Below are 72,089 nucleotides of genomic sequence, written 5' to 3'. Positions count from 1 at the left end.
GGCGGTGATGAACAACCGCCAGGCGACACGAGTCAAACTTGACTCGAATTGGATGTTTTCGCGTTCTGGGGTGATCTTGTTTGGAGAGAAAGCCAATGGTATGTTGTTAGAGTATAATTGGAGGCCTAAATTCCTTTAAATCCATCTAAATGACGATTCAATTGAATGGAACAGTGAGAATAGGTTCTTAGGGCTTGGCAATTTGGGGTTTTTGATGATTTGTGTAGCTATGGTAATTAGGTAATGAAATTGGGCTGAAAAATAAGCCTAGTCGATTATCTTAACTTCGTATTTGATTTTTTGATTGATAAAAAGAATATTAGGCAGAATGATGAGAAAAGGGGAATGAAGAAGGTGGCTCGCAGGTGTAACAGAACCTGGACTTGCTCCAGGACTAATGCATCGCCTGGCGGACTATAGCGTGCCACCAGGCGACAACGCAGTACCATAAGCGTTCTGGGATGGTTGTTTTAGTGTGCTGGGTTCAAATTGAATATTGTCCTGATAGTGATAAGTAATGGTAATGAATATGTAGTGAAAAGAAATTCACTTTTGGACTGTCCCTGGATTCAGTGAGGTAAAAGTGAAGGAGAAGGAATGGGAATCATTGAGTGGACTGATGATATCGGGTTCAAATAGTATTGGGGATGAAGTATAAAATATTGCAAAGGGAGTTTAGGTTTTTCATAAGCTGAACTAGTAGATTGGATGGTTGACTTAGAGTAATGGACAACTGGTGCTTAGAGATAAATATCATATTAACGTATAGTGCATGTTAAGTGGCTGTGGTGTGGGCATGAATGGATTAAATATGTTAGTATCAGGAGATAGTAAGTCATACCTATGAGCTAGTATTATATGCTGGATTTGTATGACAGATGAGTAGGTTGATCTTAAGCAAACCAAACAAGGGTATACTAGAAGTAAAGAACCATATGAGAGTAAGAACAATGGTAATACAATGCTCAACAAGGGAAATCTATAGTTTTGGAGGTATGTGATCGCGGGACAGAGAATTCCAAATGGATACAGTGCAGAAAAAACCAGTGAAATCTCGAATACTGGTGTGGCGCCTAACGGCGGGGTTCACCCGCCAAGCGAGAGACAATATGTAGAGGATCTGGAATATCGGGTGCGCCTGGCGATGAGGGAAATCCCACAAGGCGGTGCTTGAATCAGTGAGTGCTCTGAGGCGCTTGGCGCCTAGCGGTACGCGTCCCCCCGCCAGGCGGTCTGGAAGCTGGCAGCGCCTGGCAGTACGTGTCCCCCGCCAGGCGATTTTGCTGTTGCAACCTTGGGTTGTTGATTCTGTAGGCGTGATCTACAAGGCTTTTGGTGATGCTTCAAAGGTGGGATTGCTGGTGTTCCTTGAGTTGTGGCTTGGAACGTATCCCTTGAGTTGTGGCTCGGAATAGCATCTCTTGAGTTGTGGCTCAGAATAGCATCTCTTGAGTTGTGGCTCGGGATGGCGGATGAACATGAGGAACTCTTGAGTTGTGGCTCGGGTTGGCGAGTGTTGCCGGTGTGAGTGTGCTGGTTGTGGCCAGTACGGATGGGTCCAGATAGACTACCCTCCTTAGTAGTTGACTGACGAGTTTGGTAGTCTTGGGACGTTGCGAACTATGTTCATATTTGGGAACTCCAGTTGGCGTTACAGTGTATGATCCGTAACATGGTTTCTCGCACGTGCTCTATCGGTTGTGGCCGATAGGTATGGCAGCAAGTCATCTTGAAGTAATCACTAGAAGATGTAGAACACGAATAACCTGGTGGCGGCCAGTGTTATGAGATAAAAGGATGAGACTCTTTGGAATGATTGTGTTGCTTTTATAAATGTGTTGTATATGTTTATACAATTTTTATATGTTTTATCTGTTAAGCTTACCCTATCTGCTTGTGTTTGGCGATGATCGTATACGCGATATATGTGAGCAGATGATGTTAATGCAGGTGGTTCTGGTGGAGCTTAGCCACAAAGAGGGGATAGCTCGGGAGTTTTATGCTTTTATGTATTTTATGATTTTGATATCAGATGTAAACTCTTATGAGATGTTTTAGACTATTTTTCCATATTTTTGATAAATAATGGATATTGGCTTTCATTAATAAAGTTTTAATTTCCCGCATTTTTTTTGGGAAATGAGGAATTATTAAATGCAACGAGTTTATTATTTTCTTTATTTTATTAAAAATCCGTAATATCCTGGTGGGATGTTACATCATAAAAAGATCGCATTTTCTATATCGCCTGAACTTGGATGCCAAAATAATCAACATAGTAAGTGTTGTAGAATCAACATAGTAAGTCTCGCATCCAATAATGATTGCATGTGAAGTTGATAAGTATATTGATATGTATTTTTGGTGTATTATGGAGTGGATATGTTATTTGTGGCTTCTTGAAGTTGGTTAACAATATATTTATAACTTGGGTACTTTTAGAATATGTTTTTTTTTCAAAATGGGGCTCTTGATCTTGATATTACTCATTTGATGACTCATTAGTGTAATGATTACATTTATCACTCACCATCACTCAAGTGATAATATGAATACTCAAACGAAAGTGTAAATGCTTAAGTGAGGTGAGAACTTACAATTTGAGAAAGATAGAGCTTGAGCCAAATATCTCTTCTCTAGACAAGAAAACCACTGAAGTGATGTATTGGTTGTTCAATAAACAAAAAATGTGGGAGATTTGCATGGGTTCTAAAATTTTGATGAGCGTGCAATTATGTTATAACACTCAAGTGAGAGTTGATTACTTAATCGCTCAAAAAAGGATAAGTCTTATATTTCTCAAACTTGTTGGAAGTGACCCGAAAAATATATCCATAAAATATTGTGAGAATGCTCAAGCAATGAGAGCTCAAAATCGAAGTAAGCGCTTATGCTAGGAGTAAACAAGTTCAATTTTAATATCTTCATATATCTCACTTAGGCTTGGAAATAAGGCGAGTTTGAGTTTGACTATCTCATCCTAATCCAAAAGTAAAAGTTAATCTCCATCAGGGAAAGAGCATACCTATACATGCCCATTTACTATTCTAAATATTAATTAAATAATTTTTTTATATAACAAAATAAAAACCACAAAAATAAAATTTCATATTATCGAGTATTAAATATCAAAGGGATAACATTTTTTTCTACAATATCAAATATCAAGATATAACATATAATTGTATATATATTAAATAAAAAGTATCAAACTTGTTGGAAGTGACCCAAAAAATATATCCAACAAATATTGTGAGAATGCTCAAGCAATGAAAGCTCAAACATCCTAGAAGTAGGCTTAAGTGAGGAGTGAACAAGGTCAACTTTGATATCTTGGAATATCTAGTTAGGGTTGACAACTGAGACAAGTGTGAGTTTGACTATCTCATCACATCTCCAAAGTGAAAATTCTACTCCATCGAAGAACAAGTATACAAGTACTCCACTCATTTACTATTTCATACATTAATTAAATAGATTTTGAAAAAACAAATCACAGCAAAGAAAATATCACATTATGAAGTATTAAATGTAAAAAAGGATACACTTTTTTTCTCCAATATCATATATCTAGATAGAAATTATAATTGTATAAATTTAAATAAAAGTATCAAATAAAAATTTGATAAAGATCAAATAATTATAGAAAAAAGATGGTCAACTGTGTGTCTAATAAATATACTTATCAACTTCACAAACAATCCCTATTTCGTATAAGTATTTTAGATTACCTAATAAGTTAAAGGTGTCTTAGTAATTTAAAGTATAAATAATTAATGGGTCAAGTATTGAAACATGGTAGATATGTACATACGTAATTTTTTCCTCATATTTAATTTTACAAAAATTGATACTATAAAAATTCATATTTATATCTAATCAATACGAAAATTTTCGTCAAAATCTAAATGAGTTGTAATAATATATATGGAAGGAGTTTATTTATCATTCTTAATATCACCCAGGCCTAAACTAAGTAAGAATCAATTATGGAAACATATCACATATGTACATACATATTTCATCCTCGTATCCAATTTAAAAAAAAATGGATATTATTAATATGCATATCCATATCCAATGAAAAAATTCTCTTCAAAAATTTAAATGAGTTGAAATAATATATATGAAATGAGTTTGTTTATCTTTCCTAATATCACTAGACTAAGTAACAATGTATTTTTTTCAATTATGAAATCATGTTTAGTTATAATAATGATGATATTATATTTTATGTGTGTTGAGTATTACTCTAGATGATATGATGTTTTATGATTGAGATTATTAAACGTAAAAGTTGTGTAATATGTGAATAATGTGCAAAAAAAAAATGTGTATAGTGAAATCAGGAAGTTAAAAGTCAATAGAAGGCTGCGATGGGTTAAAAGGTTGAAAAGAAATTGTAACATTTGATTTGTTTCTCATAGTTATAGGTTTGACTTTTCCAAACAATGGAAGTAATGAGATTTAAACGTATAACCTAATTTAATAAATTACCCTAAATCCCACGTCAATGAAATAATTTCACTTTAATTTAGCTCTAAAGTATAAGGCAAGTTGAAGGAATGGTGGGTGGCTCTTAGGTGCTCTTTTTTAATATATGCCTCTTAGGAGCAAAACCAAACCCACTGCGAAATTTTGAATAAACAATTAACTTAATTTACTATTCAAAATTATATTTCAAAACACATTTCCCAATTCAATATTTATATCATATTTTACTGTTAAACTTTTGAAATTGTGCACATTTTACCAATTCATTAAATTTTTAATATGATCATGTGTGTTGTTACTAAACAAAGTTAGGAGAAAAATAAAAACAACAATGTTTTAATACACTTCTTTTCTTTCTCGCGAAATAAAATCCTTTTGATCTAGCTGTATATTGTAACGCCCCATTTAATTTAATACATAAAATTAAAGGAAACGTCACACAGAGATAATCAACAATACAGTCCTGGGGTTCATAACGTCACCCCTACAAAACCAGGCACACCACGATGCCAACAAAGGCAGGATAACATTTTTAACTAAGAGTTTATAATCCAAAAACAACGAGTACAGGGGCCATAGCCCTAAAGAAGACATGAAGAAGAGAAGTGTAAGATCCAGCCCAGACGGCTAAGCGGTGGAATCACCATTCCCTTGTTGACCACGAGAACTTCGCCCATCTGCTCCCATCAACCAAGTCGATGATCATCGCAAGAAAGAACAACCACATACATCACAACCATGCAACAAAACGGGTAAGCTAGAGCCAACAACATATTCATCATGCAGTCAAATATATTTTCATCATCCCATATCCATATAATCAACCAAACATGTTATGAATCTCATTCAATACACTACGACTCGACTCGACTCATCCGGATACGTATAACTTAGTCGGATTCAGCGGATGCTTGCACTTGTGGTGGATATCCCTACTCGACTCTAAGCTGCTCATCTCCGAGCTATGTGTTACAAGTGTTACGATAAATCAAATCTCCCTCACCACAAGGTTAGCCCTAAATGAATTACAGGCCTCCTGCTACTCTCACCACAGGGGTCAGTCTGCTCTAAGTGAGACTAACTGGCCCCTTAGAGTGTCAGGATGCAGTCCTTACCTTGAATCCTTACCTAGTTATACAGATGGGGCACCACCATGGGCACCCACTAACAGGGGCCATGGAATTACGTCCCGACCACTGAAGCGCGACCCCAGAGGTCCCACCTAGAGACCCCAAGGAAATTTATGCGCTGACACGGACCAACAATCATAGCTCATACATAAATAAACGTAAAATCATATTTACATTTCCATCCCAACCCCTGAGATTTCTTTCTCATACGCATCATATTTCGAATCCATATCTCTGATCATCACCACCCCATGAATCTAGGGCCTCATCTCATAATAATCACGTGTTCCTTTAGTTCCAGACCACTCATTCATTTCACATGCCAATATCAAACCCCACCCGTCATACGCAAATTCATGAATCATGCCAAACATACCTCATGCTCCATCATATACATGTCATTCATCATACAATTATACTCAGCCAAAACAGATCATTCAGGAACAACAGACATTCAAATACAGTACGGTCTCGCCCAGCATCTCGCTCAGGCTGGGGGGTCTCGCTCAGGCGAGCCTCCCCCCTCGCCTAGGCGAGAGCACAAAAGCAAGAGCATGAGCAACGCGGGATCTCGCTTAAGCGAGATCCCTCTCGCCTGGGCGAGTTGCCTGCTCGCTCAAAAGTTGAGCGAGTCGCCTGGGCGACCTTTCGTGCAAAAAAACCTAGGCGAGCTCCCTGTTTCATCTCGCCTAGGCGAGATGGACTCGCTTGGGCGAGATTAACAGGTCTCGCCACTGTTCTTCACTGCAACAGCCATGTAAATCGAACCAAACCAGCACACAAAGCATTCTCATACACCAAATCGAAGGATTAAATCATACAAGCAGAAATCAACGCCATTACAGACCAAAACTACTGGAAAACAAGAGTTCTAACTTCCCGTACCTGGGATTCAAGCTAGCAAAACGCTCCGACCCGCACAACGAAGGTAGAACTGCCCCTAGGACGGTTAGCAGCTGAACTGAACGGCAGAACAGAAGAAAGGAGCGGGTTATTACCAAGCCCTAACGATACAGTGAACACAAACCATGAAAGGAAAGAGCATGAGCTGAGGAGTGACTTACGTGAATAGGAACTGAGTTTGGGCTCGAAGGAAGGGGACCTTAGGGCAACCCTAGCAGAGCTTTTCGTGAGAGCAAGGGGAAAAGGGTTGACGGCTGCTGCGTTTCTGTGAGAGTGAAAGTGAGGGTTAGGGCATCCAGAAAGGGGTTTTATCAATTGGGTCAATCCTAGGCCCAAACACAAGATTTTTGGGCAGCCCTTAACTTTAGGGCAGAAAAGTTAAAAGATTTTAAATGGGCCTTACATATATCTTCTATAATTTTTATGACACATATCATCATGTCATAAATTTACCGAAATGGCAAACTGAGGAAAAAAATAAAAAAATTTAATCATAAAATAAAATAAAATTCATGAAAGGATGTGTTTTCTTTTTAGTTTGACATCAATTGATATTATTTTCGAATGTTGTTAATCATAATTTTTTCGATTAATGTGAATCAAATTTGCTTTTATGAAATTGTCGGTTAGGGTTATTTTTTGCCAACATTTTACCAGTGTTCCTTAAAAAATATATCGACTAATATTGATAAAAATAAAACCTAGTTAAGATTTGTCAAAAGCTTCCTCAATCAATATCAGTAAAAAATATCCTGATCTAACTTTGGATAAAAGAATAACATCAGTGATACATATTGAAAAACAATTCTTATAAACATCAATTAAAAAGTAACATTGAGAGATGTCAACCAAAAACAATTGCCTGACATAGACACAAATAGTGTCATCAACATTAGCTAAGAAAATCGTAAGTATTATCGATTGAAAAATAACTCTGGTGAAAAATAATCCAAATAATGTTACTATAAAAATATGTACTAAAAATTCACGACTTATATCTGCTAAAAATAGTCTCACTATGTCGGTAAAAAATTATCTTGTTGGTAAAAAAATAGTTCGCCACAATTGGTTAAAAAGAAATTAGTTATTGTTACTTGAATAATAACTCCGCAGTACATTGATAAAAAAAAAAAAAAAAACTTTGGTTAACATTGTCGAAAAATAACTCTACTCTCGTATAGTTAACATTAATACAAAAAAATATATTTAATATCCACTGAAAACATATATAGGTAAAATTAAATAAGAAATTATTGACTAATCACTAACACAATAAATACTTATAACGTTTGTCATTTTTTGCTTTTGACGTTTGTGAAAATACCGATATCATATTAAATAACGTTAAAATTAATGTCTAAAATAGAAACTGACGTCGAAAATAGCGGTGATCAATATTCTTTAACGTCAGTTCAAACCCAATCTGATATTCAACTGACGTCATCTGAAAGCAAAAAACAATCAGAATTGACATTTGTTCTTGTACTAACAAACATAAAAAAACGTCACTAACAAACATCAAAGAACGTCGGACAGTGATATATATATATATATAAATATATATATATATATACATATATATATATATATATAATACATTTAGTGATATAAATACATTCAAAGTTGTTAATGTCTTTAATTCAATAAATTAAAATAATTATTACTTTTACTAATTAAATTATTTCCTTATAATTAATAATTAAAACTCAATTTATAAATATTAATTATTTAACTTATTGCATATTTGCACCTATCAAATTACATAATACAAGAAAACTAATGATTTAAACTATTATTTATTTAAATTCTCAATTTAAGAAAAAAGAATACTTGTGTCGACACATCGGCCTTTTAACCAGTTAATTTAGTAGGTTAAAAATATGAATCCAACTCCATAGCAAAACTCACTTTGTTACTGGAATCCTTTGATCTTAACATAATTAATTTTCTGAGGAAGTTGATTTAGTTTTACGCAATAGTTGACAATTTAAAAGACATAATAATTAAAGATATGAAAAAATAAATAAGATTGAGATTCACCAAATTGAAGAAGTGGGGGTGGTTGTTAATGAGGGTTCATTTGGAGAAGCATGAAGGAAGTAAAGAAAGGTGGGAGGGATTGGTGTGTAGCAACCAAAAATAAGTGAGAAAGTATGACACCGTCCAACATGGAGATGAGTCACGGCCTATGTAACTTACAAAACCCACATTTCTCCCTTTAATACCGTCAACTTTCTTATTTTTCTCACTATTCCTGCGTAACTCTGATGCAAAACATCCCAAGTTGCTCATTAAACTAACTAAATCCTTTGGAAATAATATTTGTCAGAGTTCATTAAAAATAAATATGTGATTCAAATTCAAAGTTAGAATTTGGATTTTTTTTTATTGAGTTCTTAAATGTTGTTTCGCCTATATCTTTTCAAAATATATTAATAAATATAAATATTGAAAGTTCCATACAAGACAATTTCATAGTATACAGTTAAATACAAATTTACTTTCACTATATAAACCAGTTTTGTATGGTTGAATTAAATTTAAAGTTTACTCCTTAATATGATATTAGAATCATTATTTAGAAAAAAACATATTCTAGTGAGATTTTTATTTCTTTGACATATAATTTCATCAACGGTCTAAGACCGTTATTATACCTTGATGTGAGAGAGAAAGACAATTTTATAATATATAAATAAATACAAACATCATCTTATCTTATAAACTGATTTTGTGGAATTGAATTAAACTTAAAGTTTATTACTAATTTTAATATTTTAGAATATATTAAAAAAATAAAAAATTCAATAAAAAGTTTCGACTAGAGAAGTTGTGTTATGGTGTAAAAGAGAAAGGACGCTATCAATAATGAGAAAGAAAAATAGGAAAGAAAAGGCATTGTATCTTTCGGCACAACTCACCAAGCACACCTCATTTGCAGACGTTGTCTGGCTACCAAACACTTTCCAAGCTAATGCTACCAAACCCATCCTTACCTATTCATTTTGTATTCACCAACATACTTCTCCTTTTCTATATTTATCTGCGTTTTGCATTTTTACACCAAATTTCATATTAATGCGAGAGAGATTTTTTTTCACCAAAATAGTACGAGGATGTTCTCGGATTGGGTTGGTTGACGCATTTTGATTGTGTTTTTATACTGCAATTTTTCTTTTTTAAAACATTAAGTTTGACAATACCTTATACACAACAACTTTTTTTTGCTAACAAGTTTACACTCAAAATAAAATTTATTGCATTTAGACTTTCACGAAATTTCCAACCAAATTAAATTAAATTCGTTAAACTTGGATTCGTTTGATTTTTTTTTTTCATCACGTTATGATTAAAAATATTTTTTAAGTTTTCAGTTATGTTTATTTTATGTGAATATTTAATTTTATATTAATACAAGGTGGAAATATTTCTCTGTCTTGTAATAACTATTTGTTCATTTTATTTTAAATCTATAACTTTTTTTTATGGTTATCACTTTACACACACATACACACACGTATATATATATATATATATATATATATATATATATATATATATATATATAATTAATTAATTTCTTTATTTGACCCGGAATTAAAAATTCATGATAAACATGGTTAAATTAAGACATCTGACATAATTATTTGAGATCTTAAGATTAAGATAAATGAAAACAGTACAATTTAAAAAAAAAAAAAACTCTTAACTTAACATATATTAAAATTGAATATTTGTTCTATTTTTTATAATTTTTTAAAAATATTTTTTAATTTTATCAATTTTATTTCATTAACGTATATAAATTTAATAAATATTTTAGTTGTGATAAAATTTTATTTCGTACTATAATATAAAATAAATACAATTATAATTTCTTTCTAAATATGTGATATTTAAATAAATTAGAATATGTCTTTTTTTGATATTAAATATTTTGATATCATATTTTCTTTGCCATGACTTTTTATTTTTTATAAAAATTAATTAATTGATATAGACACGAGTATGGTTATACTCGAAATTTGGAGGGGATGGATAATATTCTAATTTTCTTGTTTAAATTTCAGAAGGAATTCAAAATCTAATACGATCATAATTTTTCCTAAATAGGATCGTATAAGCTTGAGCCTCAAAATTTCCAACATCACACAATATCAAGTTTGAAAGAGTTATTCAGTTGTGTGACATATTGGCAAGTGCACCAAGTCAGTTGTAGTACAATCAAATGGGAGTTATTGTATTCACAAGGATTTAGCAAGTATATTGGTAGTTTATTTTTGGTATTTTTGTATGAAAATATTGATAGTTGTATATATTATATAGATTGGGTGGAGTAGAGGCTATAAGTGTATTTCATCTCCACTACACTGCTACTGATCTTGTCTATGTATTTACGCAAATCATTCACTGTCCTGGGAGTGTTCTCTAAATTAACTCTAGATCCATTCATGGCACTTAGAGCCTAAGATAATCAAACTTCAGTTTGATCCCTCAGCAACTGCTTGAATGAATCACTTATATTAAGATCAGGACTCTATAACTAGTTAGAGCCTTAGATTTATTCCTAACATCGAAAACAAAAGGAGTAGTTGGACCAATACTAGGAACCAGTTCCCACTCCATCTCAAGCCAATGAAATAAGACGAGTGATCAATTCATCTAACAACAGGCACAAACTAATTCACAAATAGATTGAATGAAATTATACATAAATATCTAAGAAGTAGAAGTACATAGAATTGGAATTAATTACATCCAATCCCAACACGATAGAGTTCAGCTACTCATAGAATATTACAATACAAATTCAGCAACATTTAAACATAAGATTTACAATAAAAACATATCTCTCGAGCCTCCAACACTATATTCCTAGTCTACTACTACATATTTAATTCTCCACTAAATGCCTAAAATGAGCATATGACGTTTATATTTATAAACTGTCCAGGATGGTGCTCAACTCCAACTTTGGCACTTAGCCATAGAGGTTTCATTATAGATCTTTCCAAACTGTCTTTCTTAGTGTTCAACGACACATGCTCTAGCTGTAAAATTTATATTCTAGATCTTTCCAAAGGTGGGTGTTTGAGGTTTACTCTTCTAGGGGGGATGGTCATTGTGGCCCAACCTCAATCCTACCGCTTAATCGCATCAGTCACAACTTACCCAGAATTGAATGATTTTAATCCAATTTCTCTACTTTTTCACTTTAACTCTCTTATGATGCTTAAAAAGATACTAATCAAGCTACATAGGAGTGAATTAAGCAAAATCTAAACAAAATTAAAACAAGATAAGTGCTAAAATTATCTTAAAATTCACTTAATTTGGGCACTTATCAGACTACATAGTTTTATATCGTCTGACAAATGAAACTCTTGCATCTTTCATGATCTTTTGTTTAAACAAAAAACTCGTGTCTTATAAACAAAGCATTACCACATTTTTGTGTTTTTTTGTTTACAACACTTAATCAAAATCATGGGTGTTGGTATTTTCTCTAACAAATTGGTGGTGAAATGTATTTTCAAGTTTCTTAATTTGATGTAGGTCTTGTCTATAAGGACAACATAATGTGTACTTTTAAGGGATATTTAGACTCAAAATATGTCAGAGGTTTGGATGTGAGACAATCTATTAGAGTAAAGTCCATTGATCCTAATTTGATTAAGTGCTTTTCTTAACAAAGTATAAAGCATGAGTATGTTTCATTTATAAGGCAACGTGTTTTACATACAAAACATATCATGTAAGACACAAGTGTTTTTGTCTAACAAAAAATACAAGACCTTACAATCTTTCCTTCGTCTAATAAGCAAAATCTTCATTAAACGATAAGAGAAATATTGATTAAACAATAAAGCGACAATCTTAAGTTATTGTTGTACTTATGAAAATATTCTCTAAGCTTATTCTATGTTGTAGTGAATGTTTCCATATTTAGATTACTAAGATTCTTCACTTAAATATATGTCCACATTATGATTTCTTGAGGTACAAGCTAAAGTTGCTTTGCATTGACAACCATTTTAGCACAATCATATATCAACTCGGGTAAGGCTATCTACCACATACGGTTTATGTTATTACTCTAGTTTGAGTAAACATGTATCTGATTTAGGCTTAATAAGTACTATCAAATAATTGTATGTTGCTTTGAGAGAAGATAATCATTCAATGTTGGATGTATCTCATTTAATGCATCTCTACATTCTCACTCATTCATATGGGTATTTAAGTTTGAAGCTCTCAATGGTCATAAAAAGACTTGCAACATTTTTTTTCTTCTATGCTATATATAAAGCTACTTTTCAAGAAGAATAAGAAACGAATTTTAAAGTATCGAAACACTACTAAAATCTAAGCTCAAAATTCTTTTGTGCTCTAAAAGATTTGTAAGAATATTGTTGTGTTTACTAACAATCTAGAAGAGAGTGTTAAGATAAACATGCATACCCTACTTGTAACACTTGTTGATTTAAGATAAAATTGGATATCCAACATTAAATCACATGTAGACAAAATCTTGATAATGATGAGAGAAGGAGATTAAGTTATGAAGACTCAGAAAGCTAAAAGAATTTTAAAAGTCTTGTAGAAAATTATGTTGAAGTCTTGGAAATATGATTTCTATATTAAATAAGTGTAAGAAAGAGTTTAAATAATGAGTGGGAGACAACTGCAACACATCTACCTTATTAATACCCTAATGAATATTGATGTTCTCATATAAAACATTATCACACTAGAATAATTGATTATCCTTGTCAATAATCAATTATCACAAAGGAAAATTGTTTTATGAACCTTAAACTCTATGGAATAAGCTTTTATTTTAAATGATATCGATTATGCTGACCTAATTTTGAAATGGGCTTTTTTCTAAAAAGGGCCAAAGCACATTTTTCTTCAATAAATTGAAATGAGCTCTATGCTTTAGGTACAGAAGTTCGATTGTGAAAACGAGCTTAGTCACAAGCTTCGATTCATGTAGTTTTGAAAGAGTGGTTTTTAAGCTTCATCAAGAGTTCTTGAGTGATAGGATGTTGTTGTTGCTAGGGTTTAGGAGTTTGGTTCATCCCTTCAGGTTGTTAAGGGAAGTGTTTTTCATCTCTTGTGGTTTCAAAGAGAGGTGTGGTTTCATTCCTTGTGGTATTTTAAGGAAGGTATTTTAATCTCTTTTGGTTTTCAAGGTATGTGTGTTTTCATCCCTTGTGGTTATTCAAGGGATGTGAGTTTCATTCCTTGTGGTTATTCAAAGAATGTGGTTTCATCTTATGTTTTTTAAGAGAGATATTTTCTCATCCTTTCTAGATTTTTCAAAGTTGTCTTTTCATTTTCTTAATTATTTTATTGTGTGCTTCAGTTTGTATTAGTGGTTGTAATAATACGTTTAAGATAGTAATTCATAATCACTCTCTTTTAGGTGATTCTAACTAGATGTAGGATCTGTTTTGATTTGAACCACTATAAAATTTTTATGTGTGACTTTCTCTATTTATTATTCTCTTTATTATCCTGCTTTTGAGAAAGATTAATTTTTGCACACTTTATAGAAGATTAATACTCTAATATTTGTCTTTACAACTCAATACAAACTTAAGGTTTCCTAGAAACAAGTTTTAAATAGCTAAAAAGTTTTAATAATCAAAATTTTAACTTCAAACTAATTCAATCCCCCCACCTCTTTTATTCTAACAGTTGATATTAGAGTTGGTTTTTTTATAGTCTTTCAAAACTATATCAATAGACCACCTTTGTTTGCTGGTAAAATTTATCCTTTTTAGAAAGTAAGAATGCTAATGAAGGCACAAACGATGTAAAAAGAGCTTCAAAATTAATCTAATTTAAGACTATGAGATGTTTCAGTTGCTTCAAGGAGAAAACACTGATGATATGCAAAAGTGATTCTCTCACATTATTAACCATCTTATTTGTCTAGGTAAAACGTTTGATCTTGATGAGTTAAATATAAAAATTTTGAAATCCTTAAACAAGACTTGGCAACCAAAGCTCACAACCATATTGAAGTCACAAAACATCACCAACACGTCTATGGCTGCTCTAAGAGAACATAAGGTGGAGTTGGGAAGACTCAATAAGGAAGAAGAATAAGAAGAAAGGAAAAAGATATATGTAGCCTTTAAATCTTAAATTTCAAAAGATAAGAGTCATGAAGAGGAAGATGGCCCAGAATATGAAAACATAAACCTCATGATGAAGAAATTTACAAAGCTAATGAAAAACAAAAATAAAGGACTTTAAAAACGGTATAAAAACGAAAACGAAAACTCTGTTTTAAACTACAAATGATATGGATGTGGTGAAACAAGTCATGTTAAAGCTAGTTGTCCTAAGAAAAGTGAAGAAAAGAAAGGTAAAAAAATTTTAAAAAGAAGAAGTCGTACACATCTTGAGAAGAAAATGATTCAAGCTCTTCTTCTAGCTCAAGTGATTCAGATGAAGAAGCAAACATTTGCTTGATGACTGACAATGAATTTATAAGTAGCAAGGATGTTTCAAAATCAAGAAAGTCTTTGTGGTATCTTGATAGTGGATGCTTTAGACATATGACTAAAGACAAAGGAAAATTTAAAAGTTTCAAAAAAAAGGAACAAGGATATGTAACTTATGGAGATAACAAAAATGGGATAATTCTTGGAAGTGGAGATATTGGTAGTGTTGAAACATTGAAGATTCAAGATGTGTTTCTTGTTGAAGGAACTTGTTAAGGCTTGAAAGTGACATTTGAAAGTGACTACAACACTTTCATCACAAGGACTCAAACAAAGTTTTCCTTATTGGTAAGAGACACAACAATATTTGTCACATTGACATTGATCATGCATCATCTAGTATTATAACATGGTTAGTTGTAAAGGAAGAAGATCCATGGTTGTGGCATAAAAGAGTTACCCATATTCATGTGGAACATTCAAATAAACTAATATCAAAAGATTTAGTAGATGGCCTACTTTCGCAACCAAAATCGTGACGGTACGATGAACCAAAAATAAAATTTGAGAAAAAAAAAGTTTGAAGTCACCACCATAGTTTATTCTGGAAAATTACGGAAAAACCAAAAAGATAAGACAAGGTCTGCAAAAAAAAAAAAACAGATTTTGGGTCCGGGAGTTGGTTACGCGTTGGAAGGTATTAGCACCCCACAACATCCGTCCTAAGACAATACCTTTAATTAAATGTGCAAAAGTTATGTGGTTATTTCAAAATATTTATTTTCCCAAAAAAAATATAAAAGGATGTACAAAAGAAATAAAAATAATTTTTTTGATTTTTTTGGGCCCGATGAGGATTAATCTTCGCTGCTACGTATCTCCATTCACAATGGAGAGTTAAGGTCACATAGTTCTTTATGAAAAAACTATTCGAGAAAAGATTTGATTTTTTTGATAATTTTGAAACCTTTTTATTTAAATTTTTAGTATTTTGAATTATTTTAAAATTTGTGTCACGCGACGCGACCGACCGGACAAACACTGAAAATAAATCGTTTTGTTTTGTAATCTTTATTTTTTTCAATTTTTTTAATCTTTTATAATTTTTTCATAATTTTTTAAAAGTTATTTGAAAGTGGATGTGGATGTCACTGCGACGTGACCAACCACATAGATATCAAAGGGTAAACAAAGAAAACTTTTTTAGATCTATATATAATTTTTAGAAAAGAAAACAAAAAGTCTAAATTGGGTGTCACACGACGCAAGCGGTCAGACAAACACTAAAGCAATGAAAAAAATATATTTTTTAATGATTTAAAATAATATAATGAAAATAGGAAAAAATAAATCAAAAAAAAAGAAAAAAACTAGCAATGACATACCTTCAAAAAATTTCAATATTTCCTCACCTTTTCTCTTCTCTTTTTCTTGACTCATTTTCTAATATTTTTGTGTTTTTTTTTTCAAGAGAGATAAAAAAAGAGGTGTGGTTGTGTGTGTGGTAATGAGAAGGAGAGAGGAAAAGTAAAGAATATATTGTTTCGATCAATTTTTTATTTTTATTTTCAAGTGACAAACTGCCTATTTATATTCACAAATTGCAATATCAATGTAATTCTAGCCTTAATTGTAATAAACAAGATAAGGAAGAAATTGGTCATGATAGCAGCACATTATGACAATCAAATCATAGCAAATCATAGCACAATATCAAACAAGATCGGTAATATTGATTTTAACCCTTAACGAATTAGATCGCAAAATCAATCCCAATTAGTAATATTAATTATAACCATTTGAAGAAATATTTCTTGTAATTATTAGAACTATATCACTACTTTCTCTTTCAGGAACAAAGGGTAGAAAGTATGTTGAGTTGTTGGACTCATGAAAAGGAGTGCGATAATTAATAACAAATTGGGTTCTTCCTTCTTTTTTCCTTTTTTTTTCTTTTTTTCATCTTTTTTTCATCTTTTTCTTTTTCTAAAATTAAAGTTTGAAAATCTTTGAAGAAAATAATGTTTCACATTTTTTTTTGAAAATAAATTTATTCACCTGGACGAAATTGGGTGTTGACACCTACCAAAACTAAAATTTCAAAAAGACAATATTTGTGCAACTTGTGAAAAAGGAAACAAGGGAATCTTCTTTTAAATCAAAATACGTTATTTCTACTTCAAAACCTTTGGAACTTCTGCACATGGATTTATTTGGTTCTTCAATGATAAAAAGTTTTGCAAGAAACTACTATGCTCTTGTGGTTGTGGATGATTACTTTAGGTACACTTGGACTGATGTTGTAAGTATTGTTTGCTATGTTTTAAATAGAATGTTAATAAGACCTATTTCAAAAGTTACCCCTTATGGAATTTTTAAAGGAAGAAAACTAAAGATTCCTCATTTAAGAATCTTTAGAAGCAAATGTTTTGTCTTAAGTAATGGAAAAGAAAATCATGGTAAATTTGATTCTAAAGCGGATAAAGCTATATTTTTTGGTTAATCATTATCTAGTAAAGCATATAGAGTTTTCAATAAAATAACATTGCATATAGAGGAATGCATGAATGTTGTTTTTTATGAAATCTATGACCTTTAGAAAACCCCTCTCAAGTCAAGCAAACCATTTATAGATGATGAAGAGGATACTCACAAGAATGAAGATTATTTGAAAGAAGCTCTTGAAGAAATGTATTTATCTAAAAATCCTCCAAGGGATAAAAGTCTTTTGAGAAATTGAAAATTTCCTAGAGGATTACCATTAGGAAAGGTTATTGGGGATGTTTCAAGAGGAGTTGCTACAAGTAAAAACATGAACAATTTTTGTATGAATGTTGCCTTTGTGTAATTGAACCAAGGACCGTGGAGGTTACAAGATGATAAATGGTTTGTTGCTATGCAAGATGAATTAAATCAATTCGAAAGAAATAAGGCAAGGCTTGTTGCTAAAGGATATAATCAAGGAGAAGGTATAGAATATGAATAAACTTATGCTCTAATTGCGAGGTTAGAGGCTATATGTTTACTTCTTGCATATGCTTCTATTATGGGTTTTAAACTTTTCCAAATGGATGTACAAAGTGCATTTTTAAATGGATATATCAAAGAGGAAGTTTAGCTAGAATAACCTCCTAGGTTGAATATTTTGAAAATCCTAACCATTTTTATAAATTAAAGAAAACCCTACATGTCTCAAACAAGCCCCAAGATCATGGTATGAAAGGTTAAGTAACTTCTTAATCGACAAAAAATTCAAAAGAGGTAAAGTTGACTATACTCTTTTCATTAAAAATACTGACAAACATATCTTAATTGTTCAAATACATGCTGATAATTTTATTCTGGATCAACTAACAACGCTCTTTGTTAAGAATTTGCTAGCCTAATGCAGGGGGAGTTTTAATTGTTTATGATGGGGGAACTAACTTTCTTTTTAGGATTACAAATAAAACAAGTAAATGATTGGACTTTCATCTATCTATAAAAATATTGCAATGAAGTTTAAAAGAAATTTAAAATGGATATATAAAAGGAAGTTGCAACTCCAATGGTCACTCGTGTTATTTAGATAAGGATGAATCTAGTAAGCAATAGTGAATCAAACTATGTAGAAAGGTATGATTGGTTCACTATTGTACCTTACTGCTAGTATACCAAATATAATGCAAAGTGTATGTGTTAGGTTTCAATCAAATCCAAAAGATTCTTATCTTATAGCTGTATAAAGAATCATAAATTTCCTTAAAGGAACAAAATCATTTGGACTATGGTACCCTTCTAGTGCATCACTTAGCTTAATTAGGTATTCTGGTCCAGATTATAATGAATGTAAAATAGATAGAAAAAGTACTATTGGAACTTGTGACCTCTTAGGATGTTCTTTAGTTTCTTGGCACTCCAAGAAGCAAGTTTGTGTGGCTCTTTCACCCCCTGAAGTTAAATATTTAACAACTAGAAATTGTTGTGCTTAAATCTTATGGATGAAACAACAATTAAAGAATTTTGATATATTTTTTAATCACATACCATTGAAGTGTGATAGCTCAAGTGCCATTAATCTCACTAGAAATCTCATCATGCATTCAAGGACCAAGCACATAGAGATAAAACATCACTCTATAAGAGATCATATTGTCAAAGGAGATTGAATTATTAAATATGTACATACTAATTAGGTTGATATATTCATTATATATTTGGCAAGATATATATTTTATGATCTTAGAAGAGACTTAGGTATCATAAATGGTGATTCTTTTAGTTAAAGATAAGTTCAAGTGAACGATTTCATATTTTTGTCAATCCAGTCTGTTATAATCGATTGCAGCTTACTATAACCGATTATCAGAGAAAAGTGTTTTCTGGAAGATTTGATTGTTGTTTATACAATCAATTATTCTGAAACTTTGGAAAAATTTAACTCACAAACGATTATCATTAGTGACAATCAATTATCCATACTTGGGCGCAAAGTTTAGATTTTTTTACATTTGAGTGTGTTTATTTAAGAGGTGTTGTTTCTTTCCTTGTGGTATTTCAAGGAAGATATTTTCATCTCTTGTAGTTTTCAAAGAGAGGTGTGTTTCATCCCTTATGGTTACTAAAGGGAGGTGTTTCATTCCTATTGGTTATTCAAGGAAAGTGGTTTCATCTCTTATGGTTTTTCAAGAGAGGTGTTTCCTCATCTTTTGTAGGTTTTTCAAAGAGGTGTCTTTTCATTTTCTTAATTTTTTTTGCATGTTTCACTTTGTATTAGTGGTTGTAATAATATGTTTAAGATAGTAATTCGTAATAACTCTCTTTGAGATCATTGCAATTGGATGTAGGATGTACTTTTTATCTAAACCAGTATAAAATTTATGTGTGTGACTTTCTCTATTCCTTATTCTCTTTAATCTACTGTTTTTGAGAAAGATTAATTTTTACACACTTTCTAGAAAATTAATACCATGTTATTTGTCATTATAGCTCAATACAAACTTAAGGTTTTCGAGAAACAAGTTTTAAATATTTGAAAAGTTTTAATTATCAAACTTTAACTTCAATTGATTCAACCCCTTTCCCCCTCTCTTTCTCTTGGTTTTGTTCAACCTCATCTTTTATTCTAACAACACCCCACTTTGGAGTTACATTAATACTACTTTGTTAATCATCTCATGTTTATAGATCATTTCTATAAATATTAATATGTTTACAATTGTCATAAATTAATTTTTTTTCAAAATAAATTTAACATATATTCTTAAGGAATAAAAGCTATAAATACATATTCAATTCCCTACAAAAGAAAAAATTGTCATCTCTTTTACTATTGAACACTCCCATTTGCATTATTGTCTACTCTTATACCAAACTTGATCATAGTTGATGAAACCACAAAGTAAAATAAGCTAACTTATTTAAAGAGATAAAAATACAAAATCAATTCCATTCTTCCTACAATCTACATAATTGTCTAATGACACACAAATGCACACAAAAATATGTGTCTATAGTAGATCATGGCCTCTTGTCCTGACTCTATTTAGCCTCTCACACACATATATACCTTTATATTCATAGTCGGTCATCAAAATAAAAGTTCCAACAATTTATAAAGAGTTTCCTCCTTCTCACCCAACAAGCATATGCACTCGCCACTACAAAAATCCGTGTTAAATATGACGATTATAAAAAAACTTCCATAACTTACTATATGATATGAATTTTATAACTGCCACATTTTGCATTTAAAATATGACATTTACAAATGTCATTTAATAACTTCACTATTCTTTCCTTTCGCTATTGCTAATTCCTCCATCTTATCACAATTTTTTTATCGAAACAAAAATTCCCTCCTTTGAATTCTCTTTCCTAAAGAACAAATTATTTTCCCCATAGTAAACAATACTTCATTTTAGATTCCTCATTCTCCCTTGTCCATATTCCTCATTCCCATTTTGAGAACACTGAACACCTTTACCTTACCTTGGACCCTTGCAAATTGGCTTCACCTTTGAGATTCCCAAACACTGGACCATGATCCAATACCTCGTAAAAAACTCTCGTAGAGGCTCACCAAGACCCCAAACCCTCACTGGAAACCATCACATCGTGAAACCTCATTGGAAACCTAAATCATCCACCGTGAAACCTCATTGCAGAACCCCATCCTAAACCCTCGATATGGAACAATCATCATGAAGGATCCTAGGTTCTCCCATTAAGAGGAAAAGAAAAGGGTAACTCTTATCTATTTCTTTTGCCAAACTTTATTTTTGTGTACCCTTTTGGACGTTTCGTCCTCATGACTCTCGTTGATATCCCTTGCTTTGAAAAAACTATTTTGGTTCACATATATAATTGTACTATTGATATTTTGAAAGCAAAAGTCTACGTATTTTTGTATATTGTTTACCCCTCCAATTAAATATCTATATAAACTAGCGGTTTCCAATTTTGTGATCTATTTTTCAACTCACTTGAATTGAGCACATTATTATGAAGCAACAAATGTTGGTCCCTTCTTTAGAAAAATTTCTCAATATCTTAGTTTTAAAATATATAGAAAATATATTATATTATTAAATATAACGTAAGATGTTCTTTATTGACAATGTTGCAACCATTTGGAATCTTTCATATGGAATTGGTTTTTTGTGTTCTTTAATGTGATTGAATGATGATTTTACTCATATAATTTGTCAGGTCAAAATGAACAATTTTGTTGTTAGTTGGAATTTGAAAGTTTACTTTTGAATTTTGAATGGTTTTACAGCATAACTCAATGAAAGTATCATCTGACGAATGTATTGTCCAGTAAGTCCACACCTCACTCAATGGCTTAACCCATGAACTGGTTGATTTAAGACGAAGATGGATATCCAATATTAAATCATAAAGAAAAGAAAGTTTTGATGATGATGAATTATGAAGAAAGAGATCAAGTCTTGAAGAATACTTAGAATGAAAAAAGCATCTTGAAGACCTATGGAAAATTGTGTTGAAGTCTTGGGAACATAATTTCTTTATTGAATGGATGTAAGAAATAGTTTAAATGGTGAGTGGAAGACAACTATTGCACACCTACTTCACTAAACACCTTGATGACTCTTGAAATTCTTGTAAAAATGTTTTTCTATTGTGATATCAATTATCACTTATCATAATTGATTATAGATAAAGTTTTTGGGCTAAGATAGTCTATTATCTTTGAAATAATAGATTATCCCAAAACAAATGTGTTTTTGGAAACATTTTGGAATAATCGATTACCATAAGAAATAATAGATTATTCTGACGTAATTTTGATATTGTTTTTTTCTGAAAAAGACCAAAGCACGATTTTGTTCTATAAATTAAGCAAAGTTCTATGTTTTCAAACACATAAGTTAGATTGTGAAAATTAGTTCTGTAACAATATTTGGTTTTACCTAGTTTTGAAAGAGTGGCTTTTAAGCTTCTTCAAGTGTGTTCTTGAGTGATAAGGTGTTGATGTTGCTACTACCGTTTTGAAGCTTGGTTCCTCCCTTCATATTTGTTAAGGAAAGTATTCTTCATCTCTTGCGGTTTTTAAAAGAGGTGTGGTTTCATCTCTTATGGTTTTCAAGAGAGTTGTGGTTTCATTCCTTGTGGTGTTTCAAGGAAGGTATTTTTATCCCTTGTGGTTATTTAAGGGATGTGTGTCTCATCTCTTATGGTTTCAAGAGAGGTGGTTTATCATTCTCTGTGAGATTTTCATAAAAGGTGTGTTTTTATCTTGATTGTGATTTTTCATGCTTCACTTGTGATTAGTGGTTGTAATATCAAATTCAAGATAGTAATTTATGATAACTTTATTTGAGGTGATTGTAGTCGGGTGTAGGAACTATTTTGATTTGAACCAATATAAAATATTTTTGTGTGACTTTCTTTATTTCTTATTCTCTTTATTCCGCTTTTATCAGTGACGGAACTTAGACAAAAAAATTAGGGGTGTCAAATTAGATTTTTCATATATAAATTTTTTTAGTTAAAAAGAACTCTTCATTTCTTCTGCTTAAAACAAGCACACATATAGTAGAATTCAAAAAAAATATCACTATCATTCGCTATTATATCATGATATCAAACCATGAATATCATTTTAGATAAGTCTTTGTACCTTATCATACTCTTTCTAATATAAATTTATCACCCCTCTTGTATAAATTCAAAACTTTAACAAATTTACCATAGGAAGGAAAACATAAATCCCTAAATTTCATAATTAAGGGTTATACTAATTTGGAAAAAATTATAATTAGGATTCATACCAATTTCATAAAATCATAATTAGGGTTTATACTAATTTGGGATAAACATCCTAAGAAGAATCATAAATCATTATAAGATACTAACCTTGATATGTGAGAGATCATGCAAAAATATAGATTTTAATCTCAATCTATGTGTTCTCCAACCTATATTTCCCAATTTATCTTTTTGTATTTTTTTCTCCTCACACACTTTCATAATAACTTACATGATAAAAAGATCTTATAGCAAAAATAAAACCCCAATCTCTTTTATAAATTAATGTTTCCATTAAATTTTTTATTTTATTTTTTATTATTGTTTTCCATAATATAAACTTAATATAAATAATATATAATTTTAATTTTTAAAAATATATAAATATATATATTAAAAAATTCCAAAAATTTTGGAGAGTCGTGAATCCCCTGCTCCTATAATGTTCCGCCAATAATAGCTGTTACTGAGAAAGATTTAATTTTTACACACTTTCTCATAAGATTGTATCGTAATATTTATTGTTACAGCTATATATAAACTTAAAGGAGTATTAAAAGCAAATTTTGAATAATTAAAAAATTGAAACTTTAACTTCAATCAAATTCATCCCGTTCTTAGTTTTGTTAAATCTTCTCTTTTATTCTAACATAACTCTCTGAATTTTTTAGAGCTTGTTTTTCTCAACAATAATACCTACTCACCGAGTGATCAAAACTGCATGGAACCACATCCTCCAAGTTCATCCATCGAGTTTGACTCACCATCCATTATTACAGAGTAAAAAGTATGCATTATGATTGTATTTGGTGATTAACAAAAATAAATATAGTTTTTAGAAAACATTTTTCAATTTTAATTTATATTCTTTATCATTACCTTTTTTTCTTATTTTTGAAAAATAAAATAAACGTAAAGTATATAGTGAATATTGTTGCTTATTTATCTAAAAACTTGGAATATACAAATAAAAATGGAAAATTTCTGAAAAACTGTTTTTTTTTTGTTGATCATACATTTCCATCATCATTTATAATTTATATTATATTACAACAATAATAAAAGCAGTACTCTTTTTTTTTTCTCTTTTAACTACTCATTTTTAAATGAGTATACTTTATATTTAATCTATATCCACTTTCTTCCTTTAATTTCTCATTTATTGGAGTTGATTATGATGGTTAATAAAGCAACAATTTCAATAACATCTTTCATTCTCAAAATCATGAAATTTGTTGAAGGGATTTTTTTTATAGACAAAAAAAATATAATTTATGTTTGTTTATCTGCATAAAAAAATTTAAAGAAATAGTAGATTTCATAAAATAAAACAATTCAAAATAAATTTTTATTATTTTCAACTTTTTATTTTTTAGAAAAGTTAGAACAAATGCCTTAAAACTAAAAGAAGTGAGTCACTATTCAATATCCACTTAAAGTGTTTTTACATTACCTGAAAAATAAAAATACAAACAGCTTCCTATTTTTTTTCACTAGTTTAGAATATTAATTTTCTATATTTTTCAAACTAGCTTAACACTTGCTATAAAAAAGCACTCTAAAGATTATAGCCACTAATTTAAAAATGCCTTTCTTTTTATATAGTATTTGGTCTTGCTATTATTGTAAATATAAAAAGTGATAAAATAAAAAAGAGTTCAACTTGATGCTGACTAATAAACAGGAAACAATGAAATTGCTGACGAATCAAAACAAGCAAAGTTTAAAAACCAGAGAGAGAAAATAAACAATTAATTAACTAAGGGTAGTACGATTGAAGATAATGTAATTATAACTAATATAATTATAATTACGATAAACATAACTAATGCAATAAGCATGCTGACATAGGGCCAATAGGAAGGGAGTGAGGAATAAAATAAACTACTAGACTGTTAGAATTTAGGCTTTAGTAACATCTGAAAAGGAATCATAACTAATTGTTTATTTTGAGTAAATTACCATTTGATGATTGAATATGTGATATGTTATTAATTTAATAAATAAAAGAATCAACAAGTAAAAAAATTCTCGTAATTATGTTTTATCATTAAATTGTGTGAAACGATTTAATAATTGCAATATATTTTATGGATAAGTGGGGACTATTTTACTAGTATGTTATGGAAATAATTTGATTTTTTTCCATGTTTAGAGTCTAAATTCAAATTTTCAAGAGATTTTCTCCCGAGCTAAAGGAATAATTTCTCCATATATTAAGATTTGCTCTGTTCAATATGTTTTTATTTTCATACGCATATCCTAAATCGGATATGAAATTGTTTATTTAATAAATAAAATATTTATTTAATAAATGAATTATTTATTAAAAATAAATTGTTTATGTAAAATACATATATTTTTAAATATGAAAAATGATGATATTACTATTTATTATTATATTTAGTTAGGTTAATGGGATAAAAAGTTATAGTTGATTGTATTGTTATATTGAAGATGATAATGAGGAAATTATTTTGTGTACATGTTTATATTGATGATTGGAAGAATTTATATATATTATATATATATATATATATATATATATATATATATATATATATATATATATATTTGATGTTTTATTTGTGTAGAAAGTATATAAAGTTGTATATTTGTGTTGTGAAATAATATGATTTTTTTTTCAATTAAATTGAGATTGATGTATAATTTTTGTAAAATAAGAGAGAATTATGTCTCAATTCAATTTATTTATACTAATGTGGTTAAGCATCGATATATAAATATAATTTTCTAATATAATATTATCGTTCAAATGTTTATTTATTTGTTCAGACTATAGGATTTCTCACTAAAATCATGATTAATAGTTTGAGTGAGGAAGAAGACAAAATGATATTCTATTTTTTAAGAGTTTGAATTTTTACTTGTGTGACATCTCATATTTAATAGAAATTTTTTATAATCGAAGCATCATATAGTTATAATATAAATAGATCACGAGACAAAAATATAAAAGGATTCATTATTACAATCATTCAAAAATATACTAGAAAGGAAGCTAAAGGCATTATGTAATGCCATAAATAAAATTTATCCAAAATAGATGAAACTAGAAATTTGTTCACAGAGCGAGAAATTGTAAACAATGGTTCTTCAAAAGGAGTTCAATAATGAGACAACACCAACGTGTGGCCAACTAAACTGCAGGCTGCAACATTCCCATCATCCTAACGACTACTAGGGGTTTCCACTTCTCCTCACACCAAATAATTAGTGATCATTGCAAAAAGTAAAACCACAAAAGAAAACAAACACAAGCAAAAGGGTAAGCTAAAGTAAAATAATTTTTAACATAACATTGAGCAATCAATATTAAACAGTTTTCAAACAAGCAACACAGTAGGCACTCAAACATGTGATGGAAAACAACAGGACTTTATGACTCAATTATTCAGATACATATAATAAGATCAGATTCATTGGATGCTTGCACTTGTGGTGGCCTCTACTACTCTGCAGAGTCATTGCCAATGGGTTTCATCCTACAACATACAAGATTAGCCCATGATAATATACAGCCATTATCTTGCCAAAGACTAGGACCTCCTACTACTCTTACCACTTAAATCAGTTCGCTCTATGTGAGACTAACTGATTCTTTAGAGTTTCAGAATGCAACCTTACTTGAATCTTTATCTAATTATATACACTACAACACCACCATGAAATCTCCCCATGAGACTCATGGAATTACGTCTATCTCATACCATATCATGTTTCTCACACTAAAACCACATGTTATCATGAAGCATTAAATCTCATGGCATTGCACAACCAGCCAGCCAATCAAGGGTTCATTTCATACCCAATACATCAATTTCAGTTCAGAAATACACCATTCACAGGCACAACATCATACACAATGCATCTGGAAAAGCAAAATAGCATATAACAACAAAAACCAATATCAGAGACGCATCTCTGATCTAGTCTCGCTCAACCTAAATACCCTCACTCAGGCGACAGAGTTTTTAGCTTAAGCTATGCGTTCTCGCTTAAGGGAGAGCTTGAACAGTGAGCACTACAAGGTTCCTGTGAGTTCTCGCGTAAGCGAGACCTCCTCGCCTGAGCGAGATTACTCTCGATCAAAACTAGAGCTCTTCACCTGAGCGATAACTCGAGTAAAAATTGGGAGGGAGTTCCTACTACTCTCGCCTAGGCGAGACTTACTTGCTTAAGCGAAAATAGCAGTTCTCACCACTATTCACGCATGCAAGTCATATTCAAGCAATACCAAACAACATCTCAACATTTCCAAACAACCACAACAACAAGAAAGCATTATAAACATGAAAGATAACAAAAAAAATAGTAGATATTTAAAAAAATGTGAAAAACCCTAGCTTCCTTTACCTGGACAGTTGCAAAATAAACAACGACACTCAAGGAAGAGAATAAGGACCTAGAGCAGCTTAAGGAGCTAAAATATAACACATGAGAACAAAAAATGAGACTTTGAAAGTGGTCATGTGAAACTAGAGTTTAGGAACATAAACAAACGGAAAAGAGACAGAGTTTTTATTCAACTTACATGGAGGAAGTACATTTCGCTAGCACGGGGGAGGGAGAAGTTTACGCCCTAACAAAGCTTCATGTTTTAAAATTGTGAGGGGGAAGGGGAACTATTTCTGGAAAGGAGACAAAGTGAGAGTGAGTGGCTGGAAAGGGGGGGTTCTGGAGAACCAAATAGGTTACCCTTGGCCTTTTACCAAAGTTGGCCCAACCCTTTTTAAAACAAAAAAAGGGGCTTACAACTTGTTTGGACGCTCGACCCATAAAAAAATTCACTTTCTTATAAAGTTATATCATTTAAACATTGTAAAAATGCTCAATTGACATATCATATGTGATAGTAAACTTTAGTATGTGGTATGCATTAGTCTATGCCAGAATTTGTTTAGTATGTGCTTTTCAATAAATATCGTAATCCCTTGATCCTTGAATTATGTAAAGAATGAGAATGTGAACATTGTTTTCATTTTTTATGAATGTGTGTGGAATTATAAATATTTCAATATATATGTTACTTTTTTTGTATATATATTTGAGTTTTTGGTTTACTAAATTTAAGTTAGCTTATCTAGGTGTGTTAGGTACTGTGTGACAATTGTTATGGTTGTAGTATTAAAACATATATGAGATTTTGTATGAATGAATAACAATCTACTTTTAAGAGTTTTGTCTTAAGTAATCCATATTCTTGATGATAGAAAATGATATCATGCTTTTAAATCATGACAAACTTAAAAGAAATATTATTAAATAACAAATGCAAGTGACAATACACATACAAAATATAGAAGTGTTAATTGAAAGACAAGTTTCATAAAGATTATACTCTACAAAGACCGGGTGTTACTAAAGCTTAGATAAAACCTACACAAAAACATAAAAGATTTACAAAAGAACTTTTAGAGATAAAATTGTCATAAGCCTAACATGTGTTCACAAAACTTGTATACTCTTTTGGTGTTATCAATAATACAATAGGAATTTTAGAGATAAAATTGTCATGTGCCTAACATGTGCGCTATGGAAGAATATGTCAACGTAAAGATAATTGTGCTCTAAAAGGCACTGAAACAAGAAAAGAAACACTAGCATGCCAACTCCAATGATCCTTAACTAGATGTCTATACATGAAGTTATTTTATGTGGAAAAGACTAATGTCACATGTAATTTTTCAAGTGAATTTAATATGTTACATTGAATGGAATGAAAAAGCTTTTAATGGTGTTCCTACGGAGAACAAATAAGATATGTCAGACACAAGCGTTGCCTTACCCCAATCTGCCATCTCCTTAGTAGGCTTCCTCCCAGCTGCTATATGTCATCTGTGGATATCTCGGTGTGGACCGGTTTGGACCCGAGAGAGGTTACCTGCAAAAGAGACTCCGACGCTCAAGTCAGCAAAGAACACTTAGAAAGTCAAATCTCGTAATTAAGGGAGTAATGAATGCATACCTTTAATTGTTGGGGTCCATATATATTTATAGATTATTAATTACGTTTGGCCACGTCATGGACTAGGCCCCTGTTTGGGCCGTGGGTGGGCCTAGGTCTTAGGCCAGGCCCCTTAGTTCGATTATTGTGGGTTCTTAGGAGCCTTGCTGGTAGTGCTCTAACTTTGTCAAGTTCTTGCTTAGTTATCCTAAGTTAGCGGCTTAGGCCGATTACCCTTTAATGGCTTAGGCCCGGTATAGCTATAACAGCTAAGGATAAGAAGTGTGTTTGGCTAGGCCGGCTAGGTGTGGTACATCAGTCCCCCAGCCTTTAAGTGTGATGAACTGTGTTAAGGCTTGGAATCTGAATAGGTTTGTGGCAGGTGAAGGGGTGGTAGATGTCAGAGGTCTAATCGAATAGGTTTTGCGCCGTCATTTTTAAGGGTTATGACCTTTGGTGTGCATTGTGACGCTTCATATGGGTTGTGACTTTTGGCGGGAAGAAGTTATGTCGTTTGGAATCATCGCTTATAAATGCGGATTGCGTGGATAGTTTGTTTTTGTTGGCTCATTTGTAAGAATTCTGAAATCAGAGATCTGCGTGCGTTAGAGCTGTCCGATTAGTCTCTTGTATCTGCCGACATCTTTTATTCTCAAAAGGTATGTCTAGTACTAGTGATAATGTGTCGTTGTCATCGTCGAGTAGTCGGAGTATGCAGTCTAGAGAGAATGTAGGTAGGCGTCCTAAGGAGGGGAATGTTGGCCTAATGGCTGTGGTGGGGAGAATTCCTATGGAGACGATAACTGAAGTGAGGGAAGACCCTCTCGAGGAGATAGCGGAGAGTAGTTGGCCGGCGAAGGCCGGTTACGATTGGGTGGCGGCTGATGTTAGAAACTAGTCGTCATTGTTCTGATGGTCCAGGCTGCTGAACTCTTGGCTGAATTGTACTCATGTCATTGCGAGGAACGTGGATCGTGATATAGTGTCGTTGGAGTAGGTGAGCGCTATTGAGCGCGTTTGCCACGGTCAAGAAGGAGCTGCCGACAAGTTCTTTTATATTTACATGTGCCATTTTTCACAATTGCATGTTAGGTTGTCATTAGACGACTTTGCTATGGGGGTGCTCCGCCTATTAAACGTAGCGCCTACCCAACTACATCTGAACAGCTGGGCATAGTTGCAGGCCTTCCGTGTCCTTTGTCAATCGTTATATCTGCAGCCTTCTCCCCTTGCATTTTTATACTTTTACGACACAAGGCCCTGACAACCGACAACATGGCTATCCTTAGTGAGCAGGCAGAGTATAAGCAGGCTGAACACGTTTCAAACACTTCAAAGACGGGTTTTTCAAAGTGGTGTTGAAGGAGGGAGGGAGGCCGTACTTCCTCAACGTAGATGGGAGTACTAAGTTCCCTTTTAGTTGGATGGGTAACCCCTGGCAGTATAAGAACATGAATATCGATGAGTTGTCGACAGCGGATAGGGAGGTGGTGGAAGTGCTGATGAAGTTTACGGATAGACTGCCCACTAAGGGCTTAGTTAGGGTTTATAATTCGGTTCATCCGATAATTGATATTGAAGGTATATGTTTGTGATTTCAATTGTTTCAATGTGTCTAAGTTAACTAATCAAACTTTGGTGTGTTCAATGCAACACATATGGCTCAAGTTGGGAAGAAAAATTTGACCATTTTCCAAGCACTAAGGAAGGATAAGGCGGTTAAGGCGAAAGCGACCGGGAACACTGAAGTTTCAAATTTACAAGAGTCATTGGTGGAAGTGCATGTACATGGCGACACCGAGAGGAAAGCCGAGTTGCCGGCCAGGCCTAGCAGAGGCAAAGATGTTAAGAAAGTGAGGGCTGCTTTGTTAGGGCAGGGGTCGTCCAGTGGCACGAAGGGGGCGAAAGCTGGTTTGATTGAGCTGCCGAAGACGACTGTTAGAAAGGATATTAAGATTACCATGCCGGAGATGCTGATTAATTGTGTTGATAGTATGGAGCTGGACCACCTAGTGAGGACGATGGTGGAGTTTAGCAGTAAGGCTCTAATATTGGGGCGTCGAGTTGGGTCGTTGTACCGAAGAGAGCTGAAGGAAGGGAACCATGAGAAGTTGGAGGAACTACAAGGTAAGGTTGATAAGTTTGCGGAAGAAAAGGCTGCATGAGAGAAGGAGAGGGAAAAGTAGAAGGAGAAGAAAAAGAGGTTGGGGACCTGGAAGGTTCGCTGCTTGGACTCAGAGGAGAAGCTTAAAGGGAAGATAGCCGACCTTGAGGCGGACTATGATGAGTTGAAGGAAAAACAAGAAGGGGGTAGAAGTCGAGCTCGAGCACTTGAAAAGTTGCATCATCCAAGAGCATATCAATGGGTTTCAGAAAGGGGTGAGGCAGGCAGCCTTTTTCTGCAAGGAGGTGGATGTGCCAGATTCGAGGTTTGATGTGAACAAAGATGTGGTGGACGGCCAACTCATCAATGAAGTCGAGAGCAGCCTTGAAGAGGAGGAAGAGAAGGCCATGGCGGATGAGGACGTGAATGCGGGGGTGACCGTGGAGGGTGATGACGACAAGGCGGCTTAGGATGTAGTTTTATGATTTCTATTGATAATGAATCCTAAGTTTGTAATAACTCGTACAATATTTTTCATTGCTTTTTAATGTGATGCATATTGTGGATATATTTATTTTATGGTTGTTGACTATAGCATGCATGATAGAAACACGCTTGTTTGGTAATGTTGTTATGCATGTTATACGCTACGTTTTATGTCTATTTACCTGGATAAGTATTATTGATGTTTGTTGGTTAATGGGAGTAGTCGACCCAGACCGCTTACTTGTGGTGAGGGTGGAAAACTTAAAACGATTTTAACATTAAGTTAAGGGTGTTCGACCCAAGCCGCTTGCTTGTGGTAAAGGCGGGGAATTTAAAACGAATTTAATGTTAAGTTAAGGGTGTTCGGCCCAGGCCGCTTACTTGTGGTAAAGGTGGGGAACTAAAACGATGTAAAGATAAATTAAGGGTGTTCGACCCAGGTCGCTTACTTGTGGTAAGGGTAGGGAACTAAAAACAAATTTAACGTTAAGTTAAAGGTCCAGGTCGCTTACTTGTGGTAAGGGTGGGGAATTTAAAACGAATTTAACATTAAGTTAAGGGTGTTCGACCCAGACCGCTTACTTGTGGTAAGGGTGGGGAACTAAAACGATGTAAAGATAAATTAAGGGTGTTCGACCCAGGCCGCTTACTTGTGGTAAGGGTGGGAAACTAAAACGAATTTAACGTTAAGTTAAGGGTGTTCGACCCAGGCCGCTTACTTGTGGTAAGGGTGGGGAACTAAAACGAATTTAACGTTAAGTTAAGGGTGTTCGACCCAGGCTGCTTACTTGTGGTAAGGGTGGGGAACTAAAATGATGTAAAGATAAATGCGAGGAGTAGACGTAAGGTTAATAACCCTTTGTTTTATTCATGAGATTGGGGTGCCTCGTTAAAAACTCCCTGGCCAAAACCCTCCTTAGGGAAAAAAGATCAGGTGAGGAAAAAAAGTACACCTAGGGTTACAAGTATTCGGTACAATATATGCCTTAACTAAAATAAAACTTGAGATGGGACACATTCCATGTATTGGGTATCTCTTCGCCTGATAATTGTTCAAGCTTATACGCTTCTCCTCCAGCATCTTCACGTATTCGGTACGCGTTGTTCCAATTGGCGGAGAACTTGTCATCCTTCTTTCTTACACTGTTGGCCATTCTCCAAACTAAGTCTCCCTTCGCGAACGATCTTGGGCATAGGTTCGCATTATACTTTCTGGTCGCTTTCTGTTTGGCAGCTAAGTTACGTATCTGGGCTTTTTCTCTTAACTCGGGTAGGAGGTCGAGGTGGGTGCTCATGTTTTGGTGATTCTGAACTGGGTCGTACGGTTCTCGGCGCACTGATGGTTCGCCAATTTTGACTGGTATCATGGCATATGCGCCGTATACTAGGCTGAACGAAGATTTGTTTGTTGTTGATTGAGGGGTACACGTGTAGGCTCACAACACTTCCACTAATTCTTCTGGCCATCAGCCCTTGGCGTTGTCCAACCGTTTGCACAGTTCTACTAGTACAACCTTGTTTGCTACCTCGACCTGTCCATTGGTATGTGGGTGTTCAATAGAGTTGGTTACATGTTTGATGCCTAGGCCAGTTGTAAGACCCGTAGAATTTAATTAATTAATTAATAAATACGGGAGGGGTAATAATTATGTCATTAAATTATGGTTGGTATGACGTGGAAAAGTGCTAGCTCATGTGGTTGAGAGCACTTTGATTGTGCGAGAGGACTTGGGTTCGAGTCCTATGTATGCTAACTTTTGATGTTATGGTTATATGACTTGGTTACATGGTTGATAATGACTTGGCAATTGCTTAGGTTATGGGTTCAAGCCTTGGAGAACTTACATTAAACTTTATATTTTTGGCATTTTTGGTTTTGACGTGAATATGGAAAGGTGGGAAGGAAACCTAAGTGAGTGGGCAGCCAAAGGAGGCTGGAAAGGCAGCCATAGGGAAGGATTGAATGGCACATTATGTCTTATTCAATGCCATTTTCGTTTTGGTAATTAATCACTTAGTCTAGGCACACTTTAAAAAGGAATATTAGGTTAAGGGCTAAGGTTTGACAAGCTGGGAAACTATACCTAAAGAGAGAGCGAAAATCTGAGAGAGTGAGAGAGGTTCTGGTGTTTACTGCGATTATACTGTTGTTTGGTATGAATTCTGTGAAAATAATGTTTAAGATATGCATGCACTGTGTTTATTCTGAGGTTCTGTTGAATTCTGAAAATTTTCCAGAAACCGCCTGACGGGCTATACATAGCCGCCAGGCGGCTCATCCATTTCTGTGCATTTCGCTATGTTCTAGGTGCAGCGCCTGACGGTGAATCCCTGTACCGCCAGGCAACTCATAGTCTGGGCCATTCTGGGTGTTTTTGGATGAACCGCCTGGCGGGATTGGTTATGATCGCCAGGCGGCGCGGGTTGAATACTCGTTTTAAGCTTTTCTTGAGTGTTTGGCGTGAATTGTTCGGAGGGAAATCAAGGGGTGGGTCTTATGAGTGGATCTGGTGTAGAAGTGTTTTGATTTCGAGTGTGATTGACATGGAAATTCAATGGAACAGTGACCAAGCGTTTAGGGTTGAACAATTGGGGTTTGATGTCGTGAGAGTGGTCAGTGATTGGAATGCTTGAATAATTTTAATAGATGTGCGTGTAGGCTGCGAGGAACACGATACATAAGGGAGATGGCGCGAGAAATGATGGAGATTAATCTGGAATGAAAAGCAAGGGAGAGTGGGACTGAGAAGGTGTGGAAATTCTGGAAATTTTACCAGAAGTCTGATACACCGCCTGGCGGCACGGGACTAGCCGCCAGGCGCCTGTACAGTGACATGGATACTTGTGGTTATTCTGGTCTAGGAGGGTGTTTTAGGATAATTGGCGTTTGGTTCCTTGGTAAATCAATTTCTAGTGTATCTGGGAGGGAATAGAGTATAGAGATTTCACTACGGTAATGATATTTTCCCTCTTACTTTATAAGCGAACTTGGGGGGGTGTATAAATTGGGAAGTATGTTAGGTCACGGGATATTCTAGTACTGTCAGAGCCTTAATAACATGCGTGTCAGTATGGAGTTGGGGAAAATAAGAATGACACCCAACCATTGGTGATTTTCTTGACTTGTAATTATTTTATGGAGAGTTGTAGTAAAGAGGGAGAGTGGTAAATTTTCATCTAAGTAAACAGTACCATGCACGGAGCTAGGAGTATAATGGATTGAGGATGGATGCGAGGGCAAGATGCGAAGAGTAATTGACAAAAACAAGTACTGCATAAGTACTGATACGGCGCCTGGCGACAGAGTTAGGTCCGCCAGGCGGTAGAGAGGCAACAATGGGGTTCTGGTGCAGGAGGCGCCTGGCGACAGGGGGATTCTGCCAGGCGATGGCGACGAAATTCGTGACTTCTGGGACAGCATTCGCCTGGCAAAAAAAACGGTTCCGCCAGGCGGCAGTTAAAGACCTTGTGATTTATCGGGCGCTTGGCGCCTGGCGGCACGTGTCCCCCGCCAGGCAGTCTGGAAGCTGGCAGCACCTAGCGGTACGTGTCCCCCGCCAGGCGATTTATACTGCTGCAGCTTTGAGTTTTGACTATGAATTTGTGATCTACAGTGCGTCTAGTGATGCTTTAAGGGTGAGATTGCTGGTGTTCCTTGAGTTGTGGCTCGGAACGTATCCCTTGAGTTGTGGCTCGGGATAGGGGTTAAGCACGTGATATTCCTCGAGTTGTGGCTCGGAATAGCATCTCTTGAGTTGTGGCTCGGGATGGCGGATGAACACGAGGAACCCTTGAGTTGTGGCTCGGGTTGGCGAGTGTTGCCGGTGTGAGTGTGCTGGTTGTGGCTAGTACGGATGGGTCCAGATAGATTGCCCTCCTCAGTTGTTGGCTGACGAGTTTGGTAGTCTTGGGACGATACGGGCTTTGTTCGTATATGGGAACTCTACCTGGCGTTGCTGTGTATGATTCGTAGCATGTTTTCCCGCACCTGCTCTATCGATTGTGGCCGATAGGTATGGCAGCAAGTCACCTTGAAGAAATCCTTAGACGTTGTAGAGCACGAATAATTTGATTGGGGGTCAGATGGTAGGAATTAAAGAATAGGGCAATGTGAGATATTTATGTTATGTATGGTCGCTTGTGTTTATATGATTATATTTCTGTAACTTTACATATGTGATTTAATTGTTAAGCTCACCCTATCTGCGTGTGTGTGGCGATGATCGTGTACGCGGTACACGGGAGCAGATTCTGTTGATGCAGGTGGCTCAGGTGACGCTTAGCCGCGGAGAGGGGTTATACTTGGGGAAATGCTTATGTTTTCTTTATTGCCTTTGAAAATAGTTGTAAACCCTGATGGGTAATTTTATAACGTTATGGTGTTGGTATTCATAGACTTTATTCGATGGTTTAATAGAGTTTTTAAATTTTCCCGCGTTTTGGGAAAGTTAGGTATTATTAAATGCGCGCGGTTTTAATTTATTTATTTTATTTATTTATAAATCAGTAATATCCTGACGGGATGTTACACCAGTATAGAATTTAGCGAGTTATTTGTCTATGAATTATCGGCCATTGTCAGTGATGATCGTATGTGGGACGCCATATCAGCATATAATATCTTTCCAGATGAAATGTTGGACCTATTGGGTGGTAATGGTTGCTAATGGTTTGGCCTCTATCCATTTGGTGAAGTAGTCGACGGCTACTATAAGGAATTTTACTTGGCCTTTTCCTAGGAAAAAAGGGTCGAGAATGTCCATTCCCCACTTTGCGAAGGGCCACGAGGATAGTATAGAATGGAGTTGTTCTTGTTTTTCATGGATGAGGTTGCCATGTTTTTGGTAGGGTATACATTTTTTGATAAAAGTGTGGCAATCGGCCTCAATGGTCGGCCAGAAGTAACCGGTGCGAAGGATTCTGGTAGTCATGGTGCGTGCGCCGGAGTGATAGTCGCATATGCCTTCATGTAATTCTTTAATGATGTACCGGGCTTGCTCTGCAGTGACACATTTGAGAAGTGGTTGGCCGTATCTTCGCTTGTATAAGTCATCGCCTATCATTGTGTACCTGACGGCTTTAGAAGGGCAACTTTTGTTGGCGTCAAGCGGGGGGTTACCGGTTCGGAGGTACTAGATGTAAGGGGTGGTCTAGTTGTCGGATTAGTGTTGGGTTAGGGTATGACAAGTATTTGTTGTGGAAGGAGCGGATAGTGTTTGTTGTAAGAGAGATCAGAGTCGGCTTTTTAGTTTAGTGCTGGCCAGCTTGGACAAAATGTCGGCTCTGACGTTTTCAGATCGGGGGATGTGTCGGATGGAGACTCGTTCAAAAGCAAATTGTATAACATTTCGGACCAGGTGATAATATTGTAGGAGGGTGGGGTCTTTGATCTGGAATTCGTCATTTAAGTATCCCACTATGAGTTTGGAATCAGTTTTACACGTCAGCGTTTTAACGCCGACTTCGCGGGCGAGGGATAGGCCGACGAGGATGGCTTCGTACTCGGCTTGGTTGTTAGATGTTCTAAAGTGAATGGATTTTTTGATGAGGATGTCGTTGGGGCCTTCCAAGATGATACCGGCACCTGCTCCTTTTGGGTTTGAAGAACCATCAACGTATAGTGTCCACTAGTCCTCTACAGGGGTTTGTTGCAGATCATTGACGAAGTCTAGGAGACATTGAGCTTTGATGGGGTCGTGGGGTTCGTAACGGATGTTAAACTCGGATAACTCTATGGCCCAAGACGACATGCGGTCGACAAAGTCTGGCTTTTGAAGTATTTTCTGGATAGGGTAATCGAATCGGTTTTGACGATTATGTTGTGGTTTTGAAAATAGGGATGTAGGCGTCGCGCTACGTGTACTAAGGACAAGGCTAATTTCTCCACCATCTGGTATCTGGTTTTAGGATCTTGCAAGGTTCGGCTTACGAAGTACACAGGGTGTTGAGTGCCATCGACCTCCTTGACTAGCACGGCGCTTACGGTGTGATCCGTGGCGGTGATGTAGACGAGTAGAGTTAATGAGTGTCCGGGTTATGGAGGATGAGTGGTGAGGTTAGGGTATTTTTTTTTAAAAAAACTTGTTCACATTCATTGTTCCACGTGAACTTGGCCGATTTCTTGAGTAGTTGAATAATGGGTTGGGTTTGTTCGACCAATTTGGGAAGGAAGCGGGAGATGGCGGTTAGTCGGCCAATGAGGCGTTGCACTTCTTTGACACTGTTGGGACTTCGCATCTCAATGATTGCACTACATTTCTCGGGGTTAGCCTCTATGCCGCGTTGTGTGAGCATGAAACCGAGGAATTTACCACGATCGACGTCGAAGACGCACTTTTCGGGATTGAGGCAGAGGTTGTATTACCGTAATGTGGAAAAGACAGTGGACAAGTTTGAGCGTCCTAATGATGACACATAGATTTGACGACCATATCGTCGACGTATACCTCCACACATTTACCCATTATGTGGCTGAAAACCTTATCCATTAGCCGCTGATACGTTGCTCCTGCGTTTTTTAGGCCGAATGGCATGACTTTGTAGAAGTAGTTGGCATCGTTTGTAATAAAGGTGGTTTTGTTCATGTTGGATGTGGCCATGGGAATCTGGTTGTAACCAAAGTATGCATCAAGAAAACTGAGAACTTTGTTATCGACTGCACCGTCAACTAGCCGGTCAATTTTAGGTAAGGGGTAGGCATCCCTAGGACAGGCTTTATTGAGATCCGTGTAATCGACGCACATTCGCCACTTGCCATTAGCTTTCTTGACCAAGACTACATTGGAGAGCCAGGTTATGTAGTGGGCTTCTTCGATAAATCCTGCATTGAGTAACTTGTCGGCTTCAGCCTTGGCCGCTAATCGACGTTCTTCACCAAGTTTTCATTTTTTCTGGGAGACATATCTTGCCTCCTTGTAAATGGAGAGTTTGTGGGATGCGACTTGAGGGTCAACGCCGGGTAAGTTGGCGGCTGACCAGGCAAACAAGTTTGTGTTGCTAATGAGGGTGGGTGTAAGGATGTCGCGGTGTTTGGGTTGTAAGCCAGTGCCGAGTTTGATGGCACGTCCATTAGGGAGTTCCAGTGGTATAGTTTCTTCGACCAGCTCGAGGCGGGCATCCGGCCTACTTTGGGGTCTAGATCATCTCCAGATAAGGCTATGATAGAGTCGGGTGGTCGTTCAATATGATTGGTTTGAAGGATGGGAAGTTGTGGGCGTAGGCTGGCCATGTAGCATTCGCGCGCGAGCCGCTTGTCGCCGTGGATGGTAAGGATATCTCCGGATGGGGATGAAAATTTCATGGCCAGGTGAGGTGTGGATACGACTGCGCCAAGAGTGTTGAGGGATGGTCGGCCGAGGAGAACATTATAGGATGTGGGCGCATCAACGACGAGGAAACAGATAGGGATTGTCTTGGTTTGAGCGTCATCGCGGAAAACAGTATGGAGATCGATGTAGCCACGGGTGGAGACCTTTTCCCTTGAGAAACCATATATGGGTTCATCGTATGGAACCATGGCGGTGGTGAGGAGCTGGAGTTTCTGATACGTTGCCCAGTAGAGGATGTTGACGGAACTGCCTTGGTCAATGAGGACTTTCTTGCCGACATAATTTTCCAACTCAATCGTGATGACCATGGGGTCATCCTGCTGGTGATTTAAGCCATGGAAGTTATCGTCTGTGAAGGTTATGGGGGGCATGCGACGTCTGTGGTGGGAGTGGGTGATATGGTTGATAGATTGTAGATGGCGGAGGCGTCTCTTTCTGGCGGATGAGGTGGATTCGCCACTAGCAAAGCCACTAGAGATGGTGTTAATGGTGTCGCGTAGTGAGGGGTCGGTCGGGGCAATATCAGTGCGAGCAGGTTAGGGGTCGCAGTTAGTGGGTTGACTTGGACGTTTGTCGTGGCAAGAATTGCGGGGAGGCGTCGGTGGTCAGAAAGTGGAAGGTGATTGGATCTTGGAGGGTGGTCGTCTCGACGAATGAAGCGGCGAAAGTGGCCAGCACGAACCAATTCTTCAATCTTGTCTTGGAGTGCTTTGCATTCCTTTGTGGTGTGGCCGTGGTTTTGGTGATAACGGCAATATTTAGTCATGTCCGCGTTGGGAGGAGTGGTCGTCTTGCGTGGTGGTTGTAAGACCCGCTAAATTTAAATAATTAAATAATTAATTATTTCATTAATGTGAGTGGGAGAAGTTTTATGGCATTAAATGCTAATTTTCCTGACGTGAAAAAGTACTAGCTCATGTGGTTGAGAGTACTTTGGTTGAGTGAGAGGACCTGGGTTCGAGTCCTAAGTATGTCATTTTGTGTTATTATTCATTATTATTTTAAATATATGATGATCATGTTGTGAAATAGTATGTTTATTGGATGATGATTGTTAGCATGAAACATGAATTGGCTTGATGGTTTAGGATTGACTTGGTATTGATATGGTCATGGGTTCAAGTCTTGCATATCTCAAATTAAACTTTAAATTTTTTTGTTTATGGTAGATTTGGGTGGAATGGGAAGGGTTAGAGGAAACCCTACTGACCTAGCAGCCAAGGGAGGCTGAAAAATAGTCACATAGGGGTCATGGCCATTAACTATTAATTAGTGAGGAACCCGTTTTTGCTTTATTAACCAAAAACTTAAGCACTATTTAAAAAGGAAAAGTGGAGTAATAGGAAGAGTTTTGCCAAATTGAGTCTGTACCAGAAAAGGGAGCACAAAAAGAGAGTGATTGAGAGTGTCGGGAGTGGTTTTGGGTCTGAATTGGGAGAAGGACAAGAGAGGAGGTTGGCTAACAAAGAAGAGGTAGCACGTTTGGCAACTTGAGCAAGGAATCCAGGTTAGGGGAGTTCCTATTAATTGTTTGATGTTATTTTGTTGAATTTTGATTGAATCATGATGTATGCGGGCTGGGATTGCATTGTATTTGAAAACCAAAGCTAAAATCAGGTTTCTGGAAATTTTCCAGAATCCGCCTGACGGTCTCGCACGACCCGCTAGGCGACACAAAGGGACAGAACCAGTTCTGGGGGTTTTAACATGAATTGCCTAGTGGTAGAGGATGAACCGCCAGGCGGCACAAGCATTGTGATGCTATTTTTTTGTGTTGTTTTGATGTTCTTGATGTTTCCTGGAATACGCCATGATAGTTTATATGCACGAACATGAACCCTATGTTGTGAACGTCTGCAGATGATCATGATATATTAAATTTATGTTTTAAAATTGGGGTTTTGGAAATTCATGCTGGAATTGGGGATAGTAATTGTTTTAAAATTGCGAATAAAGGTGTGTTAAATTTCTAGAAATTGATGGTTTGATGGGTGATGTATGAACTCTGGAGAGTATGTGCATATTGAAATATGTTGGGGTGAAGGCCTGTATCGAAAAATCAGTACAATTGGGTGTGATACAGTGTTGGAAATTCTAGGCAGAACCCAGATTCGTATGCACCGCCTGGCGGCACATGAACTGCCGCCGGGTGACCTGACAGTGCTGTGTAGTTTGGGTGATTGGTATGTATTTTGAGGGGTTGGTTATGCAGGTAGAAATTCATTTTAATGTATACATGTCAAAAATGGAATATTAGATGTAGGTGGTCTATTAGGGATCAAGGAAGGATAGAGGTAGGGAAGGTGGAAAAAGTGTTATAATATGAGGAAGGATGTAAATGTTTCTGCTGCATGTAAAAAGGTAGATTCCAGAAAATATACTAAAATAGTAAAACGGGAAGTGTGAATTATCATATGGTATTTTGTTAACGAGGTGGTATGACCATAAAGGAGAAGAAGAGCAAGTGTAAAAAGGGGTGAAAGGAAATCCATGTTAGTAACATGTAGGGTTACATAACAATCTGCTTGTTGAGTGTCTAACATATTCTGCTACATTAGTGGTGTATTTTGAGGTGTGTGTGCAATCTTGATGACATAGACTTTACATAATTGGAAATGTGTGTATGAGTTGCTAGTGATAAAGCTGTGGTTGGTGTGACATAATTATTTTATAGCTTTGTGTGCTGTATGATGTGAGGTTCATTGGGATCTGTATCAGTGCCAAATATCAGTAGCTGTGTGCCATTGGTATAGCGCCTAACGGCGTGAGCGAGCCGCCAGGCGGACGGGAATTAAATCAGTGACAGTAGTCACAGCAGGAACGGGGCGCCTGGCGGCGGTTGATGGTCCCGCCAGGCGGTGACGGCGAAACAGGGTGCCTGGCGGCGTGGTGATGTCCGCCAGGCGGTGACGGTACTGTGAGTGTACTGTGGGCGCGTGGCGCCTGGCGATGTGTGATGCCTGCCAGGCGGTCTGGAGCTAAGTTCCGCCTAGCGGCGTGTGATGCGCGCCAGGCGGTTTTGGTCCAGTGATGGTGCGCAAGGAAAGTTTTCTACACCGCTTAAAGGGAGGTTCATGATGCGATGCTTTGGCTGGGGCCCCAGTTATGAGTGTAATCTTATATTGGGGTAACACGTGACCACTCAAGGTTGTAGCCTGGTGGTTTAGGAAGTCCAGTGGAGTGTGCGAGTTGTGGCTCGTACGGCGAGGTTCGGGTGATTGCCCTCTTCAGAGTGATTCTGATAGAGTTTTGGTAGTCTAGAACAGCTACAAACTTTATGTTTGTTTCGGGGAGCTCCACTTGGTGTCACGGTGAGATGCTGTGGCAAAGTTATTCCCACGTGTGGACTATCAGGTGATGGCCTGTAGTCGGAGGGGTGAGTAGACACTCGCGCAGCAAAGATCGATCATCGTTCTCACCTAAAGGGTATAGAAATGATAGACGTCTAAATGTAAGTATTGGAAGTGGAGAAGTAAGGAAAAGAAAGGGAGAAGAATACTGACCCGAGTTTACATTGTTAATATAGTATTTAATTATTATATTGTGAATTTTATTTTAACGAGCTCACCCTATCTGTGTGTGTGTGGCGATGATCATGTAACTTGTTACATGGGAGCAGATGTTGATGCAGGTGAGCAGGCAGATGCTTGAGACGGAGTGGGGATATTCTCTAGGATTTTATTACTAGTTGTTATGATGCACTATGGAATAAATTGTAAAAGTTTAGACATGTTGTTGATAATATGAACGATGGGACTCATTTTCCTTATTTTGTAATGGCGCGTTGAATTTTTAAATTTGATTTTCCCGCGTTTTGGGAATCGGATATAAATAAATAAGGTTGTTAAATTTACTTTTATTTTTATTTATTCAAATAAGTAATTTCCGGCTAGGACGTTACAGTGGTGGGATGAGGTTGGCATGTAGGGCTTCGTCAAGGAGACGGGATCGAGGAACGTTTAGGGGTGCATATCTGGTGAAGCGGGGTTGTCGGGGTTGTCGGGGTCTAGGATTAGGCCGGGAAGGTTGTGTAGGGGGGTTGTTGCAGAGGGTGTATAGTCATTGCAGAATTTTGTATGCAGAGTTTGCATCTCCTCCATGCGGACGTAGTCAGAGGCGCGAAGTTTCAACTCATGCATGGAGACAGGTGGGTGGAGGTAGACGTTGTTAGCGAATGGGTCGAGTTTGAGAGTGAGTGCCATGCACTGAAGTATCATCTCCTGATTGAGGTGTGGTGTGCGAAGGGCAACCTTACTGAAGCGATCAATAAAAGCCCAGAGCGTCTCATCTTGTTCCTGTCACATGCCAAGAAGGGAGATGGTTGTAGTTTGATGTGGGCAGCTGCCAGCGAAGTGAGTGGTGAACATGTGGGAGAGGGTGTCGAAGTAATCGATGGAGTATGGCGGAAGGGTGGTAAACCATTCGAGGGTAGGGCCTTTAAGGGTGGTAGGGAAGGCCTTGTAGAAAACGGCATCGTGAGAAGTGTAGAGGGAGACGTGGGTGATATAGACCTTGAGGGTAGAAACCATCTTCGAGAGAATGCGGGTTGGTCCGTAAAGTATTATCTCGTGCCCCACGGTGGGCGCCAATTGTTCCTGCGAAGAACAAATAAGATATGTCAGACACAAGCGTTACCTTACCCCAATTCACAATCTCCTCAGTAGGCTTCCTCCCGACTGCTATATGTCATCTGTGGATATCTCGGTGTGGACTGGTTTGGACTCGAGAGGGGTTACCTGCGGAAGAGACTTCGACGCTCAAGTCAGTAAAGAACTCTCAGAAAGTCAAATCTCGTAATTAAGGGAGTAATGAATGCATACCTTTAATTGCTGGGGTCCATACATATTTATAGATTATTAATTATGTTTGGCTACGTCATGGGCTGGGCCCCTGTTTGGGCCGTGGGTGGGCCTAGGTCTTAGGCCAGGCCCCTTAGTTCGATTATCGTGGGCTCTTAGGAGCCTTGCTGGTAGTGCTCTGACTTTGTCAAGTTCTTGCTTAGTTATCCTAAGTTAGCGGCTTAGGCCGGTTACCCTTTAATGGCTTAGGCCGGGTACTGTTACTCGTTCATACATGGTGATTATTTATGTCTTTGAGGGCCATGTAGACGGGTTTTACGGCCATAATCAGGCTAAGCTGGCTAGGTGTGGTACACCAGTCCCCTAGTCTTTGCCAGTATAGCTATAGCGGCAAAGGATAAAAAGTGTGTTTGGCTAGGCCAGGTAGGTGTGGTACAAATGGGTAAAGTATAACATCATATATTAGAAGACTTTAAGCTTGTGTTTGTTTTTGAAGATAGATTTAAGAGAGTGGATTTGAGGAGAAAGAGAGATGAAAATGAGGTTGTTTGGATCAAAAGAAAGATGGTGAGAAATGAAAAAAAATGACAGGAAAGTTTATGAGAGTTAGTGAGTGACATGATGAGTTTGATAGATTAAATGAGTCATTTTAAATTAATCGGTACTATTTTTGACTTGAATAAAGGATGAGAACACTCCGTAGAGCCAAAGGTATCCTCTGTTATGCAAATTTATGTGTTTAGGTTATGCAGACTTACTAGGCGAGCCAAACTTCCATTGAGTGGATATTAAATTTTAGTTTGGCAGGGAGTCATGGGAAGTTTGCTCATTAGGCGAGCTAACTCTTGTCGAGCGAAAGCCAAAATTCAAGTTTGGCAAAGAGTCAGGGGAGGATTGGTTGTTGGGTGAGTATGCTCACATTGGGCATGTTTATCTGTATTTTGTTCCATTACTTGACTTGTTGAGCGAGTCATTTAGTCAATGGCTAAGTCTCTTCCTATATGTAACTCGTTGAGCGAGTAAGTGAACTTATTGAGCGAGTTTATTGAGTGTGGTATTTGATATGTGCTTTGAAACATGAATGATCTTTGAAGAATTATTAGATGTTATGGATAATGTAAGATGTTTATTTGAATAGAGTATGGTTTAAATGTTTAAATACAAAGAATACATGAGAGTATGAGGATTTGGTAGATATGTGATATGAATAAGGAGGAAATGATGAGAATTACCAATTATATGAGAGGATTTGTATATTCAGACAATGTATATTATAAGGTTATGGTGTTCCTAAAGAGGAATGCCATAATAGTTACTATAATGTTATGCATTAAGCAAGGAATCTACATTTTGAAGTCATCCTAACTCTACTAGACTAACAAACTCATATAGAGGATGAAATTTTAGTGGTGAGAGTTGAGAGAAGTTCCTATGGCGAGATCTGAGGTCAAAGACTCCCTTTTTGACGAGACTATAAGTAAATTTACCTTGTTAGTGTATGATTGAGACCTAGTAAATTTAGGCCACTTGTGACACTTTGTTCATGATTACATGATAGGTGCTACATTTGATGAGTCTTGAGTTCAATGTATAAATTTGAAATCGAGTCTAGAGTATGTTATGTTACATTTATAAGATGTAATTGTGAATAATACATGTTGTATGTAAAATGTGTGGACTAATGTTTCTGTTTAATCTTTGTGATGTTATAATATATGATGGTATAAAATACTATTAACTTACCATGTTTTCTGTGTTGAGTGGTGGTTTATCCATCTACAATGGTTGTATGTTATACGTGAGAAAATGATAATGCAGGTATGAGGATTGTTAAGCAGTGAGACTGAGTGATGGTTAAATAGAGTATAGTTGATAGATAGGTATATAGTGTTGCATTGTATAAATCTTCCATTTATTGAATAACTTTATATATTCTGAAAAATGTACCATTGAGATTGATCGAGGACTGTAAACACATATTATATGTTTATGTGATAGTCTATTGCTTAATACCTAATTTGTAATAGTTCAGTTAGTAATGTAAATCTACTAAATTGGGATGTTAAATTATTTCTATAATTCAAGTTATTTTCAACTTTTTTTTATAAATTTTTCATACATATACTTCTACACTTTTTTTCAAACCAATAGATATCATTCATGAATGTTTAATAAATGAAAATCTTTTGAAATAATATATAAATTCTATTTCACTTCCTTTTTACATTTTATTTTTATGTATTTAATACAAGAACACATATAATGGATTTTTATTATGAGACTTTTTTAAATGTAACGTCCCATTCCATTTTGGATGTCACTAATAATTAGGAAATACTATTACTTAACTTTAATACCAACAATTTCTTAAGAACATAATTAAACCTTATTTATTAAATATAGTCAAATTCAAATTTTAATATCCTTAACTTTTATTGAAACTAATGTTTACAAAAATGAGAAACTCATCTCTGAAAGGATTAAACATGTTTTTAGTCCTTAAACTTTGACCAAAAATTGAAATTCGTCTTTATCTGAAACTTTGATACATTTTAGTCCTAAACTTAGAAAGTAAATGGATACAGTTCTTTTAATCCAATTACGTTATTTTTTTTTTGTGTCAAACGTGTTTCATGCTAGCATTTGAATTGTTTACATTGTTTGGCACATCTCCGCTTCAATGTCAGTTGAGAAACACATTTGATAGGTCAAAAAAATTTAACGTTTTATTCATTTTTAAAGTTTGGGAACCATAATGTATCAAAAGTTTAGGTAAACACAAATTAATATTTCGCAGAGATTAAAAACAAATTTAACCATTTTTGAAATACACCTACTAAAGTAATAATAGACTCCTCAACATAATTCCCATAACGACTCGTCACTATTGTGCCTCTTCGTTCGTATCCACACTAACATATGCTCCCGTATAAAATTATAATTATCTCAAAAAGAAAATAAAAAAAAACAATGGTGAACTAACATATAAATGACCAACCTTATAATCACAGCTCACAACTAAACAATATACAAATCACATCAAATTCCTCAACCAACATTCTAACCAAATAAATTATATAACTTACTTCACCATTTCAGTCATCCTAAAAATTATAATTTAAACTTAAATCATCATTTTTCTAAATTAAAATATTTTAAGATCTTACATAAAAGCTAATATATTTCCGTTTTAGGTTATATATTTTGAAAATTTATTATTATAATTTAATAATTTATAACATTAACAAAGACTTTTGTTTTGGTTTTCATAAATTCTTATTTTTTGAAAGAATCATTTTTTAGATGAAAATTGTAACATCCCAATTTTAGCAGCTTAAAACTAATAAAAATAGGGAGTTTCAGGGTAAGTCCCCTTCGCGTCTAAGACTTGATCAAGTCCAAAGACTAGGACCTCCTGCTACTCCTCATGACATAATCCATTATGCTCTATCTGAGCATGAATGATTATTGGAGTTTCAGGATACCAACCCATACAGAGTCCTTATGTCCTTACATACACTAAAACATTCCTCTTAGAATTTCCCTTGAAATTCTAATTCAACCACATCTTCTCATATTCCGACTTCATGCAATTTCACCACACATATTATCTATCAGTCATAATAATTCATGCATATCATAACTAAGTTCACATTTTAACATTTAAACATAGCTTCATCCATTAGAAACAAGGAAAATAACACTCAGCTGCAGAGGTTCTCGCCCAAACTAGAAGATCTCGCCCAGGCGAAAGAGCTCTCTCGTTTAGGCGAGTCATTCTCGCTTGAGCGAGGCTCGAAATAGAGAACAACCCAAACTCTGGGTGAATTCTCGCTCAGGCTAAGCTGTCTCGCTTAGACGAGAGTGACTCTCGCTCAAGCGAGATTGGCTCGCCTAGGCGAGATCTCGCATAGAGACAGGGGATGAGTTTCTGGTGTTTTCGCTCAAGCGAGAGCTGCTCGCTTAGGCGAAAATACCAGATTCCCAATCTGTTCTCACATGCAACAGTCCATGAATCTAGCACAATTCAATCATACACTCAATTACACAGTTTAAGCACTCATACAACACTCAATCATGCAATTCAAAGTCATCAGAATGATTTCTATACGAAATTCAAGTAAAACAGTTAGCTTCCCTTACCTGTTATCCTGTTTAGACAACTTTATAAACGTCAACGCCTTAAAAACGTCAACACCTCTAATTCCACAGGATGCTCTATCTACACATAGAAACATCACAAGAACGATCAGGACATACCGTTATGATCACTGATAAGCAGAGACTCATACTGATGATTAAAACGTCGCATGCAAGCGGAAGAGGGCTTGCATGCAACAAAAAATAGAAAAGACTAAAAAAGAGAGCAGAAACTCAACTTACGCGAACGAAGAAACTGATCGGTCCAATTTGAAGAGCTCGCCAAGAGGATCAATCCTACGGTCTCGGTTCTTCAATCAGACGACCAGAGAGACAGAACCTCTAGAGAGAAGTCAGAGAACTCTAGAAAAGTGGTTTCTAGAGAGATAGTGTGTTTTAAAATAATGAAACTCGTTTATAACAATTCTATTTATACTAAAACCTTTTAATATTAAAATAATCGAGTCTCACTATTTTTAAACCACTATCACTTTTAAAATGTCATTTTCTAGTGTATTACAAAAATAACTATTTATATTAAAAAATCAGTCTACAAAATAAATAAAATTATAAAAACTATTTATTTTTGTAATCCTTTTAATGTTAATAATTATAATAGTTGTTTTTATCCCAGGACATCATTAAGATCAATTACCATACATCAAAAGTATTTAGAGCGTCAGTTCCGTCTTAAAAGGCGCTTCGATGGATGAAAATAGAAAAAGTTATTTAAATCGTCTTAGGCCTAAACTTTTAAACAATGTAAAACTATTGAATATGTGATAAGAACAATAATAATTTTTTTTTTAAAGAGAACTGAATATACATTTCATATTCTAATTTTATTCTTTATTATATAATTGTTGTTAACATACTTTTAATATTAATACCTACTTTTTTTTCAACTACCATATATTTTATTTATTTTTTGTTTGTTCATTATATATGCAATTTTGAATTTCAATTTTATTTTTCAAGCAATTAATTTTTTAAGTTAAAACAACTATATTTCTACTTTTTTTTAAATGATAATTAATTTGTATGTAATTATTTTTTGAATTTTATATTTATATATCTATATACGAAGAGATTGTTTTTTACATATTTTCTTTTAATTTTACTCTTTTGAATAATTGTTATTTTAAATTAAAATAATTACATTTATATTTTTACTTTTTAAATGATCGGTAATTTAAATTTTATTATTTTTAAATTGAAATAACTATTTTATTTTTATATTTGTGTAATTTATCATTTATTCAAATTTAGTTAATTTTTAGAATTAAATTAAATTTTATATTTAAAAAAAGGCAAATGTATTTCTTCATATAATTTTATTACTATAAAATTAATTTTAATAAGAAATTAAAGCATGTTTTTCGAAGTATGTGCGAGATTATTGGGTATTGTTTTAACAAAGTTAATAAATTAAAAGTGTTAAATATTTGTGATTATTATAATTTTAATATCAATTTTAAATTTGAAAAATTAAAAATAATTAATTTAAAACTTCTGAGACAAAAGATATATAGAGCGTAATTTTTTTTATTAAAAAGTAAAGATGAGGGCGGGTTTGCGTGTTGTTTTATAGAAATCAACAAATGAATGACATTTACTATTCAATATTTTTTTTGACCTAAACATTAATTATTCATTATAATAATAATTATTGTTATAAGGTAATAAAATAATAATAAGGTGGTGTGGGAAGAGAGGTTGAAGGGAAAAGAAAAGAAAAGAAAAGAAAGGAAAGCAGCGGGGGAGAGAAAGATGGGTAAGAGGGAAGTGGCGTTGTTGTTGTTGTTTGAGATGCGAGCCTATTCCGGTAGAAAGGGAACCTTCTCCGTACTTCTTCTCTTTCTCCTTATGATTCTAATTCTTCCCATCATTTAAAGTTTCTTCCTTCCTTCACACTTTCTCTTCTCTCCTTCTTCGCTCTTCATCTTTAGGGGTTCTGTTCTAAGACTTCGCCTTTCAGCTCTAAACAGAAAGATAAACTCGTTTCTAATTAAGGGTCTTGCTTCTTTTGTTGGGGGGTAATGCTTGAATCGGTTCCTCAGTACATTCTGGGTGATTTAGGGATCGGTTAGTCTTGTGGGGTTTCATTAACATTTCAAAGTTTCGTGCTTTTCTTGCTTTGCTGGGTTTGGAGACAGATTCGCTTCCTTTTTTGTGGTATTTGAAATAGAAACATTGTTGTTCCGTGGGTCTTGTGGTTCCTTGGTAGGATTTTATTTTTCGGTGTAAATATTGATTGATGGGTGAATCCTAGATTTTCGTCGTTAAAGTGTTGCCTCCTCCTTTGATATTATTTGATTCCCTGGAGGATTTGCAAAATTAAAACTCCAAAAAAAGAATAGAAATTATTTTTAATTTTATTTAAAAAAAAAATACAGTCACCCCCCTAATTTTATCGTAGGTTTACCAATACTCATCACTTGATTTTTTTAATTTTAGACAATTTTAGTGATCAGTATTCTGGTGCCAAAAGGATTTTGCTTTTTATGTTTTTGGTCTTGTGAAAGAAAATCCCTATACTGAAGGGAAAGTTGAGTTCTCTTTGTTCTTGTTTTGAGGCAGTGGTTGAGTTCTTTGTTGGGTCATTACATCTTATATGGGAATACCTGATAGCTCACTATTAGATCTAGAAAAAGTAAGGTCTTGGGTTTCTTGGGGACGAAGTGATTTGTATTATTTGTCTGAGAAATTTGATATGCACCATAGCGGCAGCAAAATGTGTTGTGAGTGCAATAGAAATTTCAGTGAGATGACATACAATTGCAAAAGCTGTGGTCGTTGGTTCTGTGGGAAATGCATCGGGGTTTGTGATCTCCCAAATCTTGAATCTGAGAACACGGGATTCAGGGAAACTATTCGTTCCTGCAAGTTTTGTTTGGATGCCAATATGAGGATGTGTTCTGAGGGCCAGAGGAAGTGTAGTGAGAAAGTACACCCTTCTGTCTCTCCTCAAGAGAGTCCAAGACAAAGTCCTGAGCCACCTTCTCCATGCTTTAGTGTTGAAAGTGATAGGATCAGTTCTCCTCTGAATGCTGAATTGAATCAGGGATCTCACTTTGAACGCTGTTTTCATGACCATGATTATGGGTATTATCCTTGTTCTGAAGTCAACAAGAGTTTGACTTCATCTGCTACTCACCCTTCGTCGCTATCTACTCATCTGTCTACCTTCAGGTAATCATATATTTCTATCTTTATTACAGAAAGTTAATGTTTTTGTTTTACATTATCTGGAAGTGCATTAATAAGTTATTACTAATCTATAACTGAACATAGTGATGTTCCATGATCTATGACTATTGCAATTAAAATGGTAAATTTCCATTGGCATTTTAATTGATGAATATAGATATATGTTCTCACATATATTTGCATGACGATGTTCCATGATCTATCTATGACTATTCCAATTGGGAGGGTAAATTTTCATTGACATTTTAATTGATGAATATAATATATGTTCTCCCATATATGCTTTCTTATCCTTGAGTTTAGGAGCAAGTGATCTTTTACAATTGTGTGAAACTCCAAGTGACTTGCATAATTGATTTAAGTAGCCCTTCCCTAATATTCCCCTGTGCTTGATACGTGTTGTGTGTAAATGTAGGAGTAACGAAGAGGGGATGGAGGATTCTGGGAAGGACTTTCTCAGCCAATCACGTACATATTGTGATAATTATTCAGATATAGATTCAAGTAGCGTTAGTGCTAGACATGACACTTACAACTATAATTCTGTGGGCTCAAGTCCTTCAGATAGCCCTTCTAGGATTGGTTTTACTTCTAGTTGGGCTGGGCTTCCTGTACAGAAGGAGCAGGAGAAAGGCCCCATCCCTCAGAATGATGGTCCCATTAGTCAACAAAGTATGGCTGTTTTAAGAAAGCCTGAACAAGGGACTGAGGATGCATATACTACTGCTTATTTTTCAGATGACTTGTCTATTTTCCGGAACCAGGATGAGAATATGCAGAGGCCGTTGGATTTTGAAAACAATGGTCATATTTGGTTCCCCCCACCACCTGATGATGAAAATGATGATGCCGAAGGTAATTTCTTTGCATATGATGATGAGGATGATGATATTGGTGACTCAGGGGCCATGTTCTCATCCAGTAGCAGTCTATCTAATATGTTTGCTGGAAAGGAGAAACATAATGATGGAAACAAGGAACCTTTAAGAGCTGTCATTGAAGGGCATTTTAGAGCTCTTGTTTCACAGCTTTTACAAGGAGAGGGAATTAAAGTTGGTAATGAAAATGATTCTGATGACTGGCTTGACATAGTTGCAACGGTAGCATGGCAGGCTGCTAACTTTGTTCGGCCAGATACCAGCAAAGGTGGCAGTATGGATCCTGGTGATTATGTAAAGGTCAAATGTATAGCATCCGGAAGTCCAAGTGAGAGGTAATGTGTTTTTATAATTTGCCTAAATACCTTATAAATCGGTTCCCTGTTTCTCGGTGCTTCTATGAGATTATCCAATCAATGTTAAATTATATTTTTGTTTGTTTTGTAGCACCCTTATCAAAGGTGTTGTTTGTACAAAAAATATTAAACACAAGCGCATGACCTCTCAATACAAAAATCCTAGACTCCTCCTTCTAGGAGGAGCTCTGGAGTATCAGAAAGTTCCAAATCAATTGGCTTCTTTTGATACATTGCTACAGCAGGTGCCTTCATGACCGATGAGTTTTATGTCTTCTAGTTACAATTTTTTATACTTGGAAAGAAGTTCTGATTTGTAAATACTGGCAGGAAAATGATCATTTGAAGATGATCATTTCAAAAATTGAGGCTCTTCGACCAAATGTTTTGCTGGTAGAGAAAACTGTAGCTTCGTGTGCCCAGGAATATTTGCTTGCAAAGGAAATATCTTTGGTGTTAAATGTCAAAAAGCCTTTGTTGGAGCGTATAGCGCGGTGCACTGGTGCTCTTATCACTCCATCAGTGGATAATTTATCTAAAGCACGACTGGGGCACTGTGAGTTGTTCCGGTTAGACAGAATGGTGGAAGATCATGAGACTGCTAATCAGTTAAACAGGAAACCATCTAAAACATTAATGTTTTTTGAAGGTTGTCCAAGGCGATTGGGTTGCACGGTATTCCTTTTCCTTTTATTTTCTTCTATGGTTTCTTTTCCATGCTTCTTTATAGTATGATGTGTGGATACAAATGTGTAATGGTGTCTGTTTCTGATTTTGATTTTCATTACAGGTCTTGCTGAAGGGCACATGTCGGGAAGAACTAAAGAAAATTAAGCATGTTGTGCAATATGCAGTTTTTGCAGCCTACCACTTATCTCTTGAGACCTCATTCCTTGCTGATGAGGGTGCTTCCCTACCTAAAATGATAGTAAAACATTCTACTGACACGCCTGAGAGTGCAACTGCTGACACTGATATTTCCATGATATCTAACACCTTTTCTACAAGCATGCCCCAATTAGAGGTTGACGATGCTTCTAGAGTGAAAGACATTGTTGGCATTGATTTAAAACTTGAAACTTTGGGATCTGGGCTGGAGCATCCTGATGATCTTAGTTGTCATTCATATGCAGACACCATGGCAGATTATAGATCTGAGAGTGTACTCTCTGATTCATACTATAATAATTTTACTTCTAATTTGACAGTAGATTCTGATTATATACATCCGTGCAATGAGTCAGACGGAGACACTATTTTTAGTACAAGAGACTTTTCGCAAAGAGGTTTGCTTGAAACCATGGTTCAAGAGGAGAGGGAGTGTGGTGAAGTTGCTGACTCAACAAAAGACAAGACTAACGAGGATGAGCTTTCTGGTGAATACTTTTCTGCCACTGATGGTCATCAGAGCATACTGGTATACTTTTCAAGTCATTGTGTTTCAAAAGGAACTGTATGTGAACGTACGAGGTTGCTGCGCATAAAATTTTATGGCTCTTTTGATAAGCCTCTTGGAAGATATCTTCGTGATGATCTGTTTGATCAGGTGTGTAGATTTTACTTGTATTTGCTTGCTGGTACTAGTTAAGTCTGAAGTGAAATGACATGAAGTGCTTTTTTCAGGCATGCTGCTGTCAATCTTGTAAAGAGCCAGCAGAGGCACATGTCCTTTGTTTTACTCACCTGCAAGGAAATCTCACAATCAACGTTAAGCGCCTTCCCTCTGTGAAGTTACCGGGAGAAAGAGATGGCAAGATTTGGATGTGGCACCGGTGTCTGAGGTGTCCATTTGAGGATGGAGTTCCGCCAGCAACTCGGAGAGTTGTCATGTCAGATGCGGCTTGGGGATTATCTTTTGGAAAATTCTTGGAGCTTAGCTTTTCAAACCACGCAACTGCAAACCGAGTTGCAACCTGTGGACATTCCTTGCAGAGGGATTGCCTTCGTTATTATGGGTAAGTCATCCAGCATATGTATCAACAATCAATTATTTTGTTTTTGTAATTTATGCTGGTTATCAATACTTGAAACGTGACAAACAACTTGATGTACAACAGGTTTGGGAGCATGGTTGCTTTCTTCCGTTATTCCCCTATTGATATTCTTTCTGTCCATCTACCCCCATCTGTGTTGGAATTTGGCCATATCCAAGAGGGGTGGATTAGAAAGGAGGCTGAAGAGGTGATATATGAAAGCAACTGTTAATATTTGCTGTGCTATTTTAAATGTAGTTCTGAATATATGTTTGTGCGTGTGCGTGTGCGCATGCATATATGTTTTTTCATTATAGAGTAGCTTTTAATTTTAGTTAATGTGCTCCTTGGCATAAAAATTTAACTTCACCTTGTTCGTTTTTGCAGCTTTCTATTAAAGTGGAAACATTGTATGCGGAGATATCCAATGTGCTTGGACGGCTGGAAACAAAGATTGTATCTGCTAGTATTGGAAATGAATCATCAGATACATGTGACATTCAGAACCACATACTTGATCTGAAAGATATGCTTCGAAGAGAAAGAAGCGACTATCATGTGAGCAAACTAATTTTTATATTCTGTCTATCTAATGCATCATTCTTGTCTTATTGTACTTGGTGTTGAAGAACCTACTTGTGTGCAAGTATTTGTATGTTCATTATTTATTTTTCTGTTGAATATCATTATAAGTATTTTTCTTTAATTTTCTTTTTGTTTTCTCATGCATTTGTACGAAGTCTTTGCTGCGGTCAGGCACAGTGGCTCCACAACCTGGGAAGATGGCATTAGACATTCTGGAACTAAATCGCCTGAGGCGATCTCTTCTTATTGGTTCACATGTTTGGGATCACCGACTATACTCATTGGACTCTCTCATTAAAAGAAGTTTTAGCTCCAAGGTTAAACAGGAAAATGAACTTTGTGCAGATGTTAAAGAATTAAGAGTTGATTCATTTCACAAGGATCAGAATATCGACTGTGGACCAGAGCAGACTAATGCCCAGCTTTCAAAGTTGCATGAGTCTCACAAGGGTCATATGCTTGCAGAGCCAGATGACACACTTGAACCTTGTACTTCAGGATCATTGACATGTTATACTGAGGGAGAGAAAGTACATTCAGATGGAGAACTTAACAAAACATTTTCCGAGTGTATCTCACGTAACGAGTCCAATCTTTCTGAGAAAATAGACTCTGCATGGACTGGAACTGATCAACCTCAAGCCAATGCTGTCCCAGCTGGAAGCATTCAGCAGGTTAATCAACATGATAGCCCTCCTTTTAGAAGGTTGACGCAACCAATGAGAGTTCATTCTTTTGATTCAGCAGTAAGAGTTCATGAAAGAATCAGAAAAATCTTGCCCTCATCTTTACATTTATCAACACTTAGATCCTTTCATGCTTCTGGAGATTATGGTAATATGGTCAGAGACCCCGTCTCTAACATATTGCAATCTTATGTTCAAATGTTGCCATGGGAGACACAGAAACTAAATCTGATTCTGAGTTCCACTCCAACTTTCATTTCCTCTGTGTCTAGCATAGCTGAAGGGGCTCGATTGCTGCTTTCCCAAACCTATCACGGTGATAGAGTCATTGCTGTCTACGACAATGATTACTCTAGCATAATATCCTATGCCCTTAGTTCCAAGGAATATGAAGATTGGGTGTCTGGTAAGTCAGATTTGCCTGAGGGTAGCTGGATTGCTCGTGAGAGAAGCAAAGAAGATTTAGCTACTTCCAGCTTTTCTGCATGGGGTAGTCTGGACTTGGATTATATAAATTATGGTAGTAGTTATGGACCTGAAGATGTTCCATCTTCTGTTGTTGGTTCTCTTCTCCGGGACCCAAAAAAGTCTGTACACTTGCAAATTTCCTTTGGTGATGATTCTGTGGGGGCTGGAGGTAAAGTGAATTTTTCTGTGACTTGTTATTTTGCTAAGCAGTTTGAATCACTTAGAAAAAAGTGCTGCCCCAGTGAGGTTGATTTTGTGCGATCCTTGAGCCGATGCCGGAGATGGAGTGCGCAAGGAGGGAAAAGTAATGTATATTTTGCCAAGTCGTTGGATGAAAGGTTTATTATTAAGCAAGTGACGAAGACAGAACTGGAGTCGTTTGTAGAATTTGCACCTCAGTATTTCAAATACCTGATGGATGCCCTGAACTCTGGTGGCCCAACTTGCCTAGCCAAAATTCTTGGTATTTATCAGGTGAGAGGACTCATTATTATTAGGCATTGTATACAAGCAGCACACCAATGCATGGATGTAAACTTTATTGTTTATAACGTTTGTTGTTTTGTGGCAGGTAAGTGTGAAATACCCAAAAGGTGGGAAGGAAACAAAAATAGATCTGATGGTGATGGAGAATCTGTTTTACAAGAGAAATATATCGAGGGTATATGATCTGAAGGGCTCAGAAAGATCTAGGTATAATCCAGACACAACTGGGACAAACAAAGTGATGCTGGACATGAATTTGTTAGAAGCATTGAGAACAAAACCAATATTTCTTGGGAGTAGGGCCAAGAGAAGACTGGAAAGAGCTGTATGGAATGACACATCCTTTTTGGCGGTAAGCTTTATTTTTACTTCCAAACCTCCCTTGAATGGTTAAAAGTTTCATCTAGCATTTTACAATGAAGTTTGTTTTTGTGTTGCAGTCTGTTGATGTTATGGACTATTCTTTGCTGGTTGGGGTGGATGATGAGCGGAAGGAGTTGGTTCTGGGGATCATTGATTTCATGAGGCAATACACATGGGACAAACATTTGGAGACATGGGTGAAGGCTTCTGGGATTCTTGGTGGTCCAAGAAATGCTGCCCCCACAATAGTTTCTCCTAAACAATACAAGAAAAGATTCAGGAAGGCCATGACTACCTACTTTCTCACCTTACCTCTTGAAAATGTATAATTACATATTCTTTTCCCAACACTGTCAAATGTACATGTTACCCATGTATCCATATTGGATACTTCTCCCAGGTTTTCGCTTCTCCCTTGCTGTAATTTACCTTTTCTCCCTCAATCTATTGTTCTAAATCATAATATTACAATAATTTCATAAATCAATGTTTTTGATACGTTCATTATCATCACTGACTATTTAGCTTTCCTTAAATCAAAAACTGACGAGGGAGAGGGTTACTGGTTCTGATATGATATTCTTGGAAATATCAAAAAGTTTAATTTTTGTAGTTAATTGTGTTATCTTGTTAACTATCTTTTCACCGCTATGGAAGGTCGCATGTATATACAAGTGTTTTTAAGTAAATTAAGAAACTTGTGTTGTTGATGTTTGGACAAACTTGTTTGTAAGTTGGATGAGTGTTTTATAAAGTGAATTTGACTGGCAAAGAAAGGGCCAGGTGCATGCATGTTTCTTTTTAAATTCGAATAAACCAAGATCATTAAGTGTTTTGTAGTAACCTAATGGGATTTACTTTTAATCAATAATCATATTAATAAACGTTGTAACGTCAGTTAAAATTATGATCTGGTTTCAATCAAATTGTTTTTCATCGTTATACGACAAGTTTTCATTCATTGCTTATGCTACTTCATTTTTATTCATTTTGTTTAAAAGTCAGCGGACGAAAACTACTATTTTATTCGGATTCTTTTGTATTTTATTTTTCTGGACTTGTAAAAATTTAAATAATAATAATAAAGGTATATTAAAAATTCAAGGATTGTATTAAATTCATCTAATTTGAAACAATTGACCTGATAAACTAAGAGCATGCCAAAAAGAATACAATAATAGTTTATTTAAAAAATAAAGATACATTTTGAGGTTTGTGAATGGACATAATAGTTATGTTCGTGCGTGCGTGCCTTTGGGCGTTCTTTGAATGTTTGATATATGCATATAATTGTTGTGCTTACGGAAGCTTTAACGTTTACGAGAATAGTTATGCAATTTATTTTATGCTTTTGCACATGCTTCAATCAGAAAGTTACATGAAATTGCTTCGTGAAAGAGTTCATCGACTTTTCTACATGTGCAGGCCACATTTACTGAGTCACTACATTGACTTCTACGTGAAGTCGTACATTTTGGACTACACTTTTTTTTTTTATATCATAAACTACCATGTTATAATTTCTTAAAACGAGTTACGAGCAACTTGAAAAAGAAATTAAACAAATAACAATACAACAAACACTATAATTTTAGAGTGATAACAATATTCAAGACCAAAATTAATCAATATCAATAACTTTTTCAGTAACAATAAACTAGCATGGTCAATAGAAGTTGGCTCCCTCATTTTCCTTCAATTACAAACACAAAACTTGAGCTCCAATTCAAGAATATTCGATCATGGTCTGGAATTGGGGCAACAATTCCTTCGCCCCAAAGTTTCTCCATAAAAATAAAAATGGAATTGTTCGTAAAATAGTGAAAGACGTAATAAATATTCAAGAGATAATCCTTTTAGGTTTTTTTTTTTCAAAAAACAAAAATTAAATTAGCTACAATATTATTTTTTGTCATATAATTTCAAAAGTTGCTATTTTCTTTGTTACTATATAAGTCTTTGAATGATTAACGAGGGTATGCTAGGAAACCTCTTTTAGAGGGGTTGTTGAAGTAATCTTTTCCATATTCAAATGCAATAACTTAATACGAAGGAAGGCACGCCGTGGATGGTAGCCGAAGTTGATCCTGACTAATATATAATTGCACTTTAATATGTTTAAATAAATTTCTTTATAAACATTTTAATAAATTATTTTTTTTCTTAATAAATAAATATTACATAATAATCAGAAATATTAAAGAACCTGCCTCTACAATTGGCTCTAGCTTTATAAAAACTAAATTTTCTCTTCCTCTCCTATGTCACTTTTCTATGCACCTACTTTATGAAATATTATTCACCACACCTTCACCTGAACTCTCACGTTAATTCTTCTATCTTCTCTACTGCAACTATCCTCTAGCACGCCCTCACTCACCTAATTGTAACAAATTTATTGTAATGAAAGCAAATACATCAAAATTCTGTGAAAAGGAAAAAAGATAAAATTCTCCTATCAATGAATAAAAGTGTGTTTAATAAAAGGGAAAAAAAGTGAACATTTTTTTTAATAATGTGGAGTTTTGACCAAACATGTTGCTAAAGTTGCAGGCTTGACTGCCTCAAATTTTTCCTTTAAGAAGTACACTTACGTTTTTCTTGAGAAATCATCGATGAAGGAAATAAAATACCTTTTCCTATTTAAAGACTCAAGGGTAATCGATCCATAAATATTTGTATGAATCAATCTGAGTTATTCCATTAATTGGTGCTTGACAGTCCTTAAAGACGAGGTCCTCAAATGCTTCTCGAGCACACACTATTCACAAAACTTCTTTTAAAACTCCATACTTGGGAGTCCTTGCACCATTCATTTTTTAAACAACTTGGTCAAACCATTAAAATGCAAGTGACCAAATCGAAAATGTCACATCATAGCCTCATCCTTCACATCAAGTGTCAAACACCTTTCTTGCATAATCTTCAAATCAAGCTTGTACATCTTATTCTTCTTCATTTCTACTCGAGCAATTAAACGATTAAATTTGCCTTTCAAGTATAGTATTTAGTTTTTCATCATAATTGAATAACCTATTTTCATCTACTGGCCCATACTCAATATGTTCTCTTGAGATTGGGTACATAGTACATATCTCTAATTTCTCTAATTCAGCCATTCTTCTAAAGGTACCATATTGTACCTTGGTCTTTTACCACTACCTTGGATGCATCTCCAAACGACACGTGTCTAGCATCAACTTTAAAGAGCTTTTTAAAAAGGTTTTCGTCCCCACACATATGAATACTTGCTCCTCTATCAAGGTACCAAACCGAGTTGTCAGAACAACTTGGACTTGGCTTGGCACTCGAACTCCTTGACATCATCAATACTCCCTCTTCCATAGCATCTTCAAAGAGGGAGTTTGTTTCTTTCTTGCTCTCAGATCGACAGTCCTTAACGAAATGCCCTACTTTCCCACAATTATATCATTTGTTCGAGTTGTAATCTTTGGAAAAATGTCCGTACTTCCCACATTTGAAGCACTCAACTCCTGAGTTGGTTGACCGACCTCCTTGGCCTCTACCTCCTCAACCTCTACCTTATCCTCGACCACGCCAGTTTTGTTGACCGAATTGCTCTTTACATTTTTCATATCCTTTTCTGCCTCTACCAGAATCGCTTTGACTGTTCTAAGTATAAGGTGCCTTCTTCTCCTTAATGGTTGCCTTTGCTTGAAGTGCTTGATGAAGAGACCATTCCTTCTTCTTCCTTCTCCACTGCTCATGAGCCACAAGTGACCCAACAAACTCTTCAACCGAGAGCGTTAACAAGTCCTTGGACTCCTCAATCCCACACATAATATTCTCAAAGTCGTCTATTAAGAACCTTAATATTTTTTCCACCACTTGGCAAGTGGGTAGTGTTTCTCCATTCTTTCCAAACGGGTTCACCACAGTTTCAACATGAGAGACGTACTCGGCAATTCCTTTGACCTCTTTCATCCTCATGCTTTCAAACTTGGCTCTAAGAGTTTGAAGCCTAACATGCTTTACACGTATCCCTTTAAGGTATTCTCCAATATGTCTCATGATTCTTTTGAAGATTTAACATTTGCTATCTTCTCAAAGCCGTATTCATCGACAGCTCGGCACAACACGTAATAACTTCTTTGTCCTTCACTTGAGATGCTATCAATGTAGCAAGTTGGGCAATCATTTGTTCTTTAATGTCTGGTGGTTCTTGGTAGCCATTTTCAACTACTTAATAAACTTCTTAGGAACCAAGGAAGACATTTATTTGTAGACTCCAGTTGTCATAGTTGACGACTTTTGTTAACTTAGGCAAGGGCATACTATTTGCAAAGTTATCCATCTCGGTCAAACTCTCTAGCGCTCAAACACTCTTTCTTAAGTACTCAACCACTCAGGCTCTCTAGTTGTGATGCCAATTTTTTGACAAACAAATCTTTTTTGGATAAAACACTATTTGTATTATGACTTGTTATATTTTACATTGAGCGGTATATGAACTATTTATGGGTCTTTTGTCTTGGTCCTTTAACTACATGATTTAAATTTTACTAGAAGTACTCCTAACCTTTGCAATCTCGTAAGACACTTAATTCTACCAACATTGTTAAGTGAAACTACCCACGATGAAGTTTATCCAACAAGTAAAACTTTATTTTTTTCTTTTCTATGTTAGAGTCGATGAGATGTGTTTGAGAACTTGATTGGTTGTCATGGCCTATTCTTTGAATTACAATATGATGAAGGATCGTCTCGGATTTGGGAGAAATTCGTCTAGAAAGAAAATGGGCATGAACCCTAAAATGAAAAAGGGGGAAAAATGGAGGACGTCGATTTGGGGGTTTTCGAAACGGGAGGAATTCACGCCACTTGGAGGAGGTTCCAAGATAAGTGAGGAAGATCCGCCACTTTGAATCGGAGATTCAAAGATAAGGATCGGTGGTTCTGAGAAGAACCTCAAGACTTGAGAGAAAACTCAAATTTTAATATAACTCAAATCTGCCTACAAATGTATCTCACAAGGACTTATATACTATGGGCCGAAACACAAAAAGGCCCAACATAACTTAAGGTCCGATAAAGCCCAAACAAAAACATTACAAAAAAAGCAATATAAAAGAGTTCTTATTCTACGATCTGAAGCTAATTTGAGATCTCTTTGAAGATCCTGGGCATGATTCCATCATCTGTTTTCTAATCCCTTGACGGTCCCGAACCACGCCTCCATCATTGCCTTCGGTTTGGAGAAAATTTGACCTCGAATTTTAGCGCTTCATTACTGTTATTATCAAGGTGCTAAGAGATTGTCCTCCAGGATCAAAGATAAACCTGTAGAAGACGTCAAAGAGTTTAACCACAAATATACTATTCACTGTGAAAAAAAGGAGAACAACCCACAATAATCAGAATAGAAAAAGAGTGTCCCTGAAATCCTTTAGGATTTTCATGATAGGCCAAACACACAATCAGATGATTAAAGGCAGGTTCATGTTTGGTCAATGTTGTTGCTGCCTTTTCTATCATCTTTTCCTCACCCCATTGCTTATGCCATTGTTCCTTAATGTATAAGTCTTCCCTAGACATTAAGACAAAAAGAGATGGGTTAGTAAGTGTCCCCAATGAAAATGCAATATCATGATGTGAATGGGAACAACAATTTAACGCATTATCATCCCCCTTTAAGGATTTCATCTCAACCATGCATGTCAGGGGTGTGAGGAGAGAATCCTTCTCGTGTTTTTCTCTTTGTTCGTCTTCTTCCTTTTCTCTTCGCTCTTTCTCTTCTCGCTTCTTTAGCTCTTTCTCTTGTTTGGCTTTTTCCCACATTTCTTTTAGTACTTTTTTTGCATTTTATCTCTCCCTTTGTGCTTGTTGTCCTTGTTTGACTTCGAGCTTTTTCCTAACACTCATTTTCACCTCTTTTAAGTATACAATGTAATCTTGGAGATCATGAAGATTCATGTACTTTTCGTTCCAATTAAGACATTGATAATTTTCGTGTCCACAACCTTCACACTTGGTGCACCTAATAGCACTTGTTTTGTCTTTTGGCAATGATCGTCTATCTTCATGGTGCTCCCTTCTAAGATTCCCAAGTTTGCTATTCAACCTGATAATTCTAGAAACAATGAAGTTGATATCTTCTATCAAGGTTGAACGTGTATGGAACATTCTGGAGTGCTCAGAATTCCTAATTCCTGCAGTGAAAGAGAGGAAACAAGAACTAACACAAAACACGGTAAGTGGTTAGCAAAAGTAATGGGGATAAAATTATTAAATGGCCCTCACCACTCTTTATGTATTTACACTCAATTCCATTCGTGTTTCACTCTCAAAGTGTATTCACTTGCTCTCAAGTTCCTGTTCAGTTCTTCGAAGAACCTCCAATCAACACATCTAGAATTCAACATCAAAGTGAAAGACGTTACGAATCTAAGCTCAACTCAGGAGGTCAAGAAAAGGAAAACTCCAAGACAAAACCAAGGGAATTTAAAGACAAACTAAAAAGCACCAAAATCAAGAAATGGATAAACCAAAGGGAGTAAATATGTGACAAAACTAGACTATGACAACGAGAAAAGCACTTTTAAAGACAAGAGTAATTTATATAGTGTATTTAGAATTACTACTAGAAATGTGAAACAAAGTACTCAAGCTAAATTGTGATGATCCATTCATACTACCATAAACAATACTTGCAACAATTTAACTCAAGGTATATTGTCCCACAACACAAGAAACCAAGGAAAAATCAAACTCAAAGAGAAATGATGGACAAGAGACTCAAGCAAAACAATAATGAACAATTAATGACTTTAAATGGTAAGAGCTTGGCAAAGCAAAATGCAAAAAGTGCATCCAAAATTGACCCGGAGAAGTTACCGAAGCACCACCATTTGGACCCAAAACAACATCAAATATCACCCCAAGACAATAGTAAAAGCAAAATGCAATCAGCCCACAACAATTGCATAACGAAATATCTGCACCGAATCCAAAATGCACCAAAGAAATCAAGAAAATGTGGCTGATTCAATTTAGTTAGAAGCACATGCAATTTTAAGGCCAACAGAAAATAATTCGAGTCTAGCGTATCACAATTTCAGCACCCTCTCGCTCCAACTAGGAAAAATTACTCTCAAGGTGTTGGTTGTTGTTTATGTTTCTTACACCATAATTTCCATAGAATGTTGCCACAACTTGCATTAGATATTGGCACCGAATTCAGAACAAACGGAATCAATTTGCAGCCATTGAAAGGGTTAAATTGGTTGCCACCACCTAATCAGTTTTGATTGCACTAAGATTTCAACCAACATTCATGTGAATTCCAAACACACCATAAGAAAGATTTAAATAGGTGTTGTCGTGGTGCTTCCTTTGACTGTCACAGTATGGGACAATTGTTGCAATTTCCCCTGCACCAAAGAATGGTAGAAAGTTGCCACTGCTAGTCTAACTTAACGTGCCAATAACAATTTGTCCTTCACAGCACCACACAAACAATGTTGGAAATTTGAATTTCCAATCTGCACCAATTTTGCACACCATTAAGCCCAATGAGTGAACCATTTTCCCTTTCCTCCACTGTTTCACATATTTTTTGGGGGGAGTAATGAATTAGCTGCTGCCATATCAAAAGCTATGCTGCTTAAGCGAGGGATGGAGGCTGCTGATTTTGAACGTGTCTTTTCTTGCACCGCTTGACAATTCCTCAAACAACCTTGTTGCATAAATTCACTGCACCAGTCATTGTGTGAAGAATCTTATTGCACCCATTTTCCAATATTGCCACCGCTTCAACAAACTGATCATGCACAATTACTTTCCCTTTTCTTTGGACTAGCCTGCTTCGCCAAGCTACTTGTTGCACTGCCACCAAGTCAGAAACGGTGTTGTTGCTGCACCAAATTGTTTCGCTTAAGCGACAAGCTTGATGTCCTGCACCAAAGTGACTAGACCAGTTGCTATCAGTTGCAAGAGGCAAGGAGGTTGTTGTTGTGCACACTGAATGGGCCAAGAAAGCTACTGTCCAATAACCACTTCACCGTCTACAAGCTTATCCCAAACTAGAAATTGATGAACCAATTAATGTTGCAGGAAAAAGATCTGGACTACACCGAAAACACACATTTAGCTTGGCCTTAATGTATAAAAATTGGAATGATTGCCACTTGAGACAAAATCGATTTGCACTTGAGCCAATTTTCTGCACCGTCTGAAACAACAAGGTGTTGTTGTACCGCATCAAGCATCACACATGATAATTCCACCTCAAGCCTGACAACTTGGCTATTCCACCGTTTGAAACCAAAAAGTAAAGGACTAAATCAACTACTACACTATGCAATATATGACCACATCACAAGCTTCCAATTTTGTACATCAAATTCTGCAGTCTGGTTTGCACCACTGGACCAGAAAAGATGATGTTGTCCTATTTTCTTACATCACACCTCCTCAACTCACACCACTAGCCTAATTGTTGTCACCATGCCAGAATAATTTCCTTGCGACACCAAAGGAACTAGGAAGTGAGGTTGTCAATTTCATACATAAAAAGGATGGGCTGTTGTGATAACTAAAGGTGCCCCTCCAAATTCTACATTGCTGCCACATTGAAAACCAAATTCTGCACCACAAAACTACCACATCTCATTTAGATTAGATCACATAGATTTAAGAAAGTAGCTGGCTCAACCAATTGCAAATTCGTGACTGCACCACTTCAACTCTCAATAGTAACTCTCACACCAAATTACCCAAGGCGGCACGACTTTGTTCCAAACAAAATCCTTCACAGCACAATTTTCACAAACACCTGGTATGCGTGAACTAAAAGCATACGAAAACATAAACTCAACTCCAACGCAGCACCCCCACGTAGGAAGCTCTCACATTCGTCCAACACACCAATTGCAATTCATCATCCCATCTACGATTCAGAGTCAGCTGCACAATACTTCCGCTTGCGAATTGTTAGAGTAACAAGGGCACCAAAAATTGTTGCTATGGATAAAAATCACTTCCAATCAGCGATTCAAAAGCCACACAAAGAGTAAACGAATATGAACCACAAGTGATGTTGAACGAAAACAAAATAAAGAACAACGACACCGAAGAACGAACAAAAACCGCGAAAAAACGAGTACACCATGAACAATTTTGGAAGCACACACGAGGAAATCCGAAACCAATTTCAGAAGAACAATTAACCGAGCTCTGATTACCAGATGATGAAGGATCGTCTCGGATTTGGGGGAAATTCGTCTAAAACGAAAATGGGCATGAACCCTAAAACGAAAAAGGGAGGAAAATGGAGGACGTCGATTTGGGGGTTTTCGGAACGGGAGGAATTCACGTCACTTGAAGGAGGTTCCAAGATAAGTGAGGAAGATCCGCCACTTTGAATCGGAGATTCAAAGATAAGGATCAGTGGTTATGAGGAGAACCTCGAGACTTGAGAGAAAACTCAAATTTTCATATAACTCAAATCTGCCTACAAATGTATCTCATAAGGACTTATATACTATGGGCCGAAACAGAAAAAGGCCCAACATAACTTAAGGTCCGATAAAGCCTAAACAAAAACATTACAAAAAAAGAAATATAAAAGAGTTCCTATTCTATGATCTGAAGCTAATTTGAGATCTCTTTGAAGATCCTGAGCATGATTCCATCATCTGTTTTCTAATCCCTTAACGGTCCCGAACCACGCCTCCATCACAATACCATTTTGAATATATCAAACATGTATTAGGAGGAGTGAAATTTAAGGAGTTGTTTTAGTGGTTTCGATAATGGATGTAAGGCAAAATTACCATTGTAGTAATAATACTTTTGCATTGTTGTGTTTAGAGGAGATTGAGATAGAGGCCCAGATGTTGCGTGTTGGAAAGGTTGTTATTGTTATAAGGGTATGTTTCCTTCTTTCATTGTTTAGTTACTTATTAGGGGTTCAAGATTTTCTTCTTGTGTTGCGATTCACATTTCCATTTATTTGGAATGAGGTTTAGTAAAATGGTGATTCTGGTTATATTCCTAAAAATTTTGTTCCAATGTACAAAAAACATCTCAAATGATTGTATTGTTGGTATTTTCAAATTTTTGTAAAAGTGAATTCACTCAGTGATACTTATTGTGTTTGGTTTATTAATGCTAAGTAATATAGATTGTGTTAGGTATATTGCATAACATAAATGTTGGCATGAACTTTTGATTCATCAAATATATATATATATATATATATATATATATATATATATATATATATATATATATATATATATATATATATCAGCAAGAGCGGCTCAAGAGTTTGAGAGATCTAAAACAAACTTAAAAAATGAGACATTTTATTTAAAATTTATTTTTCAAGTTTTTTTAATGAAAATTTATATATTAAATTATCATAATTAATTTCATTTAACAACTTTTTTTTCAATAAATAATAAGATTAATCCATTTAATCTTTCTTAAGACATTGTTGATCTTGAAGCAAGTGACACTGAATTTATTAACATTATTCTATAAATTGTATATGCATTTGAAAAAGAATCTATTCTTTTTATATAATTAAGAATGTCAATTGGTTTATCATTTTCTAAACCTATAATTTCTTTTAAGATATTTAATTCTGAAAATAAATCAAATTCATCAATATCCAATAAATTATGACTTTAATTTTTTAACACTAAATAAAAAATATCTTCATATATTTTAAATAGTTCAAATCTACTTTGAAGTGTGGTAATTGTTTTACCTACAATATATAAAAAGTAATTAATTCTGAATGATTCTTAAAGAGATTTTACAATTTCATTCTCAATGTTTTCATCAAATTGTTTCTTTTTGTGTGTAATACGTTTTTCACGAATAGGGCAAAAGAAATGCATTTCTAGTTCTAATACAAATCCAAAACATAATAAAAACAACAACAATACAAATAGAAAGAAAAAAACATACTAACCAGAAATGATAATGAAAAAAATGGTATACGTAGGCAATATGAGAGATTCAAGGAATGTAATCTGTCAAAACCCTGCAAAGTGAACTCTTAGAAGTTAAGAAAGTAAGGAAAAGCAAGATAAGTCACAGAGAATAAAAAAAGATCAAAGAAAAATTTTTAATTCAAATTTATTACAAGAGAATAAATATAACTAATCATTCTCTTTCTTGTAAACAAAATTATAATTTACTAAATAAAGGTTTTAACTTATTAATTATCATTTTAATACCAACAAAAATTAATTTAATTAAATTTTATTCTCAAACATAAATTTATAATTAACTTAATAGAGCTATAATAGTAATAAAATATTTTTTTAGACCTTTTTGTTTCTTAAACATAATTTTATAATTAATCTAATAGAAATATATTAGTAAAAATAAATTGAGGTCTTTTTTCTTAAACATAATTTTATAATTAATTTAATAGAGAATCATGAGTAGTAAATTTTTTTTTGAGTTTTTTTTTCTGAAGATCTAAAATAAATGTTTTACTTATTTTACTTTTGAGTTCGATAAGTATATTAGACAACTTCCTCCATTGTATTGAAATATGTAATGTGCGTACCCATGAAGACAATGTCTGTTTCTTTAACCATGAACATGTGTAACCAAATTCCACAAATTTAAAATTAGTTTATGTGTGTAGATGTTAAAAGTAAAAGTTAAGAAAAGATATATAAGAAAACTTACATAAATTAGTTTATATAATAGTCTTTTAAAATTCAGAAGACAGAAATATTAAGTTTCAGTTTTGCACATGATATATGAATGTAGCCTTTTGATAAATTGAATGCATTTAATGATTAGAGCACACATTCATGTAAGCAAGTAGCTTTGAGGATGCACGTGGGATTTTCTTTTTCCCATTTTGTGATAATTGCTAGAACACTTTAAACTAGTCTCACAGCAAAAGCAAGTTGCGATTCTTGCACTTGTAATATGAATCAACTACTTCACAGAGCTTTCCATTTTAAACAATAAAGAAGAGTTTCCAAATGGAGAGGATAGGCTCCAAAACAATAATCTATCTATGAACTTGCAAAACACTCATTGAGTCCTATGAAGGCAAGGACACATTGTAGGCGTGTAATTTGTCCCAAAATATTCAACTTTTCTTTGCATTCTTCTCATCAATTATGTGAAGTTTTGTTTCGTAGTCAACACAAACTAAATAGAGTAATCAATACTTCACGATGTTTGTATTTTGTTCACTCATTAAGGTCTATTTGAGTAAATTCTTTATAAACAATTTAAAATAATAATAAAAAACAAATTCTTACATAAGTCATCTACTATTAATTTACCATTTTTTTAAGTTCTTCTTTGGCTACTAATTATAATTAAGTCGAGCTTAACAATATGGTAATGGTAAACAACTGGGGAGAAGTGTAAGACAAAATTAGAAAGTTAATATCAATTCATAATGTATCATCTCTATGTGAGGAGATCATATAGACACCCCCAAAAATATGTACACATCATCACTTCAGGAGTAATGTTATGCATACAATACATAGATTTAAAACTAGCCACAAGTCAAACAGGTGCTGTGCAACATCAGCATTAATTTTCGCTAATATTCTTCTGTTCTATAAACTGATACACAAACACCTATAAAAAGTGTACCCAGTTGAAATTGTATGCATTGTATAAATAACATGACTTATTTAACTTTGTGTAAGAAAAACTCCTTGAGTTGGTGAGTGGTTAATTATGAAGCCGCAGCTATTGGAGTTCCTCCTTCGTTGATTGGCATAAAGCTCACCCTCTTCTGCAAGAGTTTTGAATCGCAAAAAAAAATTAGTCTTTGCAAATAGATTTTTTAGACATAATATTATAAAACATGGTTACACAGACACACTAATACATGTATAGTCAAATAATAATCTCAACCCCATTATTTTTTTCAAGTCAATATGCACTGTGCATACTACGTGCTTCCATATCCGGTGCAGAACCAACAAATTGAATTTCACAGAACATTTAATATGATTCAGATGTCACACCTCTTGTTCGGTTGTTGCATGTTATTAAAAAATAAAATACTTCAGAATTTTTCTGGTGAAGTTAAGAGAATCAAAACACTTTCAAGAGAAAAAAAAAATGATATTCTTGATGGTTGAAATGTTCCGTGAAATATACCATATATCTCTGGAAAATTCAAACACCATTAGCCTGACATATAGTTTAGTCAGAGAACCTAGTAAGTTAAATGTCTCCTCTTCTGAAATCTACTTTACCATGAAATTCTATCAAACTAAAGTAAATGCTTTTTTTCTTTTGCAAACATGGACAAATGGGAATATTGTCAAACAAAGAGAATTTGAAAATTCCACAACTTAACTTTCACACATCACTGTTCAGTACGGCAAAAATTCCAATGGATTCTTTGGACAGGTTTAGAAAAGTAAGTTCACACAAATCCAAAATGATTTCAACAATTAACATTAAAAAAACAGAGGTTTAAGGATTAAACAATCGACAACATGGTATGAGAACAAATACCTTTGTACTCTCCTTAGCTCTGTCACCATTTTCCTCAGTTTCTCTGCTACCATTGGCCATATAAAGCTTGACGATCCTCTCAGCTGCCTCTGCCTGATCTTTGCTACCTTGGATCAACTTCTCGACCTCAGATTTCGGAAGCCTCATTTTCAACCTCACCCCACCATTATTACTGGTATTGTCCTTGCTACCTTGTTCAGCATCACCCATGTTGCTTTGCTTCATGATTGAAAGATCAGAAGCAGACCTCCTAGTAAGCACAAGGTTCTCTAGGCGATCTTTGGCACTCATGTTAATGCCAGAACGAACCCTTCTTGGCTTTGTCTCCTTCGGAAGCTCCACAAGAAAGTAGAGCCTCTTCGGATGCAGCTCCTTGTGACCTTCCAAAGGCTTTGCCCTCACCCCATAGTGCTTTACCGCCTCAGAATCTAGCAAAACAAGACCAGGGTGATCCTTAAGAACTTCCTCAACTTTCACCGGGGTCTTCAACTTGAATGTTTCACCATCGATTTTCATCACCTTTGCGCTCTTCTTTGCACCAAAACTGTTACCCATTGTAGTACCCCAATCAAAAAGATTTGTCTTTGCTTTGGTTATAGTTTTGTGAGGTTGAGGCACTTCAGAGTACGGTAATCGACACAAACAACCAAAGGGCTACTAACAATGAAGGGTTCAAGACAGAGACGTGGTTTTATAGGTGTTCCTGATTTTACTATCCTTGGTCAAAAAAGTAGGCATGTTTTAAAAAGGAGACAAATTTTTGACGAATGGGCCAACACAGAAAATACTAAACTACGTAACCTGTCGATTTCGAGAGAACATAAAATATAATACAACCAACGACTCTATTGGTCTCTCAAAAGGCTCAAGTTCAATTTTGTCAACAACCATGGTTTAGTCTTCACACGAGACCCCAGTTGCACAAGTTATAAACGCTCCCACAAAGTAGACTTTCTGCATTTTTTAAGGTAATCGTTTGGTTTCGGATATCTTCAAACGGTAATCGCGGCGTGGATTGAAGGATTCATGAAATTTCAAAGGCACCGTGGCAATTTGTTCCATGTGGAGAAGAGATTTATTTTGACTTTAATTTGTTTGCACATGTGGAACTAGTACCTCATTTCATCATCCAGAGGTTTTTTTCTAAGACCATAATTGAAGATTGATTCCAGTTCAAACCAGAGGTTTCAACATATACCCAGAGAGAAACGATAATGTTTTGTAGTTGTTATATCCAAGTTTCATTAAACTAACTGTGGAATTTGTTTTACCTTTGTGAAGGGAAAGAAAAGTTTGAATAGTTGGTATAAAAAAATAAATAGAATACATATTTGGCAATTGAATGTAGACACTAAAGGCCAAAAGTGAAGTCCATGCAGATATTAGGGTCATCAAATTGGAAGAGGTTGTGCTTTCAATAATGAGATTGGACCAAATGGTAAATTCGTTGATCATGCGTAAGCATCATCGTTCATGGTCGTCGGGTACGATCATGTTGTTTGATTAAATCCAAACATCCAGAAGCCCTT

General features: G+C 35.4%; 2 protein-coding genes across 2 annotated transcripts; one reads left to right on the top strand and one right to left on the bottom strand.

Annotated features, from left to right (window-relative positions):
- The first annotated feature begins 49,782 nt into the window (after positions 1–49,782).
- On the top strand, positions 49,783–57,582 carry FAB1C (FORMS APLOID AND BINUCLEATE CELLS 1C). Its single transcript, XM_028063374.2, has 11 exons — positions 49,783–51,259; positions 51,693–52,490; positions 52,603–52,756; positions 52,842–53,186; positions 53,302–54,057; positions 54,135–54,466; positions 54,569–54,692; positions 54,872–55,042; positions 55,225–56,697; positions 56,795–57,061; positions 57,150–57,582. Exons 1-11 carry the CDS (start codon positions 50,682–50,684, stop codon positions 57,399–57,401), a joined length of 5,250 nt encoding a protein of 1,749 aa, XP_027919175.2. The 5' UTR covers positions 49,783–50,681; the 3' UTR covers positions 57,402–57,582.
- Positions 57,583–69,454: 11,872 nt separating this feature from the next.
- Positions 69,455–71,238, bottom strand: LOC114176444 (uncharacterized protein At1g66480-like). The gene is made up of 2 exons (XM_028061488.2): positions 70,561–71,238; positions 69,455–69,826 (listed from the first exon to the last, which is right to left on the bottom strand). Exons 1-2 carry the CDS (start codon positions 71,113–71,115, stop codon positions 69,767–69,769), a joined length of 615 nt encoding a protein of 204 aa, XP_027917289.1. The 5' UTR covers positions 71,116–71,238; the 3' UTR covers positions 69,455–69,766.
- Positions 71,239–72,089: the final 851 nt, after the last annotated feature.

This window comes from Vigna unguiculata, chromosome 3 (genome assembly GCF_037176805.1).
Source record: "Vigna unguiculata cultivar grain cowpea cultivar isolate G323 ecotype 2 chromosome 3, ASM3717680v1, whole genome shotgun sequence".
NCBI lineage: Eukaryota > Viridiplantae > Streptophyta > Magnoliopsida > Fabales > Fabaceae > Vigna > Vigna unguiculata.
This window is presented reverse-complemented; position numbering and strand designations above follow the sequence as displayed.

Bases quoted from the DNA above. Each gene is read 5' to 3' on its own strand.
- LOC114176444 (XM_028061488.2), bottom strand. From the start codon at position 71,115: ATGGGTAACAGTTTTGGTGCAAAGAAGAGCGCAAAGGTGATGAAAATC. The intron at 69,827-70,560 runs GTATTTGTTCTC...AAACTCTTGCAG, and splicing joins GAGCTAAGGAGAGTACAAAG to AAGAGGGTGAGCTTTATGCC.
- FAB1C (XM_028063374.2), top strand. From the start codon at position 50,682: ATGGGAATACCTGATAGCTCACTATTAGATCTAGAAAAAGTAAGGTCT. The intron at 56,698-56,794 runs GTGAGAGGACTC...GTTTTGTGGCAG, and splicing joins AAATTCTTGGTATTTATCAG to GTAAGTGTGAAATACCCAAA. The intron at 57,062-57,149 runs GTAAGCTTTATT...TTTGTGTTGCAG, and splicing joins ATGACACATCCTTTTTGGCG to TCTGTTGATGTTATGGACTA.